Consider the following 72,089-nt stretch of genomic DNA (forward strand, 5'->3'; position numbering starts at 1 on the left):
CATGAGGGGTCGATCATGTCAGACCAATCTGATCAGCTTCTAAGATGAAGTAAGCTCTAGGCTGGACCTGGAAGAGTCTATTGATCTCATATATCTGGACTTCTCTAAAGCATTTGACACCGTGCCGCATAATATGTTGATATACAAAATGAGTCCGCTCGGTCTGGGGGAAAACGTGTGTATCTGGGTAAAGAACTGGCTCAGAGATAGAAAGCAGAGGGTGGTAATAAACGGTTCATACTCTGATTGGGCCACCGTCACTAGTGGGGTGCCACAGGGTTCAGTAATAGGCCCCATTCTGTTTAATATATTTATCAACGACCTGATAGAGGGACTGCACAGCAAAATATCAATATTTGCAGATGACACAAAAATATACAATATAATTAATGCAATGGAGGACAATGTGCGGCTACAAACGGACCTGGATAAGCTGGGGGCTTGGGCAGAAAAATGGCAAATGAAGTTCAATGTTGATAAATGTAAGGTTATGCACATGGGCAGCAAGAATGGATATTACCAATATACACTAAATGGGGTACTGCTAGGGAAAAGTGATATGGAAAAGGACCTGGTGGTACTAGTGGATTGTAGACTAAACTGGAGTAACCAATGCCAGTCAGCTGCTGCAAAAGCAAATAAAGTCTTGCGGTGCATTAAAAGAGGTACAGGGGTGAGGGACGAAAACACTATCCTCCCACTATATAAGGCACTTATCAGGCCTCACATGGAATACTGTGTACAGTTCTGGACACTAGTGCTCAGGAAAAAATGTTGTAGTGTTTGAGGGGGTTCAAAGAAGGACAACTAAACTAATACATGGAATGAAGGGACTGGAATACCCAGAGAGGCTAGTAAAATTAGGACTATTTACCATGGAAAAAAGACGGCTAAGGGGCGATCAAATAACTATGTATAAATACATTAGGGGACAATACAAGGATCTCTCCCATGATCTGTTTATACCCAGGACTGAGACGGTAACGAGGGGGCATCCGCTGCGTCTAGAGGGAAGCAGGTTTCATCACCAACACAGAAAAGGGTTCTTTACTGTAAGAGCAGTGAGACTGTGGAACTCTCTGCCTGAGGCTTCTTTAACACGCGCACATATTGGTCGGCATTTTCACGGCCGGCCAATATGCGCTGTGATCTGATGCATTGGATTCCATTGCATCAGATCACATGGCAGTATTCCTGAGACGTAAAAGCGCACAGCAAGGCCAATATAGCGCCTGGCGTTTTTTTACGTCAGGTCCAAAAGATAGTCCTGGAACTATCTTTTGAACCGGAATATGTCTGCCGCTGCATGGGCAAATATGGGAGCCAATGGCAGCGGCCACAAGTGGGAGAGAGTTTAGCAGCATGGCTGCTAAACTCCCTCCCTCTGCTCTCCTGTGCAGGCTCACTTCTCGTCTCCTCCACACTCGTTCTGTACAATGGAAGTGCCGTCCCGTCCCATTAATGGCTATGGACAAGGGGCGGGACATGGGTGGAGCTAAGCAACCGCCCTTTCTCTGCCCCTTGTCCATAGCCATCAATGGGAGGAGGCAGGACAGGCTGTCACTTAGCTCCGCCCCTCCCCATTGCAAAGAACGAGTGGGGAGGAGAGGAGAGGTGAGCCTGCGATGGGGAGGGAGGGGAAATGGGCAACGGTATGGTGAGCTCAGTGCATATGCACTGGACCCCATGCTATGTGAACGGACGCACAAACGTTAGATTTGTGCACCCATTCACGAGCTTGTACGCCCCAGATGGAAGTGTATATTGGCCGGCCGTGAAAAGAAGCCTGAGGATGTGGTGATGGCAAAATCCATAGAGGAGTTTAAGAGGGGACTAGACGTCTATCTAGAGCGCTATGATATTACAGGATATAGATATTAGGTGTCCAGCGGGTTTGTAGCTTCGGGTCTTACATTCAGGTTGGAACTATCAAGGTTGATTCAGGGATTATTCTGATGGCAATTATGGAGTTGGGAAGGAATTTTTTCCCCAAATGGGCTAATTCGCTTCTGCCTCTTGGTGGTTTTTGCCTTTCTCTGGATCAACGAGGAAGTTGAAACAGGCTGAACTAGATAGACATTGTGTGCAATCAGCCTAACATACTATGTTAGTATGTCACACTCCAAATGCTATAGGTAGTCGTTCCTCTTCTTCCATCTTCACCAACATGGAAGCTGATGGTGCTCCCATGCGGCTCTGTGTTAGTCCCTGCAGCAGGTGCTACAAAACACATAGAAGAAGACCCTCTCCCGCTGTCAGACCCTCACATTTATCACCTCACTTGTACCACATGACACAGTAGGATAGATACATTCAGCAGCAGAGCTGACAGGCAATGATTTTATCACAGTTAACCCTTCAGACGCTGCAGCTGTGCAACATGCATACAGAAAATAGACATGACAGTTTTGCACAGTGCATCCACATAAGACAGAACATGTATGACAATTATGGAGGGGACCAGGATGATTTTCATGCGGATCTGATGTGATTTGTCTATTCAGGGCACCAGAAATCAATGAGTTCTATTCACTGCGTAAGCCGCAGAGAATAAAACCCATTGATTTCATTAGGTTCCCTCACATTCAGCGTCTTTGCGCTATATTTTCATGCGCACTAAAATATACTTGACATGTTGTGCCTTGGGTGCTTGTGGTTTTAAACACCGTTCTGCGCACGTTCTTGCACGTGCATTTCTGCACCTTCCCCAGACCTCTATGGGACCCTTTGGTGTGCAAAAACACAGGAAAATAGAGCAGGTCCCATTTTTTGCACGTGCGAGAGATGGGCGCACAGAAAATGAGAACGAGCCCATTGAAGTCAATGGGGTCTATTCTCTGTGTTTTGTGTACGCACGCAAATAAGACCTTCTGAAAACCGCCCTAATATGATTCTTCGTCATCATACAGCTGACAGCAGGAAGAAGTGCAACCAAAAAATGAGCCTTTTTAGGCCCCCTTCACAGGGGCGTATTTACACACAATATGCAGAAAATAGAACATATTGATCTCAATGGGTTCGTTCACATCTGCGTATTTTTCCTGCGCGTTTTGGTTGCGCAAAAAAGACCCCCTCAGCATGTTCTATTGTCCTGTATATCTGCGCAGAAGTCCCCAAAGAAGTCTATGTTTTCGGCACAAATGCATGAAACACTGCGCAATTCCGAACAAATCTGGAACTTATTTTCATGCAAAACTCCTCACATATTGCGATCCTCCGGCGCCTGTTTCACGCTTGTCGGAGGATGGGAAGTGTTTGCCGTTGATCACATCGCACTCGCGGGCACATCAAACAGCGTGTAATGTGTTTAACTGTCCCATTGAAATCAATGGGCGATACGTTCCAAGGGACACGAAAAAATAGGACATGTAGCGATTTTTTAACTCGGATGATTGCTGTGAATGTCTCCCAACGCACAAGAGATTCTCGCCCGTGTGAATGTAACTTTTGCACAAGTGTTTGTGCATCTAAGGGCCCCTGCACATGGGTGATTTTGTTGGCATTTTCGCACACGCAAAATCACTTGCGCAAAATAATCCATTACCTTTTTGCGCATGCATTTCTGTTGTGGGAAAAATATACAACATGTTGCGGCATGTGCGCACCCAAAGCCCCATAGGAGTCTATGGGGATGCACAAGTGCGCACAAAACTGTCCATGCAAAATTGCATGCCTAACTGCGCAATTCGCAGAGTTAATTGATAACTCCAGGGACTAATTAGGCTGCTCAGCCAGTCCATAACCGCTGCGGGTGTGTCCCCACCAATGTGAATTGGCCCAACAGTGCAAAAAAAAAAACCAGTAAAATGCGCACCAAAATGCAGCATGCTGCTCTTTTTTTTTGCACACATGAGATGCGCGAGAAAAGCGAAAGTGAGAATGAACCCGCTGACAACAATGGGCTCTATTTTCTGTGCATTTTGTCAAAAATTGCACAATGTCTGTGCGCTGGGAGACGCACAAATCCCGCACCAATATGAACCTCATTCTTTTGAATGGAGTCATATACATGAGTGAATGCGGGGGAAAATCGCTACATGCCCTTTTTTTGCACGTTCCTCGGAACGCATCGCCTATTGTTTTCAATGGGACAGGAAAACACGTTGCATGTCGAAAAAAAGGATCGCAACCTCACAGAAGTGCTGGGAGGCGGTTTTAACGGAAAAATGCCTCGTATTTGTGGGTGCATCGCACGTTCCCAAGCGCGATATCTCACTCGGCCGTCTGTAGGAAGCCTTAAAAGGCTATTTAGCCTAATGATGGTTTTTCCAGCCCGCAGTGTTTCACACATCGCCTTGCGTATTTAAGCTCCTCCCATTACCTTCTATAAAGCGTGCGCAAAAAACACAAAAAAAACGTGAGTGAGACGTGAGTGTGCAAGTATTGAAATCGATGGGTTCTATTCTCCATCGGCTCTTCTTCAACCCTAGAGCCTTTCAAAACCAGTCCAACCTGAGTAAGAGCCTCGACAGACGTACGTATGCGCAAATGCGCTCGTCACACGGAGTGTGTTTGTGCATAAACTAAGTTTGGAAATGGCAATAATCAGGCTGGTACGCGCGCGTCTGCGCATAGTACTGTAATTTTTGCGCTCGCAATGCCAGGCTCAAACACGCATGATGACTAATAAGGGCCAGCTGCCTTCTCTTCCGCAGTGTCGCACCCTTCCCCTTGAGTTTTTTGGGCTCTTTCACACAGGGAGCTAGGCGTGCAAAAATCATGCGTGTAAAAAACATGCAACTGTTAGAACCAATGGGAGCGTTCAGATGAAGGAATCACGCTTGTTTTTTAAGCGCGTGATTTTTGTGTACGGAGCTCCCCGTGTAAAAGAAGCCTTAACCTGCTATAGACTTCTATGGCAGCCTTCTGCGTACAATGCAGAAAGATGGGGCAGGAATTACGCATGAGAAACGTTTTCACGGTCGTCCGATATACGCTACCATCTGATGCTTTGGATTCCAATGCATCAGATCAGATGGGCGTATTCCCGTGGCGTAAAAGTGCCCAGCCGGCCAATATAGCGCCGGGGGTGCTTTTACATGGGGCGGGAAAGAAAGTCCTGGAACTATCTTTTCTGTCCGGAATATAGCTGCTGCCATAGACTCCTATGGGAGACAATGACAGCGTCTGGAGAGGGGACGGAGTGACTGCTAAACTCCACCCCCCTTCGCTTCTCCCCTCCACCCCTTGCCGCTGTTTGCAATAGGAGGGGGTGGGAGGGGTGAGGTGGAGCTAGTTGGTAAGCTCCTGCCCCATCCCGCCCCCTCCCAGTGCTAGCTGCGACAAGGGACGGAGAGGGGGCAGGAGCTTAGCACACTAGCTCCCACCCCGTCCCACCTCCTCCCCTTGCAGAGAGCCGGCGAGGGGGATGAAAGGGGGAGAACAGCTTAACAGAGCTAAACTGTCTTCCCCCGCCTGATGGCATTGCGGGCTGTCAAAATGGGTGCATAAATGTTAGATTTGTGCGCTCGTTCCCGCGTTTTTTCGTTGCCGGCGGGCGAGTATTAAAACGCTGAAGCCCTTGTGAAAGAGCTCTGACACAAGTGTTAGCGTATTTATGCACGATTTTGTAGAATGGGCGCAAGAGTATTTGTACGCGCATCAGTGTACATGACTGTTGTTTTTGTATGCACAAGTTGAGCACAATTGCATGTAAAGCAGCATGCTCGGAAGAAAAGATTCGGCTGCCGGCGCGGGTAAACAGTGAGTTGCGGGAGTGAGCAGGAGGGAGCGGGGGGAGAGAGGGAGAGAGATATCTCCCCCTCCGTTCAGCTCCTCTCTTCCCCGCTGCTCCCCGCCCCCCCGCCGGCACCCAAAGCTTTTCTTCCGAGCGGGCAGGTACTCACTAAGGGCAATGCTCGCTCGAGTAATTGCCCTTAGCGAGTATGCTCGCTCATCTCTAGAAGTTCTATTCCATGTGAGAGCCCTTAGGACAGCATCACACAGACGTATTTACGTGCGCAGAATGTATGCACGCAATATGTAAAGAATAGAACCCATTGATTTCAATGGGTTCGTTCTCATTTCCTTTTTTTGCGCACGCTTTTCTCACACTCAAAAAAAAGGGACCTGCTCTGTTTTCCTACATATTTGTGCACCGAGGCTTTTCATAGACATCTATGGGAGCTGCGCAAATACGTGCTCAATGGACCCACCAAAGCACTGTACGCTGCGCAATGCCACGCAAAGAAGAACACACTAGGATGCATTAGGCTAAATAGCCTTTTGAATCAAGGTGGGGGAGTGTCACACGCATGAGAAAGGCTCTGCATGCACAAAAAAGTGCAGTACTATGCACAGACCCGTATGCAAATCAATCTCATTCCCCGTGCCAATAAGTTGCACTATAAGGCCCCCTGTCCCCTGTAAATCACCGGCGAATCACGCCGTCTGAAGCTTTCCATAGGCTTGCTATGGAAAGCGCCGGCCCCGTGTCCACGAGTGGAGAATCATTGTGATTCTCCGCTCGTGGCCAGCAATTTGCAGCATGCTGTGAATTGCCGCAATTATCTGCGGTCAGCCTGTCTGTCAGATCGGCTGACCGGCGGAGACTCGTTTGCCGGCTCCAACGGTGGAGATCCGCCGCGGGACTTCGCAACGCCCTTGGACAGGGGGCCTAACTAAGAAGGGTAACATTGGGGACATTATAACTAAGAGAGGCCATAGAGGAGGCACTATAACTAAAAGGACCGCAAAGAAGGCACTATAACTAAGGGAGGTCACAGAGGAGGCACTATTACTATAGGGGGTGGGGTACTAAGAGGGGCATTGGGGGTAGGATGGGGAGAGTATGCCGAGATGAGTCATGCTGGTAGAAGTCCTCATGGTGTTCCAGAACCAGAGAGAATTAATGCAAAAATCAACTTCAACCAATCAGAGAAGTTACTTGTGATCACTGGAGGTAACTGCACTGTAATCACTATCACTGTGTACCACTGCAATCTATTATTTAGAGACATACTAGTACTGTAAGAGGAAGAGGTCACTAAGGGGCACTACTACTGCGAGGAGTCTCAAAGAGCATGGCTTAGCGTAAAAGGGGCGTGGCCTGATGTAAAAGAACATTCTTGTGGCGCTCTTCTCATTGTCCGGAAGTTGGAAGGTATGGGCTCATACATATGACAAAAACATTGTTAATGAGAACGAACCCATTGACTATAATGGGGTCCGTCCACTTCAGCTCAGCTGCCCGGCTTTTGGACGGAAGATAAAGCGTAGCTCGCAGCACTTCTTCTTCTGGTATTTTGAGCGGGATCTATGATGAAACCTCCAGCCAGAGGTGCGGACGCAATTGTGAAACCTCCCATAACAACATTTTTTGTGGTCTATTTGTTTATATTATGTTTAAATATTTGTTATTTATTTTTATACATTTTTCTTTATTTTTCGTTTTAGACCCTGACAACCACTAGATGGCGCTGCAGATCCTGAAATGTGAATGACCATAAAAATGAGTTGTGTTTGAAAGAAGATAAGTGAGTTGGGAATAACTGTTTATGCAACTCCCTACTGTTGCTTTGCGAAACGTTAACACTATGATAACCAGGGTCTTTCGAGTCTTAAAGGGGTTGTCCAGTAACTTTAGTTTTTTTTCTCAAGTGGGGGTCTGGAAGAACGGCAACCAGAGCTGAAGTGGAAACAAAAGAGGGGAAAATAATTTTTTAAAAATTGTTTTACAGAATTCTCATACTTTATAAAAAAAAACTTAAAGCGGCTGGACCCCTTTAAAGACCAGATACAATCCAGAGATTTTTGGTACGCTCTGGTTTTATAAGATTGCAGCTGATAGATTAGCCCCATTGTAATCCTATGAGGCTAATCCATGGGTTTTCAGCGAAGCATCCAGGAAAGTAGAATATGCTGCGGATTTTAAAATCCACAATCATTCATTACTCCACGCAGATATCTTTCCTAAAAATGTGTACAAAATATCCCATTCACATGCTTTATCTGCAGAATGTTATCAGATTGTGTCAGGATTTAGATGCAGAATCCTCTGGAAGAAAAGATGTACTAAAACATCACGTGGCAGAAGCTGCTTGTCTAAAAACAGACAATCATTAGAATTATGATGTCCGTTTTTCTTAGACTCCTCGACGCGTGAACATGGCCTCATACTTCGTTAAGGACTCACACATATGGTATATTGATAAGTGAACTTTTTAAACTTTGGTTCGACCGCTTTAGGTAGAAAGTTTGGTTTGCTCTGAATTAGTTTGAACTAAACTTCACCAATCCTCCTGAAACTGCTACACAGCGCTGTCTAAAGCCCCATTAACGCACAGCAATTATCGTTTGAATGAACGAACAAATGAACGACAACAACTTTTTTGCTTTCAAATGTTAAGCATTTACACAAAAAGATAATTGTTTGAAATCCTCGCCAATTTCCTCATTCGCTATGTAAACACTGTATATGACCTTATGCACATGGCCGTGGCAGACTCCGCGAGCGGAATACCGCAGCGGAGTCCATCATGGCGCCCCCCCCCCCCCCCAAAGACCCCATACTAACCTCCGGATCCACTGTGCGATGTCCCGAATGACACTCCGGCGCACATGCACAGTACAGCGCATGACGCGCCGGCGGTGTCACATGGCCCACCGGCAGCGTCATATGAGGCGGCTGGCGGTGGGCAGGGCGCATATTCACGTTATACTTCCGTTGTGCTACAGCGGAAGTATAGCGTGACGGGCGGCTTCCATTGACTACAATGGAAGCTGTGCGCACGTATACCTGTGGCAAATAGGACATGCCGTGGGTTATTTTACACTGCGGAATTCCGCAATGTGTACATAGGTTCTATTGAACCTAATAGCTCAAAGAGCTGTGGTAATATCCCATGGATTGCCGCCACGGGCATCAGGCCTATGTTGTTTCCTCAGATGGGTGTGTGTTAATGCGAAGAATCTCTAGGCGGAAGGTTTTTAATTGGTACAAAGAAAAAGCCATTGTGTTCTGCTGCACGAGTCATTGTGTTCAGCTGCCTAAACAGTCACCCCTACCCTCACGTCGTTTAACATGACTGAATGAATGCCGATTAAACCTAACGGCAAGCGAACAAACTAACGACTAGTTTTATGCAGGCTGGAACAGCAATAAATGATAAGTGAATGAATAGTGCACGATGGCTTCACGTTTACACATAATGATTATCGCTCACTTTCGCTTGTTAGAAGGAAGAAGAAGGAGTATTTAAAAAGAAACATGGAGAGGAAGGGGGAAAGAAGAGGAAGAGAGAGAGAAAAAGAGGAGACGAAGGGGAGAGAAAGGAAGAGGGAGAAGAAAAGGAAGTGGGATAGGAAGAAGAAGAAGAGGGAGCGGGAGAAGGAGAAGAGGGGTAAGAAGGAGAAGAAGGAGAAGGAGAAGAAGAAGGAGAAGAAGAGGGAGAAGAAGAGGGTAAAGAAGAGAGATAGAAAAATAAGAGAGAGAATAAGAAGAGGGAGAAGAAGATGATGGAGAAGAAGAATTATAAATAATTATTTTAGTGGGTTAGCTAAGACAAACTGCCTATGGTTTGGTTTCACACCAAACCAAACTTTTAGCAAAGATCAACCCGAAACAGGATGTAACTGTTTCAGTTTGCTCAACACTATGCATGAGCATTACTACATATACAGATGCTATGGACCTCTGTATGGATAAGGAATAGAGATGAGCGAGCGTACTCGGTAAGAACAGATACTTGAGCGAGTATTATCCTTACCGAGTACCTGCCTGGTCGCCCGCAAAGATTCGGGTGCCGGCGGGGGAGAGCAGGGGGGAACGAAAGGGAGATCTCACTCTCTCTCCGCCCGCTCCCTCCGGCTTACTCCAGCAACACAGCGCTCACCCCTGCTGGCACCTGAATCTTTGCAGGCAAGCTGGCAGGTACTCGGTAAGGACGATACTCGCTCAAGTATCTGTCCTTACCGAGTACGCTCGCTCATCTCTAATAAGGAACAAATGGCATGTGATTGAGCATGCCACATAAAATTAAAGGCAGGTGGAGGCGCAGAAATACAAGACGGTCCCATATAGTTCTATGCACATCATATTATGGATCCATACATCTCAGATACATTATACAATCATGTGTATTGACCCTAATACAATATATCAAGTATGACAAACCAGCTTTTTCGTGTCATGAACATGTTTGAGGAGTTGTCACAGCCCTGTCCTTATTACTTCAACAGCAATGTTTGGATTCCAGCAAAGTTATAGCAGTAAAAGAAAGTCTGAAACCCCAAAAAAATAGAATCTGCAAAGAAAAATTAATTTGTGTTATGACTGCAATTTGCCAATCCCTTGCAGTTTTACTACATATTTATTATTTTCATTAAATGTTATTATGTTTCTGTATTTTTGTTTCAAAATGTGCAAAAATTAGTAGAGCGTGGAGCACAGATATTGAGAAAGCATATATAATGTACCCTTAGGGAACAATCAGATTGTTAATAGCCAGGAAACTCATTAGAGCTGATTGTCATTCTGAGGGAGTGTAGTGAGAACATGAGGAGTTGACACCTGGGAATCATGGAATGTGCATTTCCTCTCACATGGTGCTTTCTAAATATACCACAAGAAAGCTTAATAAGTATTATCTCATTGTATAATGTCTTCTTGGAAAAACACAGGCATGTAGATATAAACTAGGAAGAGATATTTACAGAGCTGTGAAAAAGAGATGTGGTCCTGGTTAACAAGGTAGGGTCCCCTCACATCTTTTCTACATATAGTTTTTCTGATCATTTTAAATGATATATGTGTCATCTATCTGAAATCACTCAGAGTTTAATGGTCACTGTAAAAGCCTTTAGGTGTCATCTGTTGAAAATCCCTCAGTGTTTAATGTTCCCTTCTTCTCTGCTTTAACATTTTCTATGGTGCATGGACTGATTGGACGACAGGGAGGTGTTTTCTCTGGCCGGCCAATCGGCCATTACGATGTATATTTGTTATGGTCCCGCCTATACATGAGCGCCAGTTATTCTCCTGTCATCATCCTGTTTGGACCTCATTTGTCTCCTGTCTGGATCCAGTTTTGTTCTTGTTTGAGTCCTGTCTGTTCCCTCTGTCTAAAGATTTCCCGATTGTCTGATTCCTTTCTTGTCTGTTCCCTTTGCCCAAAGGTTTGCTGGATGCCTGAGCCTTGTCCTGTCTGTTCCCTTTGCCCAAAGGTTTGCCAGACTCCTGAGTCCTGTCCTGTCTATTCCTTTCATCCAAAGCTTTGTTGGATATGTGACTCCTGTCTTGTATATTCTCTCCATCCTATGCGTTGTTGTACACCCAAACCTTCCATCTGATAGATTGTAGGCCCCTTGAATTTTTACTCCTGTCTGAATTGTTTCCTGTCTCTGGTGTTTGGTTGGGCATTGGGCAGTGGACTCCTGTCACTTAATTTCCTGTGGCTATTGTTTTGGTGAAGGGCTTATTCTCACTAAACGTCTTCCCTATCATCCATCGAGGGACAGATTAGGCCCTCCCAGTTTCCAGACGTGGAACTGCTCCTATCATCCTGCTTTTAGAAAGGGTCCGCCATGCCAAAGATTGTGTTCCTATTCCTGAACTTTTGTGTTTCCAATATTTTTAAGATATAATACATGAAAATATTGGTCTACTGTGAACATCTAGGGACAGACTAGACGTCCTCCAGCTTCCAGACGTGAGACTGCCCCTATTGAGGTGATCGTCCTGCTTTGATATAGGGTCCGCCATGCCAAAGATTGTGTTCCTATTCCTGAACTTTTGTGTTTCCAATGTTTTTGAGATATAATACATGAAAATATTGGTCTACTGTGAACATAAACTGCGTCTGATCTGACATGTTGTCTGATGCATTAACCAGTCCTGCCTTGCTGGATTATACTGAGTGCTGCTGATAAAACGTGTTTGGAAATCTATGTTGGTGACATCCGTGAGGGGTGCCGGAGTTGCGCCCTGCACAAATGTAACTGTGGTCTTATTATTCAGTCGGTATATAGTGGTAGTATTTAATCACTTCTGCCCCAATGCAGGTCTATGTGTCTGTGTGAAGGTAGCAAATAAACACGTCCCATGTAGTCCAATCTTACTGTGAATTGTTTTCCCATCCCATCGAAATGTTAACTATCGCTGCAGAGGAAATTACGACTATCCAGCCATTTTCAGGAGAGATTTTCTATTGTCATTCTTCATTTTAGTGATGAGCCCACATGCTGTTTTTGTCATATTTATGGCTATGTTGCATCTATGAACTGACACAAGATTAACCCTTTCCAATCCACTGTCCGACGTCTGAAGACATTCTGATTGAAAGCTGTACAGCTCCGATGTCAAAAGATATCTGGCAGGGTATTCTTACTCTATATTACTGGCCGCTCTGTTATCGGGGGCCTCTCCAGCATGTCCCATACCGCAGTACTGGCTCTAGCCAGCAGATGGCGCCATTGTATAATGGCAGAAAGAGAAAGCCCCCTAGGAAACCCTGAATACAAAATTGGATTGCAAAGGGTTAATAGGAATTGTTTTAGTAAAATATATCCTCCATAAAAAAATAAATGAAGTTTCTAAAACTTAGTATTTCAATGCTAAAGAATCGCTACCCATGCGGTTACCAGGACTGCAATTTGACAGGTACGTTAATAGTACAGTAATAAAACAAATTCTACTGCTTGATTATTGATTCTTCTCTAACAATACTTGCAAGGCAAATTACAGAGTTGCTGCATAGAGTCTACAACCTGTCCTGGCATGATACCACCTAGTTATGTAATTGTAGTGCCCAGACACCATGGTAGGAGTATGTAAATACAAAAGAATAATCAGATGCGGAGTGAGGAATCATAGACACTGCATTAACCTAATCCTCAGGATTCCGCAGTGATCATGCTGTCTGAGCAGTAATTTGGCATGAACACTTATACAAAGCATTTAGAAACCATATAAAAGGACTAACAATAGCTCATTTACTTCCAGTGGGTCTCTCACATCGAGCTTGTACAAATAAAAGGACAGAATATTAAAAGAAATTTCTATGTTATTATTAAAAATTCATATCGGCCTTTTACAAAGGACATTAAAGTGAATGCATTGCCATTTTTCCCGAATTAAAGCCATATAGTGAAACATTTTCCATTTTTCTTATGTTATAATTCTCTGTTTGTAGATTTTTTTTTTATTCTCTTGTCTGTACATGACTATGGGGGCAGCCATCTTGCCTGGGTTACACTTAACAGCATTTAAAAATGTTTTACAGCAGCTTCATGGGCCATAGACACAATAGACAGGAGGGGACCTATTAACTTCTATGGGAGATTGTTGGAGATGTTGTGGACGGTGTTGCAAATTCAGGATACGATGTAACAGAAGGTGTTAAGGCCCATTTAGACACAACAATTATCACTCATAATTCGCTCAAAAGACATCTTTTGAGCAATAAGCGTGCTGAAAGACAACGATGAGCCTTATCAGGGACTCACAGCGGGATACAGCTGATGCTATTGTTTCAGCTGTATCCCGCTCCCTGATGACAGCTGGGTATGAAGAACAGAGCGTGCCAGCTCTGTTCTCCATCCCCCGCTCGAAGCTCTCGGCTGTATAACAGCCGGGCGCTCCGTGCAGAGAATAGCTGGATGCAGAAGACAAGCAGGGACACCCTGCTTGTCTTTTGCATCCTCCGCTCAGAGCGCTCGGCTGTATAACAACTGGGCGCTGAGAGTGGGGAACAGCTGAATGCAGAAGACAAGCGAGGATAACAGCCGGGCGCTGAGAGCAGGGAACAGCTGAATGCAGAAGACAAGCGAGGATAACAGCTGGGCACTCAGAGCGGGGATCAGCTGAATGCGTAAGACAAGCGAGGTTACCTCGGGAATAGTACTGCACTATTTGAAGTTTTGCAACACAACTTAGACAAACTTCAATAATAGTGTCTTTGCGATTTTAGGCTTGACTCTGTTTAATCATGTCATCCCTTCCTCAGTCCAGAATACTCGATTCTGGAATTTGTAACGACCATTTAAATAACAAGTGTCCAACCGCACATGAAAGTTCCCCTGTTGCTGCTTATGGCAGGCCTGCTGGAAATGTATTTCCTAGTGTTTTATGCACACCTAGTGGCTTTATTGAGGCCGGCCTCACTTACAACTCTGTGCCAGCAAACTCCTTGGTGTCCTGCTTGGTCTTTGTCCTTTGTTCTACAGCACAGCCTTTGGTCTCAGGTGCAGCTTCACGTTTTCTGCAGCCCTTCTACTCCTCACAAACAGCTGCTACCGCTGCAGGCTATTGTGCCTTTCCAGCAGGTTCTCAGCAGCCTGTTGCACCTCAGCATTCCCAGCAACACGTATTGTAACAGTTCAGCTCTCCTCTCACTGATGGCACAGCAAAACATATTTTTATATGGCCAAGGCTCATTCTTGGGCTGTCTTCTTAGCTACGACATCATGGAGGGGGTTGGGTTTAATGCCAGTGCACCCCCCCTCCCCCTGCTGCGTCCTTAGAAGGGGACGGGACTAATATGGCCAATGTGGCCACTTGTCAAAGTAGCTGAGAGGCACCATAGTAAGAGGGTAGTGTAAAAGCAACTTCTCCTCTTACGTAGGCAAGCTCTGTGACCAGTTCAAAGATCATTTTGCAGGGAGGGTGAAGAAGTCAGCTGTGACCATCACCTATTGTGAATGATGGATCCTTTGTTATCAATGTATAGGTGTCACCTTTTAATGTAATCCTGCCTGTGATGATAATTAAACATTTTCTCTACAAAGCAGGAAATGTCAGATTATTATTATTATTAGGCTTTGTGGTCAGTGTAAAAACTAAAGGATTTTAGGATTTTTTTAAAATAAAGATCATGAGATTGAAAATTTAAAAAAAACTACCAAAAATTCTTTAAAACTATGGTGAAAATAAAAATTGGATATATACAATACGTCCTTTTCTGATTACTCATTCCTCTGAAAATTTGTGAGGATTCCCTCACAATGAACCTACCAATCATCTAGATGAAGCGAAGCTCCGTTACCTCCCTTTCAGCTCTCATCAGGTGAAGTACCACGGGAGAGCTGGTGAGGGGGGTGGAATGTACAGTCTCTAGCTCTAGGATGGGCCCAGGGGCATTGCCCACAACAGCAGGCACTGTTGGCTCCCTCAAGGGATAGTTCATGTTGCATCTTACTCTCATCCCATTGGAGGTTTGACTGGGCACCTTGGTAGACATAATGGAAGTGATCACAGAAGACATAACGTAAAGTGATGTCATGACCCCGCAACATTTTGAACTGCTTTATTAACACCAGAACAGTCTTAACCCTCTCCAATCCACTGTCTGACGTCTGAAGACATTATGATTTAAGGCTGTACAGCTATGATGTTGGAAGATGTCCGTCAGGGTTCTCTTACTGTATATTGCCAGCCTCTCTGCTGTCGGAGCCTATCCAACGTGTCACCTCATGCAGTATTGGCTTTAGCCAGCAGATAGTACCATTGTATAATGGCAGAAAAAGAGTAAGCCCCCTAGGAAAACCAGGATACAAATTGGATTGGAAAGGGTTAAGACTGTGAAGACACAGGCTGTAGTCATTCAGGAGTGCACAGGAGGTCAACACTTGTGCCCCAAAATCTTTTTTTGCTTAAACTCTTGTATAATACTTGACTCTCTTAAGAGTCAGAGCTGCCTAGTTACAAAAGTGCATCATCACAGACTACCAGTGTCTCCGTTCCTGTACTTTTACATCATTGGATGACCTGCCGCGACCTCCTATGTTCAACGTTGATTCATGTCACGTAATTAAAGAGGTACATTATTAACTTTACATGAGTGTAAAGACATTTAGCTTAAATAGTTAAATGTTACACTGCACATTATGAGTCTTGGTCTTCTTATATAGGGACCCAATTGCTACACAGAATAGTACACAAATATAAGGTGTCAGGGATTGAAACCTGGGACCTGCTGCACTCTAGTGGGTGGCTCACCCTATTGGGCCATCCAGCCTTAAACAGTTCTCCTGCATGACTCTAGCCTTTGTGGCCAGAGGGCTAACTCACCTCTTGGATTGCCAACCTCTCAGTCCGGAATGGGCACCACACGAAGAAATGGCTCAGGAGACTTCAAATTCTTTTAAATCTGGTGCCTGCAAGTTTTATTTCAGATCACAGCAAATCAACTGGTATATTGTGCACAGCATATCACACATTCCATTGCTGGTCCACACTGGAACTCCAGCTTGCAGCACTTCAGCTCTGCTGCACTGGTACTCTCCCCCTTGAGTGTGGCAGGAGCTGAAGCTTTTATCTCACTTCCTGCCACACCCAAAAGGTGTTTAACTCTTTCTGTAGTACCGGAATGCCTGTCTCTATAGCCCTCTGCAGGCCATCTTGTATACTGCACTCCTACATCTTGTTGTATATTTCCTGCTAGTCTAGTTCCTGCCTCCCTGCCCTAGACCCGCCCTGCCACTAATTGCAACTTCCTATAAAAGCTTGACCCTGCCTCAGATCCAGTGTGTGCTCAAAGCCTTGATCAAGCTCTACTTCTGCCTACTCCTCTGCTATTCAACCACCCATTGCTGACCCCTGGCTTCCCCTCTGACTACGCTACCCGCCTCCTCCATCTGTACTGCAAACTAAGACCTCCCATTGCTGACCCCTGGCTTCCCCTCTGACTATGCAACCTGCCTCCTCCATCTGTACTGCGAACTGAGACCTCCCATTGCTGACCCCTGGCTTCCATTCTGACTACGCTATCTGCCTCCTCCATCTGTACTGCAAACTGTGACCTCCCGTTGCTGACTTCTGGCTCTTCCCTGACTACTCTCCAGACCTGCGGCTATTACACCTGAGGCTCCACTCTAGTGCCTGAAACTGCTACATAAGGGTGCATTTAGAGTAAAGCTTCCTTGTACCTAAAAGTAGTACATATATGAAATTGGGAAAGTGACTTTTATTGGAGGAAAGAAGGATTTTGCCATTTCTACCATAGTCACCATTGAATTTCGAGATACCCCAGTAAAAAACCCTTCATTTGCCTTTGTAGTTTAGTGTATTTAGTAGTCCATGAGAATCATTTAGTTGACTCGAGGTTTCTGACTAAGGATGATTTTGAAAGGTTTATTTACTTGAAGGCGGCAATTCTAAAGTGGAGGAAGCCGGGACCTGTGTTATTTACGTATGCTCCTTACGTCCCTCTCTCCACTCCAGTGCACAGCTAGACGCGGTTGTCATTTGCCGGAGCCTTTACAAAGTATGTGTACAGCTTGAACATTATAAACTATAAAACTGAACAAACCCAAAATAGATCTTGTTCTTTTAAAGCCATGCCCTTATCCATCACATAGTGCACACATTCCTACAAGATCATTACTGAACGGCCTTGGCTGTTCTCATGTCCCTAAATCATAAGAGATATCGGGAGGAAGCTGATGTCAGGGAAGACATACAGTACTCATGTAATCCTAGGATCATGGAGTTGGAAAGTAGGTTTTCAGCATACATCAATGTAGGTAGACAGTTTTCTTTCCATCAGTTTCATGCATATTGATGGGGCCCCATAGCAAAGGCTTAAATAGGCCCCCACTATTGTGTTCGGTTTTGCCACCTAAGAAAGGAGGGCCTGGTGTTTGTTTCCTGTTTCATGCCCTTTAAAATGACTATTGGACCAATTCTCCACCTCCTTGTTTGCTAACAATGCAATTCCTCTTTGGAGGAAAGTCCTGCATGAGTTCTTGCTACCCAGAAGCAAACACAATGGTGCAATCAGAGCTGGAGACCCTCTCTCTAAGAGCCTTCTTAGCAGCCACAAGCCTATAGGCTAACATGCATAGGTGAGGCCCAGAGGCCAAAATCCCTAGGTCAAGCACAGTCACTATAAGTACCTAGGTCTGATACAGAGGCGATAATTAAAACATGAAAAGGATATAGGCAAAGCCCAAAGGCTATAGACCATAGGTAAACCGCAAAAGTTAAAATGCCAAACCCACAAAGGCCACTAGGCCACAGGGCAAACCCCCTAAAGGCTATAGGCAAAGCCCAAAGGCTATAGACCATAGGTAAACCACAAAAATTAAAATACCAAACCCAAAAAGGCCACTAGGCCACAAGGCAAAGCCCCAAAGCCATGAAAGCTACGGGTAAAGTGATAAAAGATTTTTAAGCTCATAGGGCCCCCTCCCAAGACCATTTTTGGCTAGGCTTCTGAACTGCAGGATCTGAGATGTTGCCTTGCATCAAGTGAGACTGAAAGGTCTTCTTAAACATAACCATTTAATAATATTCATCTTCCTTAACTTTTCAACGTATCTTCAGAAACAACAAGCTAGCTTCATTGAAGTAAAGAAGAAATTCAAAGACTGAAACGCGTAGCCGCCATTTGTCACCATCGTGTATGGAAAATAAATACCTATATTCTTGAATCCTGGATGCTACCTGTTAGATCATTTCCTTTGCACGGATCCACCTACAAAAGGTCATCATATCTCCCTCCTTCAAAGTAAGTTTCCTGCCTTGTTTATCCCGATTATCTTAAAGGGGTTGTCTCGCGGGCAAACATCAAAATTTTACATTAGCCCATTCCCCCTGTCACCCCCCTGGCATAAAATAGCATTTTAAAGCGGTTTTTAAACTGCTTGCTACTCACCGATGTGATGAAAGATGAACTTATAAAATCCTTCTCCCAAGATGGCCGCCGGTCCTTTCCCAGGGATGCACTGCGGTTTTCTCCCATGGTGCACTGCGGGTCTTCTCCCATGGTGCACCATGGGCTCTGTGCGTTCCATTGCCGATTCCAGCCTCCTGATTGGCTGGAATCGGCACACGTGACGGGGCGGAGCTACGCAATGATGCGTAGAAGGGGGCGGAGCCAGAATGCCGATCGTGCCCGGACCGTCCAGAAGGTAGAAGACCCTTCTGCGCAAGCGCGTCTAAAAAAGCAAGAAGACCCCGAAATTAGACGGCACCATGGATACGGGGACGCCAGCAACAGAGCAGGTAAGTGAATAACTTCTGTATGGCTCATATTTAATGCACGATGTATATTACAAAGTGCATTAATATGGCCATACAGAAGTGTATAACCCCACTTGCTTTCGTGAGACAACCCCTTTAATTTCAGACTGGAATTTCTATGGCTTTCCTATAAGCACAGTTTTTTACTACTTGCTTATTGCTTTATTTCATGTTCTGGGGAACCCGCTAGGCCCCCCGCCACCTTTGCAGCCCTCCACCTGTTGGATGACTCCCAGCATAGGGACCTGCTACCACCTTTTCATCACCCAAGACGACAGGTGAGATGCTTGGAGACCCACCCCTGGGTCCAGGTGTCCACACCAGTTCAGTCTGGATCTTATCTCTGAGGCGCTTCTCCTATTGTACTTTTTCCTTGTGGGAGACATTGACTTGAGAACAGTTGGTGAACATCGTACAGCGGGAGGCTGGTTGCCCGAAGTAGTTCAGTCCAGAGATGTATCGGACTGAAGTTTAATGTGATAGCAGGGGTCTGGTGGGAAGTGAACTTTTTTCTGTGCCTCACTGCAAGTTGTGTTATAAAATTGAATTCGAGTTCTTAATTGTGGCAGGTTCTGAGAAGCAGCGTGAAGACAACAGTGACCTGACAAAAAGAGGAAAGGGAAAGGAAAGACCAAACTTTTTGTTCATGGATGAGAGTAACCATCAACAGTATTGTACCACTGTACTCTAAAGAATAAAAAAGTAACTTTTCTGTTTTAACCTGTTTTGCTCTGTAACAGTTTATTTAAAGGGGGACCTTTCAGTATCGCATGATTACACGTTTGTCATGTTTTTAGCTGTTTGAGTATAATTAAAGTGCTTTTACCGAAATATTATCTCTGCAGTGCTACTCAATGATCATTCTTTAAACTTATCCACAGGATAGGGGATAACTTTATGATTGGTGGGGGTCTGATAGCAGGGACCTCTACTGATTCTAAGAACAGGGATCTGGTCAGTCCCTGGTGAATGGAATGGAGGTCCCGCAGGTGTGCCACTACTCCGTTCACTTTCAGTGACAGTGTTGGAGGTTACGGAGTTCACATGCTTCAGCAAACTCCGGAGCTGTCATTGAAGTTAATTCATGCTTGAAAAACCTCCGCACCATTCACTTGGGAATTGACCAAACCCCCATTCTCAGGATCGGTGGGTATACCAGTGGTTATACCCCCCCAATCATAAAGTTATTCCCTATCTGGTGGATAATCTCCTTTAACCCCTTGAGTGGCACGCCCGGAAATTTTCCGTGACGAGCTCCACTGCTCATAGCAACATAGCCCGGAAGATTTCCGGGCTATGTATCACTATGGGAGCTGCAGAGCTCAGTGCCACAAGCTGTGACAGTGTGCTCTGCCTGCACAGACCCACAGAGAACAAAGCAAGGGCTTTGAAAAACCAGCAGAAGATATTGCCGATATGTCGGCAATCTCCTGCTTTGTTTACAGGTTGCCATAGAGACCATCGGCTTGTCAGAAGCAAGCCGATGGTCTCTGTGGCAGGGAGAGCTTGGTGCTTGGCTGTGAGAGGACAGCTAGGTACCAGCTCTTACAGCAGAGATCAGAGAAAACCTCCGATCTCTGATGTGTTAACCCTTTACATGCTGCAGTCTATGTGACTGCAGCATGTAAAGGGCTGTCACTGCAGCATGTAAAGGGCTGTCACCATCGGACCCCCGGAATGTGATCAGGGGTCCTGATGGGTCCCTGTGGAAGTCCCCTAAAGGGACAAAAAAAAAAAAAGTTAAAAAATTATAAAAACAGTTGTCTCCCTTTACTTTATAAAAAAAATCAAAAATACAATCACACATGTGGTATCCATGCGTCGTAATGACCCAGAGAAGGAAGTTAATGCATTATTTAACCCCTTAATGACATCGCCCCTTTTTTTTCTTTTTTCCCCATTTCTTTTTTTCCTTCCCCCTGTTTAAAAAATCACAACTTGTCCCGCAAAAAACAAGCCCTTCTATGGCCATGTCAATGGAAAAATGAAAAAGTTATGGCTCTTGAGACGCAACTGCAAAATTAGTTGAAATTCAATGATTAGACCATTTTAAAAAACCTGCCCTGGCGGGCACGACAGGGTGGTAGGAAACCCGCCACTCAAGGGGTTAAGGTAACTGTCTTGCAAGTTGATCTTGGTAGTCATATTGGGTGAAACCACAGAATCCAGCCAAATTTCATTGGAGCAACAGCTGCAGCGTTCTCTGCTGACTACATGGTGTGAAATTGAAGAGTGTCTTCCAGAATAAGGCCACTTTCATACGGGACCTGCGCATGCAAAAATCACGCGTGTAAAAAACTCGTGGCTATTAGAACTAATGGTTTCTAATGGGAACGTTCAGATGAAGAAATTTTAGATGCGCAAAAAACATCTGAACGTTCCCGTAGGAAACCATTGACTCTAATAGCTAAAGCTAATTTACCCCAAATAAATACTCCTTCCTGCTTGGTATCACCCATTACAGGATGCATTTAACTATGCAGATGACTGAAGAACAGAAGATCAGAGAAAATCCCCAAGAACTTTACAGGAACCTCAAAGATGGCAGCATAAACATGGTGACAGATTCCCTTTAATGGTCGCATTTACATTTGGTGGTAAACATCCACATTGAAGGAGTTTTCCAGGCCTTGACAATTGTTGACCTAGCTACAATTTCCATTCACTTCAATAAGAGCTGTGCCTGCAAGACAGACTGACAGCTGGCCCAGTAAGCAACTGGTCGACCATAGTCCTGAGCATTGGACCCCCACTGATCACCTATAAGATAGGTAATTAATTTTAAAGACTTGGAAAACCACTTCAATAGTCACACAGTTTCAGAAACAGAACCCATCTCTTGCTAGTATGTAGAGGACAACACCATATCACAATTCTCCATGGGTGGATATATTGACAGCTGGGTAGTTGACAGCTTTTACCCTAAACTTTGGTGCCATTATGGGCTGAAAAAAGGCTACCCCCAACCACAGCAGACTCTGCCTAAGAATAGGTTGGGGGGTTGCATTTTGTGTAATGATATCATAATGATCCCGAGGGTCCTGAATCATAGAAAGGTAGAGTTGGAAGGCATCTCCAGGGCAGATGTGTAACTTGAAGCTTCTGGGCCCCCATGCAAAAACCGTAACAGGGCCCTATATAGAGAAAAGTAGCCTTATGGGCCCCTTAAGGCTCCTGGGCCCAGGTGCAACCGCACCCCCTATAGTTATGCCCCTGCTCCAGGGTCATTGGGTCCAACCCCCTGCTCAATGCAAGATTCACTAAATCATCCTAGACAAATGTCTGTCCAGCCTTTGTTTGAACACTTCCATTGAAGGAGAATGAACCACCTCCTGTGGTAACCTGTTCCACTCATTGATCCCCTTCACTGTCAGAAAGTTTTTTCTAATATCTAATCTGTGTCTCTTCCCTTTCAGTTTCATCCCATTGCTTCTAGTCTTTCCTTGTACAGATGAGAATAGGACTGATCCCTCTGCACTGTGACAGCCCTTCAGACATTTGTAGACAGCTATTAAAGGGGTTGTCTCACGCCGAAACGTTTTTTTTTTTATTCAATAGGCCCCCCGTTCGGCGCGAGACAAACCCAATGCATGTGTTAAAAAAAAAAAAAAGTTTAGTACTTACCCGAATCCCCGCGCTGCGGCGACTTCTTCCTTACCTCACTAAGATGGCCACTGGGATCTTCACCCACGATGCACCGCGGGTCTTCTCCCATGGTGCACCATGGGCTCTGTGCGGTCCATTGCCAATTCCAGCCTCCTGATTGGCTGGAATCGGCACACGTGATGGGGCGGAGCTACGAGGACCAGCTCTCCGGCACGAGCGGCCCCATTCACCGCACAGAAGACCACACAGCGCAAGCGCGTCTAAAATCGCCAGAAGACGGCGATTTTAGACGGATCCATGGCGACGGGGACGCTAGCAACGGAGCAGGTAAGTGAATAACTTCTGTATGGCTCATAATTAATGCACGATGTATATTACAAAGTGCATTAATATGGCCATACAGAGGTATATAACCCCACTTGATTTAATGCGACAACCCCTTTAAGTCTCCTCTCAGCCTTCTTCTTTGCAGGCTAAACATCTTTAACCAGATCCTTTAACCGTTCCTCATAGGACATGATTTGCAGAACACTAGGTCACTACTTATTTCAGGAATTACCTCCAGCCCACCCACAGCCAAGTATGTACAGTGTGAACCCATCTACTCTCCTAATAGGTGCTGTTCTCACCTCTGGGACTCTCACCTATCAGAGATTTATGGCATATCCTGTACCTGAGATTGGAATAACCCTTTAGAGGGGTTGTCTACCTATTCACTACTGATTACCTATCCTCACTACAAGTCATCAATAGTTGATCAGTGGGAATTCACCACTCAAGACCCCTACTGATCAGCTGTTTGTCGGCCGCTGACTGTGTATACAAAGCATGACCACTGCATTCTGTACACATTGCAGCGACCTAGGTTGGTAATGCAAGCACTGTTTCCTCTGACCTTCAACATATAGGTCATTAATAATTAAGATGTGGACAGGGCCATTTAAAATCAATGTCTTATTGAAATAGTTGTCCGATTACCCTCGGTCATTGGTTCTCCATACCATAGTACAATTGTATTGTCAGATGTTCATCAGTTGACTGTTGTTCTTTCCTACTCTTCTGACTCAGAGACATTTTAATGTGATGTGTATATGGACATTCTTAGCAAAAGATAGAATTGTCGGCACTACAACAACATCAATAGTCCAGGTGGAACAGGAGATACATGCAAACCCGGGGGGATTCTGCAGCAACAATAGTCCAATATGAAATAGCAAGAAATTAGAAGGAAACAGCTGCACTCTTTGGGGACTTCGCAAATTGCAACTTTTTAATCTAAGATTAAATATAAATATACGGTCAGATAACACTAATGGTTTCCTTGGTTTGGCTTCTGGAATTGTACAATATTTTTGCACTTTGTGTTTCATTGTACTTTGGGAATAATGCAAGAAGACAATAATATTTTAAGGGTGATTGCCTAAAAATCAAGCAAAGTGATTTTATAAGAATATAAAGAAGATAAGAATATGGGAGCTCACATGATTTTACAATGTATGGCTATCTGCACTAGTTCCATAGAAATGAATAAAGCAGCAGCGCACAGGCTTGATGACCCCCACCTTTCATATAGGTGATAAGGGGCCCCTGTTCTCGTGATCAGTGGGGGACCCACTGGTTGGACCGACATCAGTCACTTATTTTCTATCCTATTGATAGGGGATATGTTAGAACTTGACATAATCCCTTTAAAGGAAATCTGTCAGCTTCAACATGTGGTCCAAACTGCAGACATCATGTTATAGAGCAGGAGGAGCTGAGCGGATTGTATATAGTTTTATGGGGAAAGATTCAGAAGAACTTGTATATTATTCATTTATACTTATGCATTTTCTAAGCTGAACAGTCCGATGGGCGGAGCTATCAGTGATTGACAGCTCCCCCCTGTATGTACTGTCATACACAGCTCCCCCTGTATGTACTGTCATACACAGCTCCCCCTGTATATAGTGTCATACGCAACTCCCCCTGTATGTACAGTCATACACTGCTCCCCCTGTATGTACTGTCATACATAGCTCCCCCTGTATGTACTGTCATACACAGCTCCCCCTGTATATACTGTCATACACTGCTCCCCCTGTATGTACTGTCATACACAGCACCCCCTGTATGTACTGTCATACAAATCTCCCCCTGTATGTACTGTCATACACAGCGCCCCCTGTATGTACTGTCTTACACTGCTCCCCCTGTATGTACTGTCATACACAGCTCCCCCTGTATGTACTGTCATACACAGCTCCCCCTATATATACTGTCATACACAGCTCCCCCTGTATGCACTGTCATACACAGCACCCCCTGTATGTACTGTCATGCACAGCTCCCCCTCTATGTACTGTCATGCACAGCTCCCCCTCTATGTACTGTCATACACTGCTACCCCTGTATGTACTGTCATACATAGCTCTCCCTGTATGTACTGTCATACACAGCTCCCCCTGTATGTACAGTCATACACAGCTCCCCCTGTATGTACTGTCATACACAGCTCCCCCTGTATGAACTGTCATACACTGCTCCCCCTGTATGTACTGTCATACACTGCTCCCTCTGTATGTACTGTCATACATAGCTATCTCTGTATGTACTGTCATACACATCGCCCCTGTATATACTGTCATACACAGCCCCCCCTGTGTGTACTGTCATACACATCGCCCCCTGTATATACTGTCATACACAGCCCCCCCTGTATGTACAGTCATACACAGCTCCCCCTGTATGTACTGTCATACACAGCTCCCCCTGTATGAACTGTCATACACTGCTCCCCCTGTATGTACTGTCATACACTGCTCCCTCTGTATGTACTGTCATACATAGCTATCTCTGTATGTACTGTCATACACATCGCCCCTGTATATACTGTCATACACAGCCCCCCCTGTGTGTACTGTCATACACATCGCCCCCTGTATATACTGTCATACACAGCCCCCCTGTGTGTACTGTCATAAACAGCTCCCCCTCTATGTACTGTCATACACAGCTCCCCCTGTATGTACTGTCATACACAGCTCCCCCTGTATGTACTGTCATACACAGCTCCCCCTATATATACTATCATACACAGCACCCCCTGTATGTACTGTCATACACTGCTCCCCCTGTATGTACTGTCATACACTGCTCCCCCTGTATGTACAGTCATACACAGCTCCCCCTGTATGTACTGTCATACACAGCTCCCCCTGTATGTACTGTCATACACAGCTCCCCCTGTATGTACTGTCATACACTGCTCCCACTATAAATACTGTCATACACAGCTCCCCCTGTATGTACTGTCATACACAGCTCCCACTATATATACTGTCATACACTGCTCCCCCTGTATGTACTGTCATACATAGCTCCCCTGTATGTACAGTCATACACAGCTCCCACTGTATGTACTGTCATACACAGCTCCCCCTATATATACTGTCATACACAGCTCCCCCTGTATGTACAGTCATACACAGCGCCCCCTGTATGTACTGTCATACACAGCTCCCCCTGTATGTACTGTCATACACAGCTCCCCCTGTATGTACAGTCATACACTGCTCCCCCTGTATGTACTGTCATACACAGCTCCCCCTGTATGTACTGTCATACACAGCTCCCCCTGAATGTACTGTCATACACTGCTCCCCCTGTATGTACTGTCATACACTGCTCCCCTTGTATGTACTGTCATACACAGCTCCCCCTGTATGTACTGTCATACACAGCTCCCCCTGTATGTACTGTCATACACAGCACCTCCTGTATGTACTGTCATACACAGCTCCCCCTGTATGTACTGTCATACACAGCGGCCCCTGTATGTACTGTCATACATAGCTCCCCTGTATGTACAGTCATACACAGCTCCCCCTGTATGTACTGTCATACACTGCTCCCCCTGTATGTGCAGTCATACATAGCTCCCCCTGTATGTACTGTCATACACAGCTCCCCCTGTATGTACTGTCATACACAGCTCCCCCTGTATGTACTGTCATACACAGCTCCCCCTGTATGTATCATCATACACAGCTCCCCCTGTATGTACTGTCATACACAGCGCCCCCTGTATGTACTGTCATACACTGCTCCCCCTGTATGTACTGTCATACACAGCTCCCCCTGTATGTACTGTCATACACAGCTCCCCCTGTATGTACTGTCATACACAGCACCTCCTGCATGTACTGTCATACACAGCTCCCCCTGTATGTACTGTCATACACAGCGGCCCCTGTATGTACTGTCATACATAGCTCCCCTGTATGTACAGTCATACACAGCTCCCCCTGTATGTACTGTCATACACTGCTCCCCCTGTATGTGCAGTCATACATAGCTCCCCCTGTATGTACTGTCATACACAGCTCCCCCTGTATGTACTGTCATACACAGCTCCCCCTGTATGTACTGTCATACACAGCTCCCCCTGTATGTACTGTCATACACAGCTCCCCCAGTATGTATCATCATACACAGCTCCCCCTGTATGTACTGTCATACACAGAGCCCCCTGTATGTACTGTCATACACAGCTCCCCCTGTATGTACTGTCATACACAGCGCCCCCTGTATGTACTGTCATACACAGCTCCCCCTGTATGTACTGTCATACACAGCGCCCCCTGTATGTACTGTCTTACACTGCTCCCCCTGTATGTACTTTTATACACAGCTCCCCCTGTATGTACTGTCATACACAGCTCCCCCTATATATACTGTCATACACAGCTCCTCCTGTATGCACTGTCATACACAGCACCCCCTGTATGTACTGTCATACACAGCACCCCCTGTGTGTACTGTCATACACATCTCCCCCTGTATGTACTGTCATACACAGCTCCCCCTGTATGTATTGTCATACACTGCTCCCCCTGTATGTACTGTCATACACAGCTCCCCCTGTATGTACTGTCATGCACAGCTCCCCCTCTATGTACTGTCATACACTGCTACCCCTGTATGTACTGTCATACATAGCTCTCCCTGTATGTACTGTCATACACAGCTCCCCCTGTATGTACAGTCATACACAGCTCCCCCTGTATGTACTGTCATACACAGCTCCCCCTGTATGTACTGTCATACACTGCTCCCCCTGTATGTACTGTCATACACTGCTCCCTCTGTATGTACTGTCATACATAGCTATCTCTGTATGTACTGTCATACACATCGCCCCCTGTATGTACTGTCATACACTGCTCCCCCTGTATGCACTGTCATACACAGCTCCCCCTATATATACTATCATACACAGCACCCCCTGTATGTACAGTCATACACTGCTCCCCCTGTATGTACTGTCATACACTGCTCCCCCTGTATGTACAGTCATACACAGCTCCCCCTGTATGTACTGTCATACACAGCTCCCCCTGTATGTACTGTCATACACAGCTCCCCCTGTATGTACTGTCATACACTGCTCCCACTATATATACTGTCATACACAGCTCCCCCTGTATGTACTGTCATACACAGCTCCCACTATATATACTGTCATACACTGCTCCCCCTGTATGTACTGTCATACATAGCTCCCCTGTATGTACAGTCATACACAGCTCCCCCTGTATGTACTGTCATACACAGCTCCCCCTATATATACTGTCATACACAGCTCCCCCTGTATGTACAGTCATACACAGCGCCCCCTGTATGTACTGTCATACACAGCTCCCTCTGTATGTACTGTCATACACAGCTCCCCCTGTATGTACAGTCATACACTGCTCCCCCTGTATGTACTGTCATACACAGCTCCCCCTGTATGTACTGTCATACACAGCTCCCCCTGTATGTACTGTCATACACTGCTCCCCCTGTATGTACTGTCATACACTGCTCCCCCTGTATGTACTGTCATACACAGCTCCCCCTGTATGTACTGTCATACACAGCTCCCCCTGTATGTACTGTCATACACAGCACCTCCTGTATGTACTGTCATACACAGCTCCCCCTGTATGTACTGTCATACACAGCGGCCCCTGTATGTACTGTCATACATAGCTCCCCTGTATGTACAGTCATACACAGCTCCCCCTGTATGTACTGTCATACACTGCTCCCCCTGTATGTGCAGTCATACATAGCTCCCCCTGTATGTACTGTCATACACAGCTCCCCCTGTATGTACTGTCATACACAGCTCCCCCTGTATGTACTGTCATACACAGCTCCCCCTGTATGTATCATCATACACAGCTACCCCTGTATGTACTGTCATACACAGCGCCCCCTGTATGTACTGTCATACACAGCTCCCCCTGTATGTACTGTCATACACAGCGCCCCCTGTATGTACTGTCATACACAGCACCCCCTGTATGTACTGTCATACACATCTCCCCCTGTATGTACTGTCATACACAGCGCCCCCTGTATGTACTGTCTTACACTGCTCCCCCTGTATGTACTGTCATACACAGCTCCCCCTGTATGTACTTTCATACACAGCTCCCCCTATATATACTGTCATACACAGCTCCCCCTGTATGCACTGTCATGCACAGCACCCCCTGTATGTACTGTCATACACAGCACCCCCTGTATGTACTGTCATACACATCTCCCCCTGTATGTACTGTCATACACAGCTCCCCCTGTATGTATTGTCATACACTGCTCCCCCTGTATGTACTGTCATACACAGCTCCCCCTGTATGTACTGTCATGCACAGCTCCCCCTCTATGTACTGTCATACACTGCTACCCCTGTATGTACTGTCATACATAGCTCTCCCTGTATGTACTGTCATACACAGCTCCCCCTGTATGTACAGTCATACACAGCTCCCCCTGTATGTACTGTCATACACAGCTCCCCCTGTATGTACTGTCATACACTGCTCCCCCTCTATGTACTGTCATACACTGCTCCCTCTGTATGTACTGTCATACATAGCTATCTCTGTATGTACTGTCATACACATCGCCCCTGTATGTACTGTCATACACAGCTCCCCCTGTGTGTACTGTCATACACATCGCCCCCTGTATATACTGTCATACACAGCTCCCCTGTGTGTACTGTCATACACAGCTCCCCCTCTATGTACTGTCATACACAGCTCCCCCTGTATGTACTGTCATACACAGCTCCCCCTGTATGTACTGTCATACACAGCTCCCCCTATATATACTATCATACACAGCACCCCCTGTATGTACAGTCATACACTGCTCCCCCTGTATGTACTGTCATACACGGCTCCCCCTGTATGTACAGTCATACACAGCTCCCCCTGTATGTACTGTCATACACAGCTCCCCCTGTATGTACTATCATACACAGCTCCCCCTGTATGTACTGTCATACACTGCTCCCACTATATATACTGTCATACACAGCTCCCCCTGTATGTACTGTCATACACAGCTCCCACTACATATACTGTCATACACTGCTCCCCCTGTATGTACTGTCATACATAGCTCCCCTGTATGTACAGTCATACACAGCTCCCCCTGTATGTACTGTCATACACAGCTCCCCCTATATATACTGTCATACACAGCTCCCCCTGTATGTACAGTCATACACAGCGCCCCCTGTATGTACTGTCATACACAGCTCCCCCTGTATGTACTGTCATACACAGCTCCCCCTGTATGTACAGTCATACACTGCTCCCCCTGTATGTACTGTCATACACAGCTCCCCCTGTATGTACTGTCATACACAGCTCCCCCTGTATGTACTGTCATACACTGCTCCCCCTGTATGTACTGTCATACACTGCTCCCCCTGTATGTACTGTCATACACAGCTCCCCCTGTATGTACTGTCATACACAGCTCCCCCTGTATGTACTGTCATACACAGCACCTCCTGTATGTACTGTCATACACAGCTCCCCCTGTATGTACTGTCATACACAGCGGCCCCTGTATGTACTGTCATACATAGCTCCCCTGTATGTACAGTCATACACAGCTCCCCCTGTATGTACTGTCATACACTGCTCCCCCTGTATGTGCAGTCATACATAGCTCCCCCTGTATGTACTGTCATACACAGCTCCCCCTGTATGTACTGTCATACACAGCTCCCCCTGTGTGTACTGTCATACACAGCTCCCCCTGTATGTATCATCATACACAGCTCCCCCTGTATGTACTGTCATACACAGCGCCCCCTGTATGTACTGTCATACACTGCTCCCCCTGTATGTACTGTCATACACAGCTCCCCCTGTATGTACTGTCATACACAGCTCCCCCTGTATGTACTGTCATACACAGCACCTCCTGTATGTACTGTCATACACAGCTCCCCCTGTATGTACTGTCATACACAGCGGCCCCTGTATGTACTGTCATACATAGCTCCCCCTGTATGTACAGTCATACACAGCTCCCCCTGTATGCACTGTCATACACTGCTCCCCCTGTATGTGCAGTCATACATAGCTCCCCCTGTATGTACTGTCATACACAGCTCCCCCTGTATGTACTGTCATACACAGCTCCCCCTGTATGTATCATCATACACAGCTCCCCCTGTATGTACTGTCATACACAGCGCCCCCTGTATGTACTGTCATACACAGCTCCCCCTGTATGTACTGTCATACACAGCGCCCCCTGTATGTACTGTCATACACAGCACCCCCTGTATGTACTGTCATACACATCTCCCCCTGTATGTACTGTCATACACAGCGCCCCCTGTATGTACTGTCTTACACTGCCCCCCCTGTATGTACTGTCATACACAGCTCCCCCTGTATGTACTGTCATACACAGCTCCCCCTATATATACTGTCATACACAGCTCCCCCTGTATGCACTGTCATACACAGCACCCCCTGTATGTACTGTCATACACAGCACCCCCTGTATGTACTGTCATACACATCTCCCCCTGTGTGTACTGTCATACACAGCTCCCCCTGTATGTATTGTCATACACTGCTCCCCCTGTATGTACTGTCATACACAGCTCCCCCTGTATGTACTGTCATACACTGCTCCCCCTGTATGTACTGTCATACACTGTTCCCTCTGTATGTACTGTCATACATAGCTATCTCTGTATGTACTGTCATACACATCGCCCCTGTTTATACTGTCATACACAGCCCCCCCTGTGTGTACTGTCATACACATCGCCCCCTCTATATACTGTCATACACAGCCCCCCCCCTGTGTGTACTGTCATACACAGCTCCCCCTCTATGTACTGTCATACACAGCTCCCCCTGTATGTACTGTCATACACAGCTCCCCCTGTATGTACTGTCATACACTGCTCCCACTATATATACTGTCATACACAGCTCCCCCTGTATGTACTGTCATACACAGCTCCCACTATATATACTGTCATACACTGCTCCCCCTGTATGTACTGTCATACATAGCTCCCCTGTATGTACAGTCATACACAGCTCCCCCTATATATACTGTCATACACAGCTCCCCCTGTATGTACAGTCATACACAGCGCCCCCTGTATGTACTGTCATACATAGCTCCCCCTATATGTACTGTCATACACAGCTCCCCCTGTATGTACAGTCATACACTGCTCCCCCTGTATGTACTGTCATACACAGCTCCCCCTGTATGTACTGTCATACACAGCTCCCCCTGTATGTACTGTCATACACTGCTCCCCCTGTATGTGCAGTCATACATAGCTCCCCCTGTATGTACTGTCATACACAGCTCCCCCTGTATGTACTGTCATACACAGCTCCCCCTGTGTGTACTGTCATACACAGCTCCCCCTGTATGTATCATCATACACAGCTCCCCCTGTATGTACTGTCATACACAGCGCCCCCTGTATGTACTGTCATACACTGCTCCCCCTGTATGTACTGTCATACACAGCTCCCCCTGTATGTACTGTCATACACAGCTCCCCCTGTATGTACTGTCATACACAGCACCTCCTGTATGTACTGTCATACACAGCTCCCCCTGTATGTACTGTCATACACAGCGGCCCCTGTATGTACTGTCATACATAGCTCCCCCTGTATGTACAGTCATACACAGCTCCCCCTGTATGCACTGTCATACACTGCTCCCCCTGTATGTGCAGTCATACATAGCTCCCCCTGTATGTACTGTCATACACAGCTCCCCCTGTATGTACTGTCATACACAGCTCCCCCTGTATGTATCATCATACACAGCTCCCCCTGTATGTACTGTCATACACAGCGCCCCCTGTATGTACTGTCATACACAGCTCCCCCTGTATGTACTGTCATACACAGCGCCCCCTGTATGTACTGTCATACACAGCACCCCCTGTATGTACTGTCATACACATCTCCCCCTGTATGTACTGTCATACACAGCGCCCCCTGTATGTACTGTCTTACACTGCCCCCCCTGTATGTACTGTCATACACAGCTCCCCCTGTATGTACTGTCATACACAGCTCCCCCTATATATACTGTCATACACAGCTCCCCCTGTATGCACTGTCATACACAGCACCCCCTGTATGTACTGTCATACACAGCACCCCCTGTATGTACTGTCATACACATCTCCCCCTGTGTGTACTGTCATACACAGCTCCCCCTGTATGTATTGTCATACACTGCTCCCCCTGTATGTACTGTCATACACAGCTCCCCCTGTATGTACTGTCATACACTGCTCCCCCTGTATGTACTGTCATACACTGTTCCCTCTGTATGTACTGTCATACATAGCTATCTCTGTATGTACTGTCATACACATCGCCCCTGTTTATACTGTCATACACAGCCCCCCCTGTGTGTACTGTCATACACATCGCCCCCTCTATATACTGTCATACACAGCCCCCCCCCTGTGTGTACTGTCATACACAGCTCCCCCTCTATGTACTGTCATACACAGCTCCCCCTGTATGTACTGTCATACACAGCTCCCCCTGTATGTACTGTCATACACTGCTCCCACTATATATACTGTCATACACAGCTCCCCCTGTATGTACTGTCATACACAGCTCCCACTATATATACTGTCATACACTGCTCCCCCTGTATGTACTGTCATACATAGCTCCCCTGTATGTACAGTCATACACAGCTCCCCCTGTATGTACTGTCATACACAGCTCCCCCTATATATACTGTCATACACAGCTCCCCCTGTATGTACAGTCATACACACCGCCCCCTGTATGTACTGTCATACATAGCTCCCCCTATATGTACTGTCATACACAGCTCCCCCTGTATGTACAGTCATACACTGCTCCCCCTGTATGTACTGTCATACACAGCTCCCCCTGTATGTACTGTCATACACAGCTCCCCCTGTATGTACTGTCATACACTGCTCCCCCTGTATGTACTGTCATACACTGCTCCCCCTGTATGTACTGTCATACACAGCTCCCCCTGTATGTACTGTCATACACAGCTCCCCCTGTATGTACTGTCATACACAGCACCTCCTGTATGTACTGTCATACACAGCTCCCCCTGTATGTACTGTCATACACAGCGGCCCCTGTATGTACTGTCATACATAGCTCCCCTGTATGTACAGTCATACACAGCTCCCCCTGTATGCACTGTCATACACTGCTCCCCCTGTATGTGCAGTCATACACTGTCATGTACTGTCATACACTGCTCCCCCTGTATGTACTGTCATACACAGCTCCCCCTGTATGTATCATCATACACAGCTCCCCCTGTATGTACTGTCATACACAGCGCCCCCTGTATGTACTGTCATACACAGCTCCCCCTGTATGTACTGTCATACACAGCGCCCCCTGTATGTACTGTCATACACAGCGCCCCCTGTATGTACTGTCATACACAGCTCCCCCTGTATGTACAGTCATGCACTGCATCCTCATAAAACAATATATCAAGCTGCTCAGCTCCTGCAACTCTGCACGTATTTTGTGAGCATTTGCGGCCCTCCCATAGACTTCTGTGGGGACCTTTAGGCCGCCTGCACACGGGCGGAAATCCCGCGGCGGTATTTCCGGAGGGATTTCCGCCGCTGAAAGTCTGCATAGGAGTGCATTACAATACGCACTCCTATGCAGACGGCCGCGGTTTGGCTGCGTGAAATCTGGCATGTCCTATTTTTGTGCGGGGCTCGCACTCACCCGGCCGCTGGCTACAGTCTGCGCATGCGCCAGCTGCGCGGCAGCCGGCACATGTAAGAGCCGGGGCCGCCAGGCGCGGGTGAGTACGCGCTCGACACTGCAGGCTCTCGGGTCGGGTCCCGCGGCGAGCATTCTCGCCGCCGGATCCGACCCGCTCGTCTGCAGGCGGCCTAAGTGTGCAAAAATAGAGCATATTGTGTGTGACCCATTAATGCGAAAACTACAGAGACAACCAGTGGAAATAAAGACATGGACACAAAGATATAAGGGGAGAAAGAACATTTTATTTTTAGTTATAGGCAATGGTGAATTTTAGGTTGGGGAATTTTGAGGCTGAGTTGATCTAGAGAAATGCAAAAACCCCTCGATGTACGAGCCAAAGGTCTGTTCACACATAGCGGAAAGATTCCTCACCCGGAAACCACTACTGAGCACCGCTGCCGCTGGTCAGGTGATGTAGAAGTGGGCGCATCACCTGACCAGCGGCAGCGGTGGCCACGGGCTCAGTAGCGGTGGCCGGGTGAAGGATGTGCGCTGCAGTATTTCACAGTATTTCCGCTATCTGTCAACGTAACCAAGGGGAGAAAAAATACCTTCCTGATGCCAAATATGGCAATCAGAGCAAGTCCCAGGATCAAAGCCGAGATTAAATCTATCTGACTTTATAAAGCATATTGTTTTGTATTCATAAATCTGGATATATAATCAGTTATTACTATTTACTGCATGTGTGAAATATAAAGTGTATCAAACTAAACCTGTTTATAGACTGTGTTGATCCAGAGGAAGGCGAAAACCCCCTTGAGGAAAGAGCCAATTATCCTGTTTTAAGGGGGGAAAATTCCTTCCTGACCCCAAATATGGCGACCAGAATAAATCTCAGGATCAAACGCCAGCAGCTCACCTCCCTGGTGTATGTGATGTCAGCTAGAAACCCTACAAAGCTGAAGATTTATATATATGTATTTATATTGTATTATTTATGTGGCTACTTCTCTATAAATAAAACCTAACCCTATTTAAGGCTGTGAGCTGATCCAGAGGAAGGCAAAAACCTCCTTGAGGTACGAGCCAATTGTCCTCAAGTTGGAAAAATTCCTTCCTGACCCCAAATATGGCGGTCGGAACAAGTCCCAGAATCAAAGCCGAAATCTACACCTATCAGTGTGTGTACTTGTGTCTATGTATGTGTTAGTGTCTACACTTGTGTCTATCTTAATGTATGTGGTGCGTGCTACTTACCTGGCCTGTGCCGAGGTCTTACTGGTAACCAGGAGTTCAGGGATAATAGTCACTCGGGCTATTTTTCCTGAACTCGCCAGCTGCCAATCAAGCACAGGCCGCTGCGGGGGGTGAAGAGGGTCTTCAGCAGAGGATGATGCCCGATGTCAGCCAATTATTACAGCAGATGATGTCAGGGTTGAGGGAAGCGTGGTGGAAATATGCAGCAGAGGTGATGGAGAGGATGTTTTAGGCAAGCTGAGGTCTTCTACAGCAGCAGAGTCGTGGGTTCTGGAGACAGTCGGCACGGGCTGAGCCTGCAAGACATAAGAGAGAAAATGTTTTTAGAATAAACTTTTTAAGACGTGAAGATTTGTTACAATGTATGGATATAATGGTAGGTGTCCTGTGTGTATAGGTGTATATAGGTGTACAGATATGTATGTGTAGGTGTATATAGAGGGTACTTACCAGATGCTTGTGGCTTCCTTCACTATCGGATTCTTCTCGTCATCCTAAGAAGAAGCAGAGACAGTAATTACAGGAGCAACAATAATGAAGCCAAATAGGCAGAAGACTGCGGACTTGACATGGTGACCTGAAGCAGGATTACTATATGACCTCCTGTCTGACACCAGAGGAACAATGATGGTGAACACAGAGGCCAGACTGAAGAACATCATCCCTAGAGGAGCAAAATCCTACCGGGTCCAGCTTGGTGAAGTGAAATCGAATCCGTCCACGGGGTGAAAGGGTGTCCCATCCTCCGGCCACTGCAGGCTTTTATTCTCCAAAACTCTCCTAAATGGCTTGAATGGCGGCCGTGATCTTTTCAATTCCAGTTCCTCCCAATCTATGGTGGTAAAGAAAGAGTGACCTCGGATATTCTTGTAGACACCCAGCCTCTTCTCAGGATTCTTGCGCAGCAGTCTCTCTAGAAGATGTTTTAAGTCAGCATCAAGCCAAGATGGAAATTTTGGCTGCTCTGTGGTGATGGATTCGATGACCTTTTCCTTCTTGGAGCCATGGTAGAAAGGGGACTGTCCTGCCGCCATCCTGGATACGACAATCCCCAGGCTCCACCAGTCCACTGCTGTGTCATACTCCTTTTCAAGAAGCACCTCTGGGGCCATATATTTAACTGTGCCCGTCCTTCCACAAATCTTATTAGATGAGGTGACTCCGTCTTGGGCAAGCCCCAGGTCGATCAGGCGGATGTGTCCATCTCTGTCCACCATGATGTTGTCCAGCTTTATGTCTCTGCAATGAAAAGAGAAAAGACAAATGCAAATCAGTGCAGATACAGAAGACTTGGGGATGTAGGACAGCAAACTGGGCCTAATTCAGGACTCTGGGAAAGCTGGGACATTATTACAAGGAAGGAGGGAAATGTGGGAAATTCTGCTCACCGGTGGACGATGTTGCGTTGGTGCAGGAACTGGAGGCCGCATACAATCTCCGCTGTGTAGAATCTGAGAGAAGAGTGTAGTATCAATGACATGAAATCAGTCCCCTAACATCATGTCATCATCACCGTGTCTGTCACCACCTGAAGAGAGGAGGCGCTGTTTATGGCAGCCTGTATGCCCTCCATTCTTGTACATCTGACCAGTTATGTACCCCCCCCCCCCCCCATGTCCGTCCGTCTGTCTCCTGATTAGTCATTTACTCACCTCACACTGCTGATGTCCAGACGGCCGCACATCCTGATCATTGCCCTCAGGCTTCCTCCAGACAGATACTCCATGATGAAGTAGGCTTTGTTGGCAGACTGCTGTGCGGCATATAGATGGCATATGAAGGGGCAGTCTTGGGCCTTCAGGAGTATCCGTCGCTCTCTCAATATCATATCTGCTCCGCTTCCTCTGTCCACAATCTTGATGGCTGTGAAAATGTTTCTGCCAGGGAATGAGGCCAGGACCACCTTAAGAAAACAAGTAGGAAATGATCACTGACAGCGGCCAGTGGGAACAATCATATACATTTATTACATGGGGTATTTATCAGTAGGGGTTTTAGGCTATTCTGCTCCCTACGGCCGGGTCCATGCACAGCAAATCTGCATCACATTTGCAGGAAACACACAAACCCTCATGTGAAAACTAGAATTTGTGTTAAAAATCTGCAATAAAATGTAACAAGCTGCAGATTTACAATCCGCACCGCAGGACAACGTGCGCAGGAGATTTGGGGTCTCTGGGGGGCGCCAGGTCTGATTACGCTGCGAGATTTCTCAGTTGGAATCCGAATCGGCCGTGGGCATGAGGCCTTACTTGGCAGCCGCATCAGCGACAGGTTCACTTCAATCCAACAGACAGTTGTAGAACCTTACAATACAGGTGCAAACATTTTAGCAATATTGACAATGTTCTATGGCAGCAGTGCTTCAGTGTGAGGAGTAAATGTCATATCTATCTATCTATCTATCTATCTATCTATCTAATATCTATCTATCTATCTATCTATCTATCTATCTATCTATCTATCTATCTATCTATCTATCATCTATCTATCTCCTATCTATCTATCTATCTATCTATCTATCTATCATCTATCTATCCTCAGCCATATAGTATTGCCATTCTATAAACCAGTACGGCTGATTTCAGATGACATTTTGGGAGATCCACTTTCGAAATACCTTTTTTTTTTCAAAGTCAAATGAGAACGGACAGGAAAGTGGGAAAAATAGATCTTACAAAAATGATATTAAACAGACCACCCCCCCCCCCCAAATGCTGCCCAGGTGAATACATACTACTACATACACTGTCTGAGTAATACTGTCATACCACCCCTAAAGACAACCTATAGACATCCATTCTTATATACAGGATTTTGATGCTACATGTGAATGTATCCTAAGCCTCTTATGTGGATGAAATGGCTGATAACAGAAGACACTAGTTTGCATTAGTTACTCAGCAAATAGAAATACAATATAATTAGGGTCACTGCGCCTTTACCAGAAAATGGGAAGTTATAAAACTTACCTCTCCGAAGCCTCCTTTACCCAATGTCTGTAGGCGGGTGAAGCGACTGATGTGAAATCCGGAGTCTGATGGTCCGGGGTCCTGGCTGGTGCCCGGCGTTGGCTCCTCATGCTCTGTTATTATGTTATTCTCTCCGCTCCTCTTCTTCTTTATATTCGTGAGTCCGCTCACGCTCTCCTCTTCTCTCTTGCGCTTCTCATGTCCATTGGACGCCATATTTTACAATCCAGTATCCGTCAATGCAATCGCTGCAGTTGACAGTTGGAAGTAAATGGCAGTTGGCCAAGTAGAGTTCAAAGGTCAGTGAAGCTGATGCTGGCATGCGCTTGCCAGTACCCTGCTCTGCCATATACACAGTACTGTGGGCACCATGAGTGATGGTCTAATGTCCACAGACATTGAGAAATACATGGCTGGTTCTTCTAGTGCCACATTATTAGTAGATGGGAAAGGAATGGCACTTCATGTCTGGGTTGGCAGTGGTGCCCATAGTTCATCAGAAATTGTGTGGTAATTGAAATGAACCCGGTGGAGGAATAAACCATAAATTGTACTAATGGCAGGTATAATAAAGCCATTCGATAAGTGTCCATCCAGATACATGATGTGTATTTCCATAGGTTACAATGGGCAGTGCCCTCGCCAGTGCAGATTTGGGGGTACAGGGAGAAGATGCTTCTATGGAGGTCACCAAGGGATTCATCCATCCACAATGATGGATTATTCGGAGGTGTGAAATGCTAGAAAAGGGTCATTATAAATAAGCGGTCCCGGTGTGAGTTATTGTTGGGGGCTGTAAATTGGCGCAGTAATGTATATACGCCATTATAAGGCCTGAGAAGCAGTAAGACTTTATTTATTACACTGAGCCCCATAAATACTTTACCAAACAAATTTAACAGTGTCCAATCTGAAGTTGGGGGATGAGCGGTTGTGTATAAGATATAACCTGGTTTAGGGCTTTTACCCACTAGCGTTTTTTTTAATGAGACTTTCTAATGTTAAAATCGCATCGAACAAAAATCGCGAAAGCACAAACATGAAAGAGCTGGGGCCGCCAGGCGCGGGTGAGTACGCGCTCGTCCCTGCAGGCTCTCGGGTCGGGTCCCGCGGCGAGAATTCTCGCTGCTGGATCCGACCCACTCGTCTGCAGGCGGCCTAACTCTAACACTTCATTTATAGTACTGGTCGCCTCTTATTGAGGAGAGAGACCTTATGGCCCCTAAGGCTCTAGGGCCCGGGTGCAAACGCACTCTCTGTGCTTCTATAGTTATGCCCCTGGTCGAGTGGCATCCAGCAGGCCGGGGTGAGGTGACGAAGAGTACAGTGCATAACAATGGATGTCAACCACTCTCCATATGCCCTATTGACATTTTTGAATGTTTTTGTATGCATTGCAACCAGAGGCTTAACTTGAATCTCCTGGGCCCCAATGCAAAACCTGTAACAGGGCCCCCAACTATAATGGTTTATTCATAGTACTGGACCCCCTATATGGAGAAGAGAGGCCTTATGGGCCCCCTAAGGCTCCTGGGCCCGGGTGTAACCGCATCCCCTGCATCCTCTATAGTTACGCCACTGATTGTAACTGGGAACCATTCTTGCTGATAACAGTTAGGCCGGCTGCACGTGAACGGGTCGGATTCCAGCTGGCGTCCCTGCGTACCGGTCTTCTTTTCCTGTATTGCAGATGGCCCACATGGCTCGCCGTTGGACACGCGCAGTGCAGTATTTTTTTTTTTAAATCCCTGCTTTTCCCGCACATCACTAGGCAATAACACGGGTACCGGCCATCTGTCTGAATATTCATGGGGCCAAACAGGGTATAGGGGAAAAAAGAAATCTGTTAATAAGAGTCAGAAAGAACGTGGCTGCAAAGATAAGGAGCCGGTCCGCTGATCAGAGGGCATGACAGATCCTCTTCAGGCCTTATTCACACCAATGTTTTACTGACGCTATTTTGCTGCGATAAAACATCGGCCAAAATCGCGGCCATCTGAAGCGTTGGATTCCAATGTATTCGCTCAGATGGGTGATTTTCGGGCATGTAAAATCGGCCGGCTGGAAAAGATAGCGCATACATTGCCGGTTCCAGCCAGCTGCTTTTCATATGCAGCCGAAAAAGATAGGTCCTGCCCTATGTTTTGGCTTTAATCAGCTGGCAGCTCCTATAGAGACCTATGGGAGCTGCCAGCAAGGGGAAGGCGAGCGCTGCTACACTCCCTCCCCCTCCCTTTACCAGCAGCTCCCATAGGCATCTATGGGATCTTCTATTGCCACGATCAGGGACCTTAGCAGTGCTAGCCTCTCCCAAATTAGGCCAGTTGATATGGAATGACCGCATTGTATTTCAGTGGTCGAATTCTGCAGCATAAATAGACATGCTGCGGATTTAGACTCCATAGTGTTTTCCATAAACCCTGCCAATTCGTTTTCTCTGCACCCTGTGGAGTTTACACTTGTTTTACATAGAGAACTTGCCGTGGATTTCAGCTTTACACTATATAAAATCTGCAGCATTTCCACAACAGGAGGAGCGGACGGCAGATATAACCCCCCTGCGTGCGCTCATTCTTGTGCCCCGTGTGGATGGGGCTGTGAAGACCCGGTTTCCCTCATATTGTAAATTGCTGCAGTTTTGTAATGTGGAATTCACGCTGCAAATGTGCTGCATGTGGGTTTGTCCTCATCTTAATAGGGTATTATTCTAAAACAAGCGAGGGGAAGGGCAGCGGGTGTAATATATGGTGAGACGTGCGCCAAAGTCTGTTATTTTGTATGATACAAATGTTTTAAAACCCCTACATAACTTAAAAGGGGTTGTCCCGCGAAAGCAAGTGGGTCTATACACTTCTGTATGGCCATATTAATGCACTTTGTAATGTACATTGTGCATTAAATATGAGCCATACAGAAGTTATCAGAAGTTATTCACTTACCTGCTCCGTTGCTAGCGTCCTCGTCTAATTTTCAGCGTCTAATCGCTAGATTAGACGCGCTTGCGCAGTCCGGGTCTTCTTTTTTTCTGAATGGGGCCGCTCGTGCCGGAGAGCGGCTCCATGTAGCTCCACCCCGTCACGTGCCGATTCCAGCCAATCAGGAGGCTGGAATCGGCAATGGACCGCACAGAAGAGCTGCGGTCCACGGAGGGAGAAGATCCCGGCGGCCATCTTCAACCGGTAAGTAAGAAGTCACCGGAGCGCGGGGATTCAGGTAAGCGCTGTGCGGATTTTTTTTTAGGTCCCTGCATCGGGGTTGTCTCGCGCCGAACGGGGGGGCTGTTGAAAAAAAAAAATAAACGTTTCGGCGCGGGACAACCCCTTTAATATGTGGTTACTGAATCTGCGCAGCCGCAGGCACCAGACAATGAATACCTACATTCAGCATTATAGGAGACAAGGGTAGTCTGGGCTCTAAGGAGTTGTTAACGCTCGGCGTTTTTGGCGTGTTTCTGGACTGCAGGAAAAAACGTACGCAATTTTAAAAAATGTGTTTTTTTAATATATTTTTTTCTTTTGCTGCAGTTCAGAAATGCTTAAAGGAATGAATGTGATCTCTGGGCAGGCCATTCATTGTATCATTACTGCGTCTCCTTTGCATCGGTAAGGTATTAGAATTTTTGTCAACGTGGCCTCATAAAAGCCTGACGGACTACATCTCCCAGCAAGCAACTGTGCTCACTGCTGCTAATAAGTATTGATCAGAGGTTGGTACTAATCTAGAAAATGCTGCAAACTGAGTGGCCCAAAATACAGGCAAGGGCCGTGAAGGTCTGAAATGTGCAGGAGATTCTGGAGGTGCTGCCGACCAGAGGACGCACCACCTAAGTGGGTGTGAGTGTATGGGGGGGTACAAAAACAGAACACTGGTGGCTCGGCGCAGCGCTCCAAAAGTTATTGGAATAATCAGAACTAGATGGAAATATCTCCTTTAATTGATAAAACAGATCAGAAGCATTGAGAATTAAAGGAGGAATTTCCATCTAGTCATTCTGATTATTCAGGTATCTGCTGCATCGCTGCGCCGAGCCACCAGTTTTCTGTTTTTGCAGTCCTTTATTTTAGACGTGAGCGCAGGGCAGAGAAGCTGCATCATGGTTATATGCCGATACTAAACATGGTCTGTTCTTAGTGATGGATATTCTGCAGGGAATATACAGCCCCAATTCCATAAAGTTGGACGTTGTGTAAAATGTAAGCAAATGTTAAGAAAAAAAGAATGCGATGAAATCAGTTGAAATCTTATATTTTATTTACAACAGAACAAAGAACACATCAGAAGGGGAAAGGGAGACATTTCTCTTTTTTATAAAAAAAAAAAGTACTTATTTAGAAATTGATGGCAGCAACACATCAAGAAAGTTGGGACAGGGTAACAAAAGGCTGGAAAAGTAAGTGGAACTAATGAAAACCAGCTGGAGGGTCAGATTTCTACTAAGTCACATGACTGTATAAAAAGAGCATGTTAGAGAGGCAGAGTCTCTCAGGAGCAAAGATGGTCGGAGGTTCACCTGTGGAAAAATGCATCTTAAATTGTGAGACAATATCCTAAAAATGCTCTTTAATGTAAAATTGCAAAGAATTTGAATTTATCACCATCTACAATAAAAAATATCAAAAGATTCAGAGAATCTGAAGAAATTTATGTGTACAAGGGACAAGGCCATTAACGGTAGCTACCAAAGTAAAGTTCAAAGTTATGGCTACTTACTCCAGCAGGTGGGTTTAGTTGCTGCTCCCAAAATGGAGGGTTGTGATGACGGTCTCCCAGGACACCCGAGCTTGGACAAAATCTGTGGAACAGGCAGTAGACCACATATTCTGATGGAGGCCATCTCAGTGCCGAAGCCACAGCTGCAAGCCTCAGTCTCCAGGGCCTATCAGAGGAGCGGATACCGTTTTCCTTCTGGTAGCCTTGGTTTTCTCTCTCACGATAGCACAACACACACAAAAAGGCGCAAAGCAACCCTTATATATGTCCGGCCTTAGGAGGACATCCTTGAACCAACGTGACAGCCACTACATGACCATACAACCTTACAACATGAACACCAGATGACTCGTAAACACAACCATTAAACCGTTTATGATTCGTTGTACATCTAAATCAATAAAACATCAGAAATAAGCAAATGCAACACATGACCCCGTCTTCACTTCCCCTCATAGAAAACATTTGGCGCATTATGAAACAAAACATCCGGCAAAACAGACCCAGGACTGGAGCAGCGAGAATCCTACATCAGGCCAGAATGGGACAACATTGCTCTCTCAAAACTCTAGAGATTGGTTTCCCAGACTGCTGTAAAAAAAAAAAAAGAAAAACTCTGACTTGGCCACTTCATGGGGTCAGAGCCATCCGCTTCCACTCCATACCTCTGTTTTTTGTGTCACATCCCCCAAGTCCCGGTTGACACTCATAGTAAAAACTCTGAATGATGCTAACTACATCAAGGTGTAAGTTAGAGTCCAATGCTTTGCAATGCTATATTCAAGCACTGCAAAGCAACACACCCTAAGACTATTTCACGCGGCCGAGAATCTCACGCCACTTTGGTGTGTTATGAGGCTCACAAAACTTGCACGAATATCAACTCCATTCTTCTGAATGGAATCATATACATGAGCGATGTTTTCCCGCACCACACTTGCCAATCCTCTAACGCTGGAGGTGTTGGGAGGTGTTTTTGCCGATCAACTATTGCCAGAAGTGATGAGCTGTTTTTGCCATAAAATCGCATCACAATGGTGTGAAAACGTGGGCGAACGCAATATCGGGCTGATTTTTTCCAGCATGACATCACACTCACCCATGTGTGGGTAGGCTAAGGGTGTGTGCACACTTAGCAGATTTTGGTGCATAATCTTACAATAGAAAGGGTAAAGTATACTGTGGATCTCCACCAATGTTGGCAAAGTTCAAAGCTTCCCACATTCAAGCCAATCAGCATCGAGCCACTAGGAGGAGCAAAGTTTATAAAAGTTTCTGCCGTTATGTTATAGAGTAGTGTAGAGTAGTGTGGTGCAGTATATATAAGATCTAGTATAAGTTATGCCAGTTTAGACATCAGTTACAGCAAATCCAGGATTTGACAACTGATGGATAAACAGTCTATAAAGAAGGCTGCAGACTCCGGGGCCGTGATGGAAAATACCATAGGAGGCGGTACGGAGCAGCAAACTCAGAAGCACTACAGTCACCACCATCAGGACTGGACTTGGATTGGATTGGAAAGAATTTGCCTTGATCTTTATGGATATTGTACAGTCGATCTTTGGAACAAATAAAGGAGGGTTAAACTGTTTCCCTTCCTGTCACTCTGGACTTTCTTTATTGGGTTTGCACTACACTCTATCTTCACCCCCAAAAAACAGAGACCAGTCCATTACCATCACCCCATATTTCACTGTGTGAGCAGCCAGTTGCGGAGTGACTTACACAGTAATGGCCGCTGTGAACCAGAGCACCAGCCACCCAAAACTTTATTCTGGCTTACCACATCAAGATGGGAATACCCCTTCAACCTTAAATTCCGTCTAGACTAATGGAGATATTACATTAACTCCTAAACTTCCTAAACTACCCTTCAGGAATATTTGTTAACCCCTTAATCATCTTAGACTACTAAACTACAGATAGATAGATAGATAGATAGATAGATAGATAGATAGATAGATAGATAGATAGATAGATAGATAGATAGATAGATAGATAGGAGATAGATTGGAGATATATAGATAGATAGATAGATAGATAGATAGGAGATAGATTGGAGATATATAGATAGATAGATAGATAGATAGATAGATAGATAGATAGGAGATAGCTACATAGGAGATAGCTACATAGGAGATAGCTACATAGGAGATAGCTACATAGGAGATAGCTACATAGGAGATAGCTACATATGAGATAGATAGACCCAGAATTTGCTGCATCTATCTGTGTCAAGTGATAATAAATTCTTTGTATTCCAGGAATGTTCCCAATAGGTGTGCAGAACAATATGTTAAAGCGAGTTATTATGAGCCCCATTATGATGGTCGGTAACATTTACTGCTGTGTAAAATACAAAAATAGATTTGGTAAATATCTCTCAAATTCGGATTACAGTTAATACATTCTTGGACTTCTTGGAAATTTTCTGTGTAATTACAGTTCCCAGTAATTAGTTTTTTGCAGGAGGTTTTTTCTTGTCTTGAAACGTCTCACCTCTGTATTAGCAGGGGAGCTGTTGTATTATCTGCCAGCAGAGAAAAGAAGGGGTTATCCCTGCTGGAGCAGCCCTTCTTAGCAGAGGCAGTGGAAAGGAGGGGGACCCTGAGAATAATTACATCCCCACAATGTATGTGGGAGAGGAATCTCTGTTATTTCTTAGCAAGGTGGCATTTTAATTTCAGCCTGTCATCTTTAAAACCCCACGTGGTATTTGGGTGGGTGTGAAATCTGCAAGCACACTAACCTTGTATATACTGATACATAGTTACTAATCTACAGGTATGACTACTAAGTCATATCACCGCACTTTACAGCAGGGTCGTTCGTCTTTCTCAGTTAGGGTCTCAAGTCTATATACAATAATGTTGGTACAATTTGCAGATGCCATCTGACCTCACCTTCCCCCTCAATGCTGGCAGCCAAGCTTTACATTCTCTCTAGCTCTCCTGCAGGCTTCAGTGTCTTCATTGTCTTTCTTTGCTGCCCAAAAGGCATGAGTGCACATATGCTAGTGCTCTTCATTGTTCAACTTCCTGTTTTGCCAATCATTGAGCATCTCTGGTTATATCAAGCACCTTCCCCCTCATGAAAGTTCCAAATCTTTTGGACTTTCTGGTCCAGCTGAAGGTGTTATTTGTTCATACTGACTTCCTGGTTTCTGACTTTGTCTATACCCAACTTCGCTGCATTCTTCACTCCTGACTTTGGTTTGTTAGAACGACACATGACCTTTTCTACTGTACTGAACCTGCTCTGTATGTCCTGACATCCAAACTGTCCTTTGTTTTGATGTTGTGCCGCCTGCCTCGATTCATAATTCTCTGACTATACCTCTGCACACATACACCAGTAGCACACCCCAGTCAAGGAGGGTGGCCACCCAGTTATGATCTGATTTTTTGATGTAGGCTATGCAACGGTCCTTCTGCAAGTACTGCAGCAGGACAAAGGGCTGCCCAACCTGCTGGCAGCCTTTGCCTTGGCAATCTCACATATATACCTTGCCTGGCCCATGTGATGAACCCGGTAGTGCACTTGCAGAGCCGTCAAAAGCTCTTTGGCCGCATGGCTGCACTTCCCTATACATATTTACATGCGCATTACACAGTAATGAAATGATTGATTTCAATAAATTCATTCACATTTCATCCCCCCGTTAAAAAAAATCACGGCATGCTTTACTTTTGTGAATATTTGCCCACCAAAAGTCCCCATAAAAGTCTAGGGGCTGTGCAAATGTACGTGCAATGTGCAAGAAGATGCACAGTTCTACTGGAAACAGAGCACATATTGGCCCCATTACACTAAATATCCATTTGCACCATGATAGACTAGAGGTATAGGACTATGGATTGTGTAGAAGATAAAAGGTGGAGAGGTGACGATTAGGAAATCACTAAAAAGGTTGAGTGTTGTGAAGTGTCCATGCAGAACGACATATACACCACACCCCAAAGACAAATTAACCCCACATGTTAATATCTGGTAAATCGTCATTAGTTTAAATTTCCATATTTTTCAGTGTCTCTCGTTCTTAATAAGTCCTTTGAGTATCAAAACTTTTGGATCCTTTAAACTGTGATCCGGTCCAGAGAAATGGGTCCCCGTGGGTGTATCCAACTTCTTTGTTATTGTGTGTCTGTGTAAATTCATCCCAATCATCACCTCTCCCCCTGTCATCTCCTACACAAGCCATAACCCCACACCTCTAGTCTATCATCATGTTAATGCGGTGCCTTCCACCCATTTGTTATCCTGACAGTTTTAATGTAAATTAATCACACCATGTCTCTGTTCTGTCATGTATAAATGTTTCCTCAGTCATAATCTGACCATCGTCCCATGAAGGGGCATTAACTCCTTAGTGAGAAGACAATTTTTTGCCTTAAGGCCCAAGCGATTTTCACCGTTGCATTGCAAGAGCCGTAACTTGCTGACATAGCTGTATGAGGGATCTCTTTCTCCTTTTGGGACTAGTTGTATTTTTTAACAGCACAATTCTGGAGTACATGTAATGTTCTGCATAACTTTTATTAAATTTTTTCGGGGGGAGGAGGAGGATGGGGGGGGGGGGGGTGGAGGTGGAAACATCCCCAGCATTTCTACCCCCAGAAATTCCACCATTGTTTTTAGGTTTTGTTTTACAGCAGTCACCATTCAGTAAAAAATAAAGGATAACCTTCTTATTCGGATCAGCACGGTTACGGCGATACCAACACTATATATTTTTCTTTATTGCTTTTTCACCATAAAAATATGTTTTTAAAGAAAAATAATTTACTCTGCATCGCCGCATTCTAAGACCAATAAGATTTTTAGTTTTCCAGCAGCAGTGCTGTTCGAGGTCTTACTTTTTATCTGAAGAGTTGTAGTTTTTATTGGTACCTATTTGAGGTACATGTGACTTTTGGAATGCTTTTTATTGCCTCTTTTTGGGAGGCGAACAAAAGAAAAATATCAAGTTCGGCATTACTTTTTAAAATTATTTTCCAGGCTTTCACCATGTGAGATAAATAACTAAATATTCTCATTGTCTGGGTTGTTACGAACGTGGTAATATCTATTATGTGCTGCTTTTTTTAAATAAAAATTTGATATTTTATTCATTTATTTATGAGGAAAAAGGTATGGTATATATATGTTCTTTTTTAACTGGATTTTTTTTCTTGACGCTGTTTGTTAGTCCCTGAAAGGGGCTTGAAGATGCAAGTTTTCGACCACCAGGATAGTACACTGCATTACTCATGTATTGCTTTCTACCTAGCCTATGGCAGCAGCCTATTAGGCTCTGCGCTAGTTACATGGCAGACAAGGAGGCCTTCCGCCCGGTACCCATTGGTACCTTGTAATTGCACTGCGTAGTGCCGATGGGTGTCAGAAAGAGCCCCCTTTGCCCTGTCATCTACTTACATGCTGCAGTTTTTATTGATTCTGGCATATAAAGGGTTAAACTGCCAGGGTCTGAAGATTCTCCTGTCCTGGCAGTTAGAGCAGGAGTCTTGCTGTCAGTTGTCAGTCAAGACACCACCTTAAAAAGATGTATATGTACAGGTTTAAAGTCCATCAATGAGGTTAGTAAAAGGTGTTTTGTCCTTTTTGCTCTACATTGTCAAATAAAGAGAAGCTGTCTAAAAGACTCTACCCCTAGGTGCTTCACTACTCACATGTGGAAAACCTGCGCTGTCTTATATTAACTGTCCAGAACCCTGAACTCTCGCGAGAGAATGGAATGTCGTAAGTGTAGTGGCCCAGAGTTAGTAGAGCCCCTCCATAATGTTATATGTCTGTCTTGTGCCAATGTCTTGTCAGTGTCTTGTTTGTAGCATGCATCAGATTTATGTGTATTGTATGGATGCAGGATTGAAAGTGTTAATGTCTGGTATGTGCTGTCCTGTCTGAGCAATGTATCGTTTTGTGTGTGTCATGGGTTGTTGTTTGATATACCGTAAGTCTTGGCTGAATGCAATTGAAGAGACCAGCAGAAGGGAGACCAGGAGAAGAGAGATGAGTAGAAGTCAGCAAGGTCTGTGTGTGGGACATGGAGGAGGCCGAGCGACGTCCCCATGCTCAGCCTGGGCCATTACTACCCGGGAGGCTTCGGAGCTTCTGTTGAACGCTGAAGTAAGGAACAACCGCTAGACAGCGAGAAGAAGAGAGAGTGAGTGTTTGCCGGGACAGGAAGTTTGCCGATAACTTATACTGTGAATACTCCGAATAGTCAGAGAATCCTCCCTGCTACACCGCTACAATTTATTGCCGTGAAAAAGACTGTTTAATTGGTTCCAAGTTCAGAAGTGTTCAGTAATTGAACAGTATCGACCGTTCCCGGTTCTTGTTCAGAAAGCTACCCTGTGTGTGGACAACTTTATTACATCGGGAGATCCGCCAGAGAAGGACGGAACAGTGGGGTCACGAGGCCTAATCTACATCGCTATCTCCTCAGCTGTGGGCCCACTCCTCGGACGCTGCATAAGCCGTATCCACCCCACCCATTTCACAAAATTCCTAATAAAAGGGTATGGGATAAAAATATATATAGACTACATAAACGTCAGTAACATAAACAAACGTTTAACCACAACGTGAGGGCCTACGAAACCCCTTATTACAGCTATGTGAAACAAACCTAAAATATAGCTGTCACAGCAAAAAACACCTAGTTTTCTCGCACATATTAAATGTTAAAAATATTGCATTTTTATAAATATGCCTCAATGTCTTCCTCCTGGAGTTTTCTTTTAATCTCTGCATAGGAATTACACAGCAGAGGGTGCTATCTGATAATTTTAGATATTGTGATTTACTGCAGTAGTTTTTACTTCTTGCCATGGTAAAAAGCTAGATAGATATGAGATGGATAGAAAGATAGATAGATAGATAGATAGATATGATGATAGATATGAGGATAGATAGATATGAAGATAGATAGATAGATAGATAGAAAGATAGATATGAAGATAGATAGCAGATAGATAGATAGATAGGACATAGATAGATATGACATAGATAGATAGATAGATAGATAGATAGATAGATAGATAGATAGATAGATAGATAGATAGATAGATAGGAGATATATAGATATGAGGATAGATATGAAGATAGATAGATAGATAGATAGATAGGAGATAGATATATAGATATGACATAGATAGATGGATAGATAGATAGATAGATAGATAGGAAGATAGATAGATAGATATGATGATAGATATGAGGATAGATAGATATGAAGATAGATAGATAGATAGATAGATAGATAGATAGATAGATATGAGGATAGATATGACGATAGATAGCAGACAGATAGATAGGACATAGATAGATATGACATAGATAGATAGATAGATAGATAGATAGATAGATAGATAGATAGATAGATAGATAGATAGATAGATAGGAGATATATAGATATGAGGATATATATGAAGATAGATAGATAGATAGATAGATAGATAGATAGATAGATATGAGATAGATATATAGATTTGACATAGATAGATAGATAGATAGATAGATAGATAGATATGAGGATAGATAGATATGAAGATAGATAGATAGATATGACATAGACAGATAGATAGATAGATAGATAGATAGATAGATAGATAGATAGATAGATATGAGGATAGATATGAAGATAGATAGATAGATAGATAGATAGATAGATATGACATAGATAGATAGATACATACATAGATATGAGGATAGATATGAAGATAGATAGCAGATAGATAGATAGATAGATAGATAGATAGATAGATGTGACATAGATAGATATAGATAGGAGATAGATAAATATGAAGATAGGTAGTAGGTAGGTAGATAGATAAATAGATAGATACGAAGATAGATATGAGATAGATAGATAGATAGATAGATAGATAGATAGATAGATAGATAGATAGATAGATAGGAAATAGATAGATAGGCAGATATGAGATAGATATGAGATAGATAGATAGATAGATAGATATGAGATAGATAGATATGAAGATAGAACAATATTGGATAGATAGATAGATAGGAGATAGATAGATAGATATGAAGACAGATAGCTAGATATGAGATAGATGGATGGATAGATATGAGATAGATAGATAGATAGTAACCATCTCTAGTGGAAATACATTGCTATAAATGTCATATACAGGATTTTATTAGTTTCTTAGATAGATATGATGATAGATATGGGGATAGATAGATATGAAGATAGATAGATAGATAGATAGATAGATAGATAGGACATAGATAGATATGACATAGATAGATAGATAGATAGATAGATAGATAGATAGATAGATAGGAGATATATAGATATGAGGATAGATCTGAAGATAGATAGATAGATATGAGATAGATATATAGATATGACATAGATAGATAGATAGATAGATAGATAGATAGATAGATAGATAGATAGATAGATAGATAGGAAGATAGTGTGGAGGGTTAATCTGTTCAAACAGACTGGTCAGTTATGTTGTCCGGTTCCAAATTGACCTAAGCAGGAGCGCTCCTTGAGAGTCAAAGTACTGACCATACACGGTATATGGTGAAGTAATGAACTCTGAGTTTATTATTGGCATAGTCTCAGTCTTTATAGAAGATCGCCCACGCAGGGACGCGACCTCTGGTAATACAGGGAATAACCTCCTGATTTCCATACATCTTAAAAACGTATGACTTAATCATTCAATAAACTTTGACATTTATATATGACATTTAAGGAAAATAGCTGATTTCACATGACTTTCAGACGCGCACATTATTTTTAGACAGAGCTTTGCGGTTAGGCCATGTCTTGCTAAATCCCGAGACATCTGCTCTTAGAACTTCCTGATTCCAATAGGTCAGCTCTGCAAAACTTGTGTAATAGTCATGAGTTCTTGTACACACACAATATATTGCAATACATACATTTTGCTAAAATATATATTGATACATATTCATTTTTGATAAGCGACATATATATTAATTCCTTCAGCCCCTCTTGGCCCTTATCATTCCCCCATTTTGGACATCAGGAAGACACACGCAGGGTCCAGTTCTATTTTGAAAAGTCATAGTCGAGGTAGGTCCTATTGGTGGACTAGCCCATATAAGGCGTCTCTAGTATGATGTTACAATACTAGTAGCGTGCACAGGTACGCACGGCAGGGGATTCCCTGATCTTCACCCACACCACTGTCCCCCCTGGAGATAGTCCTAGTGGTGAACACGTCCAGGTCGCGTTACCCTGACCCTACACTACCTAGTGACAAGACTGGAAGGAACCGCCGTATGTTCTGCCTTCATCCAGCAGGGGTCGGCCTACACAGGGGCTGTAAAGGCTTTTGCCGTACATTTGCTCACACAAGAGATTATGACTTTGATTATTATATATATACACAACAGCATGACAATTATGGGAATTTTGAGGCTGAGTTGATCCAGAGGAAGGCGAAAACCCTTTTAGGAAAAAGCCAATTATCCTTGTATAAAAGGGAAAAATTCCTTCCTGACCCCAAATATGGCGATCGGAACAAGTCCCAAGATCACAGCCGACATCTGACTTTTTAAAATGTATTATTGTTTTCATGAATCTAAACAAATCTCTTACCATTTGTTTGTGTGAAATATAAAGTGTATGTTCGACCGCATCACAATAGGAACAATATTCATATACATTAAGAAAGGTATTTTCCTGAATAACATTGCTCTCTTCCACATCACTATCGTTATGCACTATTGAATATATATCGCGAAATGTCTTTATTGGAGTGGGGATAGACAGTAAGCAAGTCCGTAAAATATCTTCCCCACTTCGAAGGTTGGGCATGCACATGTGGGAAATATTCAGTACGTCTTTTGCAAAGTATTCCCACATGTTGGGGTGTCCTTCCGCCCAAACAGTCCATCTTCTTCTTACATCGACAGTTGATGAGGAATTGTCCCGAAAAGAGAGTAGTCCAAGAAAACAAAGGGTAAATAATACACCTATCCAGACTATCAATGCTGGTGTCCAGGTTGCCATCCCCCTCCCCCACCCTGGGTTGGGCTTACTCTCCACCCCCCTCGTGGTGCTGAGGCGTTGGAACTTTCTTGCAGTGTGAGGCATGGATCCAAGTGGGTTTGCCTTCTAGCTTGACCGAGGTGGGAGTGGTTAACAGCACTTGGTATGGTCCGTCAAAGCGAGGTTCCAAAGTCTTTCTGATGTGTCTCTTTACCACCACCCAATCTCCGGGATTCAGAGAGTGGGATCCTTCCAAACTATCAGGGTCTGAAATAGAAGAGAAGACTAGGTCGTGCGTTATTTTTAGCTTTTGGCATAAATCCTGCACAAAGGAAGTAACTTTATCATGACCCAGGGATAGAGCTTGGGGGTGATACAGTCCTAACCTGGGCATGGAGCCAAAGAGAATCTCATAAGGAGACAGTCCTGTTTTCCTATTTGGCGTGGTTCGTACTGAGTAGAGTGCCAGAGGTAGGCACTCGGGCCAAGGTTTTCCTGTTTCAACCATGGCTTTCTGTATCTTAAGTTTGAGGGTGCCATTGAGTCTTTCTACTTTTCCGGAGCTCTGCGGATGATAGGGGGTGTGAAAGGCCTGCTCTACTCCTAAGGCGGACATGACTTCCTTCATTACCTCACCAGTGAAGTGAGTACCACGGTCGCTCTCAATGGTCTCTGGTACCCCAAATCTGCACACTAACTCTGACACAAGTTTTTTTGCAGTGGCCTGGGCAGTGGCCTTCGTGACCGGGTAGGCCTCAGCCCACCCAGAAAAGAGGTCAATGCATACCAGGACATACTCATACCTTCCTGACCTGGGCAGCTGGATGTAATCTATCTGTAGTCTCTGGAAGGGGTACAAAGGTCGCGGAGTGCACTTCCGAGGGGTCTTTACTACTTGACCGGGGTTGTGTAGTGCACAGATTTCACAAGCCTTGACGTATGCCTTTGCCATCCTGTCAAATCCCGGAGCGTACCACATTTTCTCCACCAGGGCTACCATGGCATTACGAGAAGCGTGCACCTTTCCATGAGCCAAAAGGGCCATACTAGGATAGGCAGCCGCAGGTAAACACATACGGGAACCCATCATCCAACCTTCATTTCCTTTTACTGCCCCTGCACTTGCCCAGCGCTCCTGCTCTTGCCCTGAGGGGAGTAGGTCCACCTCCTTCTGTGGTGGGACAGAGAGGGTCTGGTCCTTGGCAGGGGGATCAGGATCCTCCTCCGCTGGGCAGGACCTGGTCTGAACTCTGCACACGGGTGCCCTCCAGTCCAGCAGGGCTGCAGCCTTAGCTGCTCCGTCTGCCTTCTCGTTGCCTCTGCTTTCCAAGGAGTCCCCTTGGGTGTGTGCCTTTACCTTTATTATGGCTACCTGCTTCGGGAGCATGATAGCTGACATTAAACTACTTACTGCCTCACCATTCTTTATCGGTCTGCCTTGAGCTGTTAGGAAGCTCCGCGCGCGCCAAATCGGCCCATAGTCATGCGCAACGCCAAACGCGTACCTGGAGTCCGTGTAGATATTAGCAGTGACTCCCCGGGCTAACTTGCAGGCCTCGGTCAGAGCGCACAGCTCCGCTTCCTGTGCTGACATATGTGGGGGCAAGGCGCAGCCTATCAGTACTTCATTCATTGATACTACAGCAAACCCTGTCACAAATCTGCCCATCTCATTCTGGTATCGTGATCCATCCACAAACATTTCAAGGTGGGGGTTCAGGAGAGGCTTATCTGTGACATGAGCTAATCCAGCTGTCTCCTGCTCCATCAGAGCAGCACAGTCATGCTGGTGCTCGGTGTCAAAAGCTTCCTCTTCGCCTAGGGAATTGACAAAAAGTTGATCCCCTGTGCTTACTCCCCCTTTTGAATCAGTGTCACCTAATGGCAGTAAGGTGGCCGGATTCAAAGTTGTGCAACGTTGAAATGAGACATTGGATGAAGAGTGTACTGCCAGTTCCATTTTAACCTGTCTAGCAAGAGACAGATGTCTACGGCTCACCTGTGTCAGAATTCCATGTACGTCATGGGGCGTGAGGACCACAAGAGGGTAGTCTAGGACCACCTCAGAAGCTTTCTCAAGCAGTGCTTGTACAGCCAGAACTGCTCTTACACAGGAGGGTGAACCCCTGGCTACTGCATCAAGATGTGCACTGTAGTATGCTACAGGGCGCTTTTTGTCACCATGCTCTTGTGTGAGGACGGCAGTAGCATGTCCCGCCATCTCAGTCACGAACATCTGGAAGGGTTTATCATAGTCTGGCAGACCCAGTGCTGGAGCACTGGTGATCTGTATTTTCAGCTGATGGAAAGCTGACTCGGCTTCCGGAGACAAAGCAAATGGCTTAGAACTCAGGCAGTCGTACAGAGGCTGCATGGTCATGGAGGCAGAGCGAATCCACGGCCGACAATATGAAACTAACCCCAGAAATGTCCGCAACTGAGCATGGGAGGTAGGGAGTGGCATGTCCTCCACCACCTTGGTACGTTCTGGCGTGAGGTGTTTTGTACCAGGACCTAGGCAGTGACCAAGAAACACAACATGAGATTTGCAAAACTGTAATTTGTCTTTACTGGCTTTACACCCGCTGTCTGCAAGAAAACAAAGGAGGCTGAGTGAGGCCGCAACACAGGTAGGTCTGTCCGGTGCACAGAGTAGGAGATCATCAACATACTGAAGCAGGGCCACACCTGGTGGGACCGTCCATGCATCAAGTACAAGCCTCATACATCGGGTGAATTTATTTGGGCTGTTTTGTGCCCCTTGTGGTAGGACAGTCCAACAGTACTGTTTTCCTCGGAACGTGAAGGCAAACAGGTACTGGCAATCGGGGTGGAGCGGGACGGACATAAATGCATTGGCCAAATCGACCAGAGTGTACCAACAGGTTCCGGATGGTATGGTGGACAACAGAGTGTAAGGGTTGGGGACCAAAGGTGTTTCTAGGATGGTCACCTTATTAATTTCTCTTAGATCGTGAACCATCCGGTAGGTATCAGGTTCGCCTTTCTTCCCTTTCTTTTTAACTGGGAAGAGTGGCGTGTTAGCGGGTGAGACGCAAGGTTTTAAAGCATTCAAGGCACATAACTCTGTAATAGTGGAGGCTATTGCATCTTCCTGTGCCATGGCTAGGGGATACTGGCGGATGATGGGGGCTTTTTCCCCATCTTTGAGATATACCATGACTGGGGGTACGTGGAGATGGCCCAAGTCTGTCTTCCCTTTTGCCCATAGGGTCTCTGGCACTGCTGAGAGAACCTGTGTATCTTCTGGGGTCAACACATATACAGTACAAGAAGGAGGTGGAGTGACCAAGTCTGCTGCCATGAGACAGAATACTTGGTGGTCGGCCGCAGAGGTACTGACATGAGCCTCACCGGAAGGATGGAGCTGAATACAGCACCCCAGGGGTCCCATCACATCGGTTCCCATGATGCAATCCCCAGCGGGTGACATCAAGAAGCGAGTGAGGACTCGTGACCCTTGAAAGGAGACTTCTATGGGCTCGGTCTCACGCATGGGTGTTGGTTCACCGGACACTCCAACGGCTATGGCTATGGAGTCTGAGAGGGGAATACTAAGGTCATTGACTTGTGAGGTACTGACACATGATTTAGTAGCCCCTGTGTCAATTAAAAAGGGCACCTCCTTCCCCTGGACTTTTAGAGGCTGAAAAATTTGTGGCCCACGTGCGTCAGTAACTATAAGGGACACGGGGGAAGGAGTGCCAGACCTTCATTGGTAATTGGTATACCCGTTGTTTCCCTGTGGGCGGGATGATGTGGTATTGGCTGTACTTCCCTGTTGCCCCCTTTCGTCTGACATGTTCTGTCTAGGGCGTTTAGGGGCTCTACAATTACGGGCCAAGTGTCCAGTCTTCCCGCAGTTATAACACTTACGGGTCTCCCGCCTGGGGTCGTTAAGTCGGACTGTGTCCCCCTCCATGGTGTAATGTTTAACCATAACACCCTTTGCGTGGTCTTCTGTGTCCATGACAAATCCTACAGCTTTCTTATATAGATCACGCGGTTTGGCCTGTCGCCAATCGGGGGTACATGCTTTAACGCGTTCGGACAGGCGCTTATCTATTCCTTGCATAAAGGCTTCACAAAAAGCAGCATTACGTATTGCTTTTGGACAGTCATATAAACCCAGATCTCTGCCTACTTCCTCTAAACGGCCAAAGTAACATTCAATAGACTCGCCCTTGTTCTGTCTACACTGGGTTAGGGCTGTACGTCTCTCTTGGGCTTTGTCCTTAAACCAGGCTTTAACCTTGTCCACATATTGAGTACCACTAAGTAATGTCTGGGGGTCATCTGGGCGATCTTCAAGACCACAAAATTGAGCAATACTATTGTAAAGGCCCAGAGGACATTTTACATTCATAAGACATTCCATATCTGTCCAAGTGGCAGAGTAGTTTTTCTGTATGACTTCCAACTTTCTATGGAAAGCTGCTGGCTCTGTCTGGGGATCGGGCAGTTGCTGACACAGTGCCATCTGGTCTGTGGCGCTCCAGGGTCGCCATGTAGTGACTGTAGACCCGGGAGTTGGTCTATGTGCGTCCATGGGTCTGTCATTAGAAGACGATGGTCTGTCAGTGTCCTCTTGTCTGACCGTGCCCAATGGTGGACTCGGTCTGTTTGTTTCTCTATAATGGGTAGTGGAGGTTGTAACTGGGAATAAGGGAATCGGTTGTCTACACTGATCCCTGGGGCGTGGAGTCCCACATACCGTACAGATTTCTTTAAAACAGGCATTCTGTTGACCACAACGTGGACAGTCCCAAGCCGGACCTCTATTTACTTCAGGGCCCGGGGATCCTGATTGAGGGCTGTAGGGAGGTGTATCCATCTGGGCAGTAGCCTGTGGATACGTAGGAGGCAGGGGTGGCAAATTGGGATACAGAGAATTAAAGGGATTATTTGGAGACATTGGTGGAACGGCCGGGACGACAGGAGAGACTAATGGAACCTTAGGGGTTTCCATGGGAACGTCTATTGGTGGCCGGGCCATAGGACAATAAACTAAAATGCCCTCGCCTCGGGACTCGGAGTCCCAGTGTTCGTCTTCTGCTGTTTTAGAGCAGTCCAGAATAGCCTTCATGCCTTTTTCCAAACCCTTATTTCTTATTTCCTTTCTATGCTTATCCTCATATTGTGACCAAAATTCATAATTGAATGTTCCCGCCTTCTTAAGGCCTATACGTTTGTAAACTTTATAGGCTTGTCTGCAAATGTCCTCCCCTTCTCTATCTTTAATTATCTCAATAGGAGTCTGATATATCTTAGATTGTTCAGAACCCATCTTGACCACTTCCAACTATTCTTCACTAAGTATACAGGACGTATATTTCACACAGTAAACTAAGATAATCACTGAGACTATCTGGGAACACACAGTTCCCTGTCCCGGAATAGATTTACAGAACTAAAACGTGGTCAACTTCAAACACTAGGATTCAGGGGAGACCAGACTTCGCCTCTTAGGGAACTTTTAGTAATATTATAACAGATCCAGAGTAACAATATGACTGCCAGAAATGAGACTATAACAATAACAATTATTTCAATCTCCAATACAGACAACATGACTCTTTAAGTCCCAATGAGTGAGTTCTTCCGTCTAGGACAGTTAAATGAACTTATTCACTCTAAAATATGGACGGGGCAGAAAATATAGGAAACAGGCAACAACCAACCTCTAGTCCGTTAGAGACACACAGATCAAAAGAATCCAGACTGTATAATAGTAAGATAAGCTCTTACCTCTACACCGGTGTTTTCAGTCTGGAGTCTCCGAATCCAGTATCCACGTCAACGGGCCAGGAGTTTGTTTCAGTCTACTGGTTGCGATGTCCCGTAAAGATAAGCCCCGCCCCACGTTGGGCGCCACGAACTGTGGAGGGTTAATCTGTTCAAACAGACTGGTCAGTTATGTTGTCCGGTTCCAAATTGACCTAAGCAGGAGCGCTCCTTGAGAGTCAAAGTACTGACCATACACGGTATATGGTGAAGTAATGAACTCTGAGTTTATTATTGGCATAGTCTCAGTCTTTATAGAAGATCGCCCACGCAGGGACGCGACCTCTGGTAATACAGGGAATAACCTCGTGATTTCCATACATCTTAAAAACGTATGACTTAATCATTCAATAAACTTTGACATTTATATATGACATTTAAGGAAAATAGCTGATTTCACATGACTTTCAGACGCGCACATTATTTTTAGACAGAGCTTTGCGGTTAGGCCATGTCTTGCTAAATCCCGAGACATCTGCTCTTAGAACTTCCTGATTCCAATAGGTCAGCTCTGCAAAACTTGTGTAATAGTCATGAGTTCTTGTACACACACAATATATTGCAATACATACATTTTGCTAAAATATATATTGATACATATTCATTTTTGATAAGCGACATATATATTAATTCCTTCAGCCCCTCTTGGCCCTTATCATTAGATGGATAGATAGATATGATGATAGATATGAGGATAGATAGATATGAGGATAGATAGATATGAGGATAGATATGAAGATAGATAGCAGATAGACAGATAGGCCATAGATAGATATGACATAGATAGATAGATAGATAGATAGATAGATAGATAGATAGATAGATAGGTGATGTATAGATATGAGGATAGATATGAAGATAGATAGATAGATAGATAGATAGATGGATAGATAGATATGAGGATAGGTGTGAAGATAGATAGCAGATAGATAGATAGATAGGACATAGATAGATATGACATAGATAGATATGACATAGATAGATAGATAGATAGATAGATAGATAGATAGATAGGAGATATATAGATATGAGGATAGATATGAAGATAGATAGATATGAGATAGATATATAGATATGACATAGATAGATAGATAGATAGATAGGAAGATAGATGGCTAGATAGATATGATGATAGATATGAGGATAGATAGATATGAAGATAGATAGATAGATATGAGGATAGATATGAAGATAGATAGCAGATAGATAGATAGGCCATAGATAGATATGACATAGATAGATAGATATGAAGATAGATAGATAGATAGATATGAGGATAGATATGAAGATAGATAGCAGATAGATAGATATGAGATAGATAGATGTGACATAGATAGATATGACATAGATAGATAGACAGATAAATAGATAGATATAAGGATAGATATGAAGATAGATAGAGAAATAGATAGATAGATAGATAGATAGATAGATAGATAGATAGGAGATAGATAGATATGAGGATAGATAGATATGAAGATAGATAGATAGATAGATAGATATGAGATAGATGGATGGATAGATAGATAGATATGAGATAGATAGATAGATAGATAGATAGTAACCATCTCTAGTGGAAATACATTGCTATAAATGTCATATACAGGATTTTATTAGTTTCTTAGATAGATATGATGATAGATATGAGGATAGATAGATATGAAGATAGATAGATAGATATGAAGATAGATAGCAGATAGATAGATAGGACATAGATAGATATGACATAGATAGATAGGTAGATAGATAGATAGGAGATATATAGATATGAGGATAGATATGAAGATAGATATGACATAGATAGATAGATAGATATGAAGATAGTTAGATATGAGGATAGATATGAAGATAGATAGCAGATAGATAGATAGATATGAGATAGATAGATGTGACATAGATAGATAGATAGATAGGAGATAGATAGATAGATAGATACATATGAGGATAGATAGATATGAAGATAGATAGATAGATAGATAGATATGAGGATAGATATGAAGATAGATAGCAGATAGATAGATAGATAGATAGATAGGACATAGATAGATAGGACATAGATAGATAGATAGATAGATAGATAGATAGATAGATAGATAGATAGATAGATATGAAGATAGATAGATGGATATGAGGATAGATATGAAGATAGATAGATAGATAGATGGATAGATAGATATGAGGATAGGTGTGAAGATAGATAGCAGATAGATAGATAGATAGATAGATAGATAGATAGATAGATAGATAGATAGGACATAGATAGATATGACATAGATAGATATGACATAGATAGATAGATAGATAGATAGATAGATAGATAGATAGATAGATAGATAGATAGGAGATATATAGATATGAGGATAGATATGAAGATAGATAGATATGAGATAGATATATAGATATGACATAGATAGATAGATAGATAGATAGATAGGAAGATAGATGGATAGATATGATGATAGATATGAGGATCGATAGATATGAAGATAGATAGATAGATAGATAGATAGATATGAGGATAGATATGAAGATAGATAGCAGATAGATAGATAGGCCATAGATAGATATGACATAGATAGATAGATATGAAGATAGATAGATAGATAGATAGATAGATAGATAGATAGATATGAGGATAGATATGAAGATAGATAGCAGATAGATAGATATGAGATAGATAGATGTGACATAGATAGATATGACATAGATAAATAGATAGATATAAGGATAGATATGAAGATAGATAGATAGATAGATAGATAGTAGATAGATAGATAGGAGATAGATAGGAGATAGATAGATATGAGGATAGATAGATATGAAGATAGATAGATAGATAGATAGATAGATAGATATGAGATAGATGGATGGATAGATAGATAGATAGATAGATAGATATGAGATAGATAGATAGATAGTAACCATCTCTAGTGGAAATACATTGCTATAAATGTCATATACAGGATTTTATTAGTTTCTTAGATAGATATGATGATAGATATGAGGATAGATAGATATGAAGATAGATAGATATGAAGATAGATAGCAGATAGATAGATAGGACATAGATAGATATGACATAGATAGATAGATAGATAGATAGATAGATAGATAGATAGATAGATAGATAGATAGATAGATAGATAGGAGATATATAGATATGAGGATAGATATGAAGATAGATATGAGATAGATATATAGATATGACATAGATAGATAGATAGATAGATAGATAGATAGATAGATAGATAGATATGAGGATAGATATGAAGATAGATAGCAGATAGATAGATAGATAGATAGGAGATAGATAGATGTGACATAGATAGATAGATAGATAGATAGGAGATAGATAGATGTGACATAGATAGATAGATAGATAGATAGATAGATAGATAGATAGATAGATAGGAGATAGATAGATAGATACATATGAGGATAGATAGATATGAAGATAGATAGATAGATAGATATGAGGATAGATATGAAGATAGATAGCAGATAGATAGATAGGACATAGATAGATAGATAGATAGATAGATAGATAGATAGATAGATAGATAGATAGATATGAAGATAGATAGATAGATAGATATGAGGATAGATATGAAGATAGATAGCAGATAGATAGATAGATGTGACATAGATAGACATGGATAGGAGATAGATAAATATGAAGATAGGTAGATAGATATAAAGACAGATAGATATGAGATAGATAGATAGATATGAGATAGATAGATAGATATGAAGATAGAACAATATTGGATAGATAGATAGATAGATAGATAGATAGATAGATAGATAGATAGATAGATAGATAGATAGATAGGAGATAGATATGAGATAGATAGATAGATAGATAGATAGGAGATAGATAGATAGATAGATATGAGATAGATAGATAGATATGAAGATAGAACAATATTGGATAGATAGATAGATAGATAGATAGATAGATAGATAGATAGATAGATAGATAGATAGATAGATAGATAGGAGATAGATAGATAGATATAGATAGGAGATAGATAGCAGATAGACGGATGGATAGATAGATAGATATGAGATAGATATATAGATAGTAACCATCTCTAGTGGAAATACATTGCTATAAATGTCATATACAGGATTTTATTAGTTTCTTAAATCCCATTTTAGTTTTCGGATAGTTTATGGCACTTTGTTATCATAAAAATACTCTGCAAGGAGATGTTTATAAATCACCCAAATATCTTTTCTTATTTGCTGCTTCAGGTCCCTCTCTCAAAACACAAAGGTAATTGCATCATTGTTCAATATATTTCTGGAGGCAGCCCAATAAATTCTCTACCGTCAAGGATTATAATGCAATGAAAAAAATATTGCAGTTGAAATGATACAATTATAAATTAAAATCTCATGCGGGATACAGAGAACAGGGAAATGAAGGGGAGATTTAAACAAATGAAGGTATAAAGCACAGTATATTGAAGGTGAGTGATCCACATTATGTTCAAGAGAAACTGTATCCCAAATACAGGCTAAAGAGACTCTGTCACCTGTTCGTAGCCATATGAGCTAAGCTTATGGCTGAAAGTAGGTTACCTGCTGAGTCTGGTTTTGCCAGTGTTATACTTACCTCCCCTGTCATTGCCCTAGTGTCATTGCTGGAAGCTGCCGCTCAGGGTATTCAGTGGTGCTGCTAAGTAGTCCGCCTATTATAAAATTAGAACAGGCGGACTACTTAATGGCGCCACTCAATGCACTGAGCGGAGGCTTTCAGTGCTGACACCAGGGGAATACTGTGGGGAGGTAAGTATAACATATTCCCGTGCTCAGCGGATCACTTACTTTAGCCCATTAGTTGGCTTATAGGGCTAAAAGTACAGTAGAAGACAGAGTCTCTTTAAATCCTGTGACCCTAGTTTTATTTAGACTGCGACTGATCACCCTGCTGACCAAAGAGCAGCAGAGTTTGTGCAAATAAGATCAGGGTAGCAGGTTCAAATCCCGTATAGATCATGACTTTTCTCATCTTTGGTCATCAATGTAGGGTTATTGAAAAAGTTTATAAAAAGGAACTTGACTTTCTTGCATCAGAGGCTATTTCTCTATAAAAAATATTTTAGGATTAGGTTGCATAGTAATCCATAGTATCAGAAGTTGCTCAAGTTGCATCCATGCAAATATATCCATACAAATCCACTGAATCACCTCAATTTGCAATGAAGGATGGAGGTCACATTGAGTGATCCACTTATACTGCTGAGGCTAGTGGTTGTGGTCTAGTGGAGTCCAATGGACCCCTGTCTGCACTGTTGCAAGGGAGAAAGAAGTACTAGAGGCCCAGTCCACCAACCATGAGCCTTTCATAGAGCTATCTTGCTGACAACAGTTTTTGTAATGCTTCCTTCCCCCTGTACCAGCCCATCATTAAATTTCACCAATATTGAACCTTACACATACTCTTTATGCCTCTCCCTCCCCTGCCTATACTACAATGGGTTAGTTATATCAGCCACAAAAAAATGGAACACATCTGTTTTGCATTAAGTTTTCTTTCCCATGCATTTAGAAAGTGTATACTTGGTTTGCAGGTTCTCCTACATTCAAGGTTCTCACTCGGGGCATTCCCAACACTGATCACCTGGTCTCTCCCATGAATGCGCATAAGCTCAACTCCCTATCTCATCTCCTCTTTTAGAGGCTGTGTAGCATAACTACATCTACTCAATACTACACAGCTGCCTTTCATCCTGCTGCTCCCGTAAGGAGCAAAACATTCACCCAGATTGAATTACAGCCCTCTGTAATAGTAGATCTCTCTGATCACTGTGTACTGTGCTATTTTTCCATCCAAGAAAACAGGAACTTGATGGAATGGAAGCAAATGGAAACCTTTTTGTTTGCTTTTTGTCTTTTTGAAACCCCATTGAAATCAATGGAAAAAAACACAGAACCGTTTTTTTTCAGTTTAATTTCAGTTTCTCTCCGCCAAAAATGGTGCAGAGAGACGGAAACCCTGAACTGAGCCCTAACACAGGTGTGAAAGCAGCCTTATTTGGGATGTGAAGCAGGGGATTTTGTAAAAACATATTATGAAATTCATCAGTACTGAATTTTTGACCTTTATAGATTAATAAAAAAAAATCAAAAACAAATGGTGTTGAAAGGTTAACATTAACTTGAATACATGCAAAGCTCATAAATAATGCATCGGAGCATTGGAAGCATGCAATGAATAATATATATAAGCATTGAGAGCGCCTTAGTAAATTACCTGGCAGCTAAAAGGTATGCTGGACAATATAGTTTAGTGATGACATCACGGTGGAAGAGCGTTACTACCGTGTTTCCCCGATAGTAAGACACCCCCGATTGTAAGACGTATCGGGGGTTTCAGGGGGGTCGGCCAATGTAAGCCGTACCCCGAAAGTAAGACATATGTCTTACTTTCGGGGAAACACGGGGGTATTGCCGCCTCCCTCTCATCTAGCTGCGCGCCGCCTCCTGCCCACGTCCGCACCGTCCCCCTCTCCATACGTCGCCGCGTCTGCCACCTCCCTCTGATCTTAATGAGCGCCGCCTCCTGCCCACTTCCGCGCCGCCCCCCCTCCATACGTCACCGCGTCTGCCGCCTTTGGCCGCCTGCAGACGAGAGGGTCGGATCTGGCAGCGAGAATTCTCGCCGCGCGATCCGACCCGAGCACCTGCAGGGACGAGCGCGTACTCACCCGTGCCTGGCGGCCCCGACTCTTTCATGTGCCGGCTGCCGCGCAGCCGGCGCATGCGCAGACCGGAGCCGGCGGCCGGGTGAGTGCGTGCCCCGCAGAAAATTAGGACATGCCGCGGTTTGTTTGCCGCGCGATATTTCGCGCGGCCAAACTGCGGCCGTCTGCATAGGAGTGCGTATTGTAATGCACTCCTATGCAAACTTTCAGCGGCGGAAATCCCGCGGGAAATCCCGCGGCGGGATTTCCGCTCGTGTGCTCCCCTCTCCATACGTCACCGCGCCGTCCCCTGCACTTGTCACTGCCGCCTCCTGCTTAAAATACGGTAAAGTAAGACATACCCCGAAAGTAAGACATAGTGGGGCTTTTGGGGATAAAAAGAAAGTAAGACACTGTCTTACTTTCGTGGAAACACGGTACATACAGAGTACTGAGAGTCCTTCTTTCTCAACAAGTTTCCACACATCGTCTGGTACTAATTTAGAAGGAGAGAAAAAAACTGTTTGGGTAAAGTATAAACTTCCTTATCTTTGGGGGGGGGGGGGGAGGAGTTCCTGACTCCAAATATGGCAATCAGAATAAATCTCTGGATCAACGACTCGTCGTTAGTAATCTAGAATGCATAAGACTCTAAAATCCTTTTAAGCTCTTTCAATGAAACATTGTGTTGCAGAGTTCCATATAGAGATGAGCGAACGCACTCATCCGAGCTTGATACTCGTTCGAGTATTAGCGTGTTCGAGATGCTCGTTACTCGAGACGAGTACCACGCGGTGTTCTGGTTACTTTCACTTTCATCTCTGAGACGTTAGCGCGCTTTTCAGGTGAATAGAAAGACAGGGAAGGCATTACAACTTCCCCCTGCGACGTTCAAGCCCTATACCACCCCCCTGCAGTGAGTGGCTGGCGAGATCAGAGTATATAAATCGGCCCATCCCGCGGCTCGCCACAGATGCGTTCTGACAAAGATCAGGGACAGTGCTGCTGGTGCCGGAGCTGCTATAGGGAGAGTGTTAGGAGTATTTTAGGCTTCAAGAACCCCAACGGTCCTTCTTAGGGCCACATCTAACCGTGTGCAGTAGTGTGGAGGCTGCTTTTTGCAGTGTTGCACTTTTTTTTTTTTTTTTGTATATCGGCCGTGCAGAGCATTGCGTCCTGCAGTAATTTTACATTGTCCAGGGCCAGTAGTGGTGCGGCAGGGACAGAAGACATATTTAGTGTATATAGGCAGTGGGCCTTTCCAAAAACATTTGGGAAAAAAAATCTATTTGGGCTGCCTGTGACCGTCCTCAGTGTACTGGGTCTCTGCTGGGGTTAGCTGTCCTAATTCATACGCAGCCAGCTAAGTGTTACAGCAGGCTTGCGCAAAATTCTTTCCTGCCTCTGTGTTGCCTCTTACATCACCGCTGTATTCCTGTCCACAAGTGTACTGGGTCTCTGCTGGGGGTAGTTGTCCTAATTCATACGCAGCCAGCTAAGTGTTACAGCAGGCTTGCGCAAAATTCTTTCCTGCCTCTGTGTTGCCTCTTACATCACCGCTGTATTCCTGTCCACAAGTGTACTGGGTCTCTGCTGGGGGTAGTTGTCCTAATTCATACGCAGCCAGCTAAATGTTACAGCAGGCTTGCGCAAAATTCCTTCCTGCCTCTGTGTTGCCTCTTACATCACCGCTGTATTCCTGTCCACAAGTGTACTGGGTCTCTGCTGGGGGTAGTTGTCCTAATTCATACGCAGCCAGCTAAGTGTTACAGCAGGCTTGCGCAAAATTCTTTCCTGCCTCTGCTGTGCGTTCCGTAAGCGAAGTCAGCCTCCAAGTCAGCCTTCTGTTTCTGCACTACTGGTAATACAGCATGCTGAGGGGTAGGGGTAGGCCTAGAGGACATGGACGCGGGCGAGTACGCGGAGGCCCAAGTCAGGGTGTGGGCACAGGCCGAGCCAGTGCGGTGGCCAGGGGTAGAGGCAGGACCAGACTGAATAATCCACCAAATGTTTCCCAAAGCGCCCCCTCGTGCCATGCCATCCTGCAGAGGCCAAGGTGCTCTAAGGTGTGGCAGTTTTTCACAGAGACGCCTGACGACCGATGAACAGTGGTGTGCAACCTTTGTCGCGCCAAGATCAGCTGGGGAGCCACCACCACCAGCATGCGCAGGCATATGATGGCCAAGCACCCCACAAGGTGGGACGAAGGCCGTTCACCGCCTCTGGTTTGCACCACTGCCTCTCCCCCTGTGCCCCAACCTGCCACTGAGATCCAACCCCCCTCTGAGGACGCAGGCACGAGTGCCTACCGGCCTGCACCCACACCCTCACCTCCGCTGTCCTAGGCCCCATCCAGCAATGTCTCTCAGCGCAGCGTCCAGACGTCGCTAGCGCAACTGTTTGAGCACAAGCGCAAGTACGCCGCCACGCACCCGCACGCTCAAGCGTTAAACGTGCACATAGCAAAATTGATCAGCCTGGAGATGCTGCCGTATAGGCTTGTGGAAACGGAGGCTTTCAAAAGCATGATGGCGGCGGCGGCCCCGCGCTACTCGGTTCCCAGTCGCCACTACTTTTCCCGATGTGCCGTCCCAGCCCTGCACGACCACGTCTCCCGCAACATTGTACGCGCCCTCACCAACGCGGTTACTGCCAAGGTCCACTTAACAACGGACACGTGGACAAGCACAGGCGGGCAGGGCCACTATATCTCTCTGACGGCACATTGGGTGAATTTAGTGGAGGCTGGGACCGAGTCAGAGCCTGGGACCGCTCACGTCCTACCCAACCCCAGAATTGCGGGCCCCAGCTCGGTGCTGGTATCTGCGGCGGTGTATGCTTCCTCCACTAAACCACCCTCCTCCTCCTCCTCCTACGCAACCTCTGTCTCGCAATCAAGATGTGTCAGCAGCAGCAGCACGTCGCCAGCAGTCGGTGTCGCGCGGCGTGGCAGCACAGCGGTGTGCAAGCGTCAGCAGGCCGTGCTGAAACTACTCAGCTTAGGAGAGAAGAGGCACACGGCCCACGAACTGCTGCAGGGTCTGACAGAGCAGACCGACCACTGGCTTGCGCCGCTGAGCCTCCAACCGGGCATGGTCCTGTGTGACAACGGCCGTAACCTGGTGGCGGGTCTGCAGCTCGGCAGCCTCACGCACGTGCCATGCCTGGCCCATGTCTTTAATTTGGTGGTTCAGCGCTTTCTGAAAAGCTACCCACACTTGTCATACCTGCTCGGAAAGGTGCGCCGGGTCAGCGCACATTTCCGCAAGTCCAAGACGGACGCTGCCACCCTGCGGACCCTGCAACATCGGTTTAATCTGCCAGTGCACCGACTGCTGTGCGACGTGCCCACACGGTGGAACTCTACGCTCCACATGTTGGCCAGACTCTATGAGCAGCGTAGAGCTATAGTGGAATACCAACTCCAACCTGGGTGGCGCAGTGGGAGTCAGCCTCCTCAATTCTTTACAGAAGAGTCGGCCTGGTTGGCAGCCATCTGCCAGGTCCTTGGAAACTTTGAGGAGTCTAGCCAGATGGTGAGCGGGGATGCTGCAATCATTAGCGTCACCATTCCTCTGCTATGCCTCTTGAGAAGTTCCCTGCAAAGCATAAAGGCAGATGCTTTGCGCTTGGAAACGGAGGCGGGGGAAGACAGTATGTCGCTGGATAGTCTGAGCACCCTCATGTCTATATCTCAGCGCGTTGAGGAGGAGGGGGAGGAGCATGAGGAGGAGGGGGAAGAGACAGCTTGGCCCACTGCTGAGGGTACCCATGCTGCTTGCCTGTCATCCTTTCAGCGTGTATGGCCGGAGGAGGAGGAGGAGGAGGAGAAGGATCCTGAAAGTGATCTTCCTAGTAAGGACAGCCATGTGTTGCGTACAGGTACCCTGGCACACATGGCTGACTTCATGTTAGGATGCCTTTCTCGAGACCCTCGCGTTACACGCATTCTGGCCACTACGGATTACTGGGTGTACACACTGCTTGACCCATGGTATAAGGAGAACCTTTCCACTCTCATACCCGAAGAGGAAAGGGGTTCGAGAGTGATGCTATACCACAGGACCCTGGCGGACAAACTGATGGTAACATTCCCATCCGACAGCGCTAGTGGCAGAAGGTGCAGTTCCGAGGGCCAGGTAGCAGGGGAGGCGCAGAAATCAGGCAGCATGTACAGCGCAGGCAGGGGAACATTCTCCAAGGCCTTTGCCAGCTTTACGGCTCCCCAGCAAGACTGTGTCACCGCTCCCCAGTCAAGGCTGAGTCGGCGGGAGCACTGTAAAAGGATGGTGAGGGAGTACGTAGCCGATCGCACGACCGTCCTCGGTGACGCCTCTGCCCCCTACAACTACTGGGTGTCGAAGCTGGACACGTGGCCTGAACTCGCGCTGTATGCCCTGGAGGTGCTTGCTTGTCCTGCGGCTAGCGTCTTGTCGGAGAGGGTGTTTAGTGTGGCTGGGGGAATCATCACAGATAAGCGTACCCGCCTGTCAACCGACAGTGCCGACAGGCTTACACTCATCAAGATGAACAAAGCCTGGATTTCCCCAGACTTCTCTTCTCCACCAGCGGACAGCAGCGATACCTAAACAATACGTAGGCTGCACCCGCGGATGGAAGCATCGTTCTCTGTCACCATCAAAAACGGGGACCTTTTTGCTTCATCAATTTGTGTATTCTATTCATCCTCCTCCTCCTGCTCCTCCTCCTGAAACCTCACGTAATCACGCCGAACGGGCAATTTTTCTTAGGCCCACAAGGCTCAGTCATATAATTTTTGTAAACAATTTTTATACATTTCAATGCTCATTAAAGCGTTGAAACTTTCACCTGAACCAATTTTTATTTTAACTGGGCTGCCTCCAGGCCTAGTTACCAATTAAGCCACATTAACCAAAGCGATAAATGGGTTTCACCTGCCCACTTGGTTGGGCATGGGCAATTTTTCTGAGGTACATTAGTACTGTTGGTACACCAATTTTTGTGGGCCCTTGCCTACAGTGTAATCCAATTAATTTTTTGCCCACCTGCATTAAAGCTGACGTTACATCAGCTGTGATGGGCACTGCAATGGGATATATTTATGTACCGCCGGTGGCTTCCTGGCACCCACCCATGCTGTGGGTCCACAGGGAGTTGTAACTCCATGTGTCCACTTCTAAAGAACCCCAGTCTGACTGGGGCATGCAGTGTGGGCCGAAGCCCACCTGCATTTAATCGGACGTTACCTCAGCTGTGATGGGCACTGCAATGGGATACATTTATGTACAGCCGGTGGGTTCCAGGGAGCCACCCATGCTGTGGGTGCACACGGAATTCCCATTGCGGAGTTGTACCTGCCTGTGACTATTTATAAAAAACCACGGTCTGACTGGGACATGCAGACACCTTGACAGAATGAATAGTGTGTGGCACATAGGTTCCCCATTGCTATGCCCACGTGTGCCGCTCCTGATGGCGGTGGCACAGGATTATATTTCTCATTGCTTCTGTACAGCATTGTGGGCTATCGCCCCGCCCCTTTTAAAGAGGGTCGCTGCCTAGCCGTGCCAACCCTCTGCAGTGTGTGCCTGCGGTTCCTCCTCATGGCAGACGCACTTATAAATAGACATGAGGGTGGTGTGGCATGAGTGCAGCTGAAGGCTGCGCAGGGACACTTTGGTGTGCGCTGTGGACACTGGGTCGTGCGGGGGGGTTGGGCAGCATGTAACCCAGGAGAAGTGGCAGCGGAGTGTCATGCAGGCAGTGATTGTGCTTTGTTGGAGGTAGTGTGGTGCTTAGCTAAGGTATGCATTGCTAATGAGGGCTTTTCAGAAGTAAAAGTTGTTGGGAGGGAGGGGGGGGGGTGGCCCACTCTTGCCGCTATTGTGGCTTAATAGTGGGACCTGGGAACTTGAGATGCAGCCCAACATGTAGCCCCTCGCCTGCCCTATCCGTTGCTGTGTCGTTCCCGTCACTTTGTTGAATTTCCCAGATTTTCACAAATGAAAACCTTAGCGAGCATCG

At 45.1% G+C, this 72,089-nt stretch overlaps 1 long non-coding RNA gene across 1 annotated transcript; it reads right to left on the reverse strand.

Moving 5' to 3' along the window:
* Window positions 1-36,132: 36,132 nt before the first annotated feature.
* On the reverse strand, window positions 36,133-36,641 carry LOC136582046 (uncharacterized). The gene is made up of 3 exons (XR_010787129.1): window positions 36,586-36,641; window positions 36,352-36,395; window positions 36,133-36,197 (listed from the first exon to the last, which is right to left on the reverse strand). It is a non-coding gene; the product is annotated as an uncharacterized lncRNA (long non-coding RNA).
* Between the last annotated feature and the right edge of the window lie 35,448 nt (window positions 36,642-72,089).

The sequence above is a fragment of the Eleutherodactylus coqui genome, chromosome 11 (assembly GCF_035609145.1).
Source record: "Eleutherodactylus coqui strain aEleCoq1 chromosome 11, aEleCoq1.hap1, whole genome shotgun sequence".
Taxonomy (NCBI): Eukaryota; Metazoa; Chordata; class Amphibia; order Anura; family Eleutherodactylidae; genus Eleutherodactylus; species Eleutherodactylus coqui.